We start from the raw sequence: 72089 nt of genomic DNA on the forward strand, positions 1-72089 counted from the left end.
CAAAGTAAGGACTTTCTTTTTGTGTTTTCATGTTTTATGGGGACTTTCTATAGACATAATGATTTTTTTTTACTGTACAAACTGTATATTCTATCCCCTTACACTAAACCTACCCATCACAGAAAACTTTCTGCTTTTTACATGTTCAAGAAACATCATTTATTGTGATTTATAAGCTGTTTTCCTAATGGGGACCAAAAAATGTCCCCATAAAGACAAGGATATTGCTATCTTTATTGGCGAAATTTTGTCCCCATAATGTAGGGTTTACCTGAACCACACATACATGCACTCTGAATTTTTATAACATATGTTTTATGTTAAAGCCTGGTTCTGTGTCTCAGAGTAAACAAGTTATTTCTTGTAATTGCGACTTAATTTCTTTCAAATGGAATTTTCCTTTGTTTTTCGTAGTTGCAATTTTATTTCTCAATGTGACTTCATATTTCGCAGTGTGACTTTATTATAGTTATTTTCACAATTATTTGTATTTGTACTCTGAGGTGGAAATGGACATCCATAGGGGATTTGTTATCTTCACTGTCCTTCAATTATGTTTATAATTTTCGTTTTCATTTAAATTTGATTTAAAAGTTTTAGTATGTCTATATACTTTTTATTCATTTTGTTTTGTATTTTCAGTTGTAACCCATTTTTAAGGGTTTAAGAAAAGTGAAAGCTAATGATATATGACAAAACAAACAGTCTGTTTTTATCTGAATTGTCTGAATATAAAAAGCATTAAATTCCGCCATTTTAATATAAATATTTACAGAGCCTTTATGTTTTTTCTGCCTGAGGCGTCACAGAAATTGTAGAATATGTCAAATGTCTAAAGTGGCAGATAAAAGACTATGCAGCCTGAATAGCATTAACACATTAAAATAAGTTATGTTTGCCTGAATAACATTCTGAAGTTCTTCCTGTCTTTGAATCGTAGATTAAAATGAATGCGCACACACACACACGCACATACACCATACAAACTATTCATCTTAAACATCTACATTGCCATCTCTCACATACCCATTGTGTGTGTGTTTGTGTGAGTTTGTGTGTAGTCGTGTTAAACCCTACATTGTGGGGACAGAATGACACCTCATGAGGAAGCTTATAAATCATACTATGATACTGATGTTTTTTTATTTATAAAAATGTAAAAATGCAGACAGTTTTCTGTGATGAGTAGGTTAGGGTTAAAGAATATATTAATACAATTTGTACAGCATAAAAATCAATATGTCTATGGAAAGTCCCCATAAAACATGAAAACCCAACGTGTGTGTGTGTGTCTGTGTGTGTGTGAGTGTGACCACAGACACTTCAGGTCAGTGTTTTGTGACCTTTTAGCACAAAACAAGCCTATCACCAAAGCCACCTGTATCATCTCCCTGGTCTGTCTCTTTAACCATGTAGACAGCAGACTTGCTTGTATGCAGGATACCTGTGTAAGGTAATTAAATCCATTAGAGTGTGATTAAGGCCTGTCAGGTGCAGCACAGATGATAAGAGTGGCAGTGTTAATAGACTAAATCTCGGGGGAGGAGGCCCAGATAGCAGCCCGATCCGTCTTTATATACACCCGATGTCTTTTCCAATTACTCTCCAACTTCTGTTTGCTTGTGTCCTCACGCTCATCTGCACAGAACGGCGCACGACTTTCACCCAAATAAAAGCCCACGCACGGATACTCTTGTACAAACAAACAAACATTTTCTTTTCCCCGTTAAACACGAGAATGCCACTCAAACAATACACCCAACAAAATGCTTCAAATTCCAGTATTATTGCAGAATATAGACTTTTTTTATACTTATGCCTCTCCTTTCTTCTTTTTCGGGCACTAAAAGAACAAGAATGATCGTGCTGCTTGTCAAGATAAGAAATTTCTTAAGATTAATTCCAAGAAGTTCTTAAAAATGTTCCTGAGTGCAGTTCTAGAAAAAATCTTAAGAAGTTTTAAAATATTTTCTTTAGAATATCTTTTTTTTTTTTCTTAAGAAGAAAATGATCTAAGATGGACCTAATTTTAAACTAAGACAGACATAACTTTAATAAGTTATTTATGATGATGTTGAAGAAGATTATTTTTTGAGATAGAATTTTGATTCTTCTTCAGTTTTGTCTCAAGAACATTTCCAAGAAAAAAAGTATTTCTGGGAATAGAAAATATTCTTAAGTAAGAAAAGAAGAAGAAAATAGCAGTTAAGAATTTATTCTTAAGATTGTTTTGTGCTGGTGTTTTCAATCTTTTATTATCATCCTGGTGTGAAACTTAAGTTGCCATGCCAGTGCAGCCCCAGTCTTCTCATTTGCATGCTGATTTTTATATCCCTTATATTTGTATTGACATAGGGATCCGAAAGACTGGAATATCAAGACTTCAGGATGGCCTCTCAGCAAGCAACCACATGGGAACCACCTAGAATCCCCTAGCAACCACATAGCAACACTCTAAAAGCCAGAACACCTTAGCAGCTGCATAGCAAAATCCCGGCAACCACACAGAGCTTAAAGGTACTTGTTTAATATTTTTGTCCATAATAGAAATGCATTGGAAGGATGTGCCTCCAATTTCGAGTACCACCAGAGATGTGCACATTATATATATATATATATATATATATATATATATATATATATATATATATATATATAGCCATGAGACGTGGCCTTTTATCAGCTAAATAAAGATTGTGATAGCACAGATAGGCCTAGAGGAGAGCTGCTCACCAGAGGAGAGGCCAGGCCAGAGAGGAGAAAACAGATGAGTGCTTTATAAACCCCCCCTCCCAGACCTCAAAAGGAGAAGGTAGGGAGAAAGAAAAAGGCTGGTGGTGGTGGTGGGGGGGAGCTTATTATCTTGATCAGCTGCTTCTTAGCCGACACATAGGAACACTTTACTCAAGATAAGGTCTAATCTGGCTTACTGAAAAAATGCACTTGTTTATTTATTTATATATTTAGCTATCTGCTCCTTCAAGGTTATGCTGCTGAGGTGGGTCAGGGAGACAGGGACTTTCTCTTCCATCTCTGTTTTTCAGTGCTTCGCTTGCTTGTTTCTTTAGCCTGTTATACACAAAATATCAGTAAAAAAAAAAAAAGTAAATCGCATTTTTCTGCCCTGATTCTGCTGTTTGACCTGTCCTTATTCTACAAGACAAAATAATAAAGAAAGAATGAGAAAGAAGAAACAAGTTTATTTTTATCTATCTATCTGTCTATCCCCACATGGAAAGAACCTATATAAACATATATGTTTTAATATATGTTTTGATATATGTTTTTAATATATGTGACATATATAAAATTGGCCGTTTTCCTATATTATATGTACATATATGCACATATATGCACCTACATGTTCACCTATATATGCACCTATATGTTCACATATATGCACCTATATGTTCACCTATATATGCACCTATATGTTTACCTACTATATATTAGTAAAATTATTAAAATCCATAGCTACTAGGCCTACACTGTAAAAAAAAAAAAAATCCCGTATACAAACGGCAAATCTCTGGCAGCAAAGTTTCCAGACGGATTCCGTTAAATTACAGCAAATAACCATTTCACAAAATTACAGGCAAAAACAGTGAAAATACAGAATTGACTTTACAGTCAAAATTTATTAAATTACAGTACATTACTGTTGATAATGGCTTATTAAACCGTGGAAAAACGGATAAATGATGTCAAATTACATTTAAAAAAAAACATTTAACTTTCAAGTTAAACTGTAAATTTAGGGTTTTATAAAGTTATTTTATAATAATGCTGTCTATCTACAGTAATTATCTTTTAATATATAGTTTTTCCTGTGTATAATAACTATTAAGTTATGTATAAAAATGCATTAAATACATAAATTCAAATTCAAAGTTTGTATATTTACAGTTAAGGCATTTCCAATTTCACAACTTTGACCAATCTCTAATTAAGTACTTAATAATAGCAAATGTACAGTCAATTTCTGTTAAATTAATTAAACGTATAAGTACAAAATACCTGCACATTTACAGTATTACTCATTAAACAAACACTGAACATCAAGATATGTGAATGATAGGAAATACAATCTTAGTATATAATTTAGAACATGTAAAAATATCTACATTAAAAGGCAATTGCTGTATGCCTTAATACTCTAATATAACTTATTTTACACATTTACAATTACATTTTATCCAAAGTGACTTAAAAATTAAGAGAACAATAGAAGCAACAAGTGCAGTGACAAGTCCCAGTTAGTGTAGCACAGTATACAAGTTTATTTATTTATTATTAAAACAAAGATTTAGTATTATTGGGTCAAGTGTTTATGAAAAGATGGATCTTTAGCAGTTTCTTGAAAATGTGTTAAGTTGGGCAGGTCATCCCACCAGCAGGGAACAGTCCAGGTAAAGGTCAGTGAAAGTGGTTTTGTGTCTCTTTGGGATGATGGCACCACAAGGCGCCGTTCACTTGCAGAACACAAGCTTCTGGAGACACATAGATCTGAAGCAGTGAGTTTAGGTCTTGCTGCAGCATCTGGATCAGTTGCAGAGGTTTGACTGATGCTGGAAGGCCTGCCAGGAGAGCATTACAATAGTCCAGTCTGGATAGAACAAGAGCTTAGACAAGGAGTTGTGTGACTCCGACAGGAAGGGCCGGATCTTTCTGGTGTTGTATAAGGCAAATCAGCAGGATCGCATGGTTTGGCTGAAAGTGAAACCATAAGCAGTTTTGTCTTGGCAAGGTTGAATTGAAGGTGAAGGTCATTCATCCAGCAAGAATTTTCCATCAGGTAGGCTGAAATGCGAGCAGCAACCGTCAGATCCTCTGGCTGGAATGAAAGGTAGAGATATAGGCCTATGTCATTATAAGTGATAGGAACACCCATGTTTCTAAATGACAGAGCCTAGTTACAATACAAAAAAATAATAATAATAGATGGGTGGAATCTAACACAATCGTGGTCTTACTGAAGCAAAACCAAACCTTGTGCAGCTCCAGTGGCCTCACAAGGATCAAATGAATATTCACATGGGAAAATATAGTATAAAACAAATTAAATTTTCTGCCACTTTTAGTGCAATCATATGGAATCAGAAGACTCGGCCATTACAATATTTTAAATTACTTTTTCCCATACCTTGTTTGCCATGATCATTCTGCTTTCCACTTGACCTGAAATCACAAATATATATATATATATATATTTTTTTTTACAACTCAGTATTACATTTGCATATGTCAGAATATGTTCCACTGGGACAATGCAAAACCTCAACTGACGTGTTGGCAAGCATGCAGCCAGAATATGGAATTTATCATGTGGTGTTCATATTCTAGCCTCATGTGTTTTCCTGTATCAACAACAAGTACAGTATTTACTGAATTCGTTTTCTTAACGGTCTTGATAACCACATTAACCCTTATGAAAATTAACTATGGTTTAACCAAAAAAAAAAAAAACCTTGGTAACGTTAGGCCTATTTGTAGTATAACTGTGGTTATTAAAAATGGTAATAAAAATCCGCCAAAAACGTGGTTACTATTTTTTAAGAGAAGAGTTTTCAGCTTCCAGACAGTGTTTAAAAATGTCCCGCCATTTAAGAGATTGATTTACTGACAGATACTATCGCGTATTAACAAAGATTTTATACACAATTAAACGGACTTTATGTATAACAAGTCTACGAAAGCTTGTTTTAGGTATTTTTTGAGGTGTGGGTTCAACTGATCTTTCTTAAAACAGATGGAAAATGTAAAGATGCATGCTACATTTTCAGTGTTTTGCCTCCAGCTCATCATTTAAAATGCTAATGTTAGCTTGAAAACTGTAACGTAAACTTAACACAAATGTAATATAAAATATCGTTCACATGCAGACTCTTACCTCAGCCGGTGATCGGTTGGCATGATGTCCGCTGTGACGAACCAGGCTCACTAAAAAGGGTGCTATTTCCGAAGAATCCAAACTGACAACAGCTAGGGCTCCTGCTCACGGCTGCTCTCGACGAACACGATTGCTTTGAATTATGAGGTGTCATATTGAACCCCTGTTAATCTCACAATCCACTTCAGGAGAGTAGACTGAATTCAAATCTCCCACTTGCACTTGATACAGATCCAAAGTCGACTGATCAGCTGACCGTTGTGGGCGAGACTAAACAGAGGAAACGTAATGGCGGCGAATTTGAATCTGCGTCATCGCGTGCGCGCGCGCGCGCACACACACACACACACACACACACACACACACACACACACACACACACACACACACACAAAGCCCTGAATGTGCAGCAACGGAGATTTAGAAAAATATTAATAAAATATACATGAAATTATGGGAGAATAAGACAATGAAATAATGATCAAAATGAGCATCTATTTGCAAGACAAGATTAAAAGACTATAGCCTAAAAACAATTCAATACAGGTCTACTGTAGCCTATGTAGGGTAGGCTGTATGTACAAATACTATTATTTAACCTTAAAAAAAACCTCACTTTAACCCCCACATGCTTAATAATCTGTAAGGACAACATATTGAATAGATGCAGACTTCTGCAGTTATACCTTCTTTTCTTTGTTTTCTAATTTCACAGAAAAAAATCTGTAAAATATTACTTTGTAAAAATACAGACAAGTTCCTTAAAAAACGTAAATTGATGTAAAACCAAAATACAAGCAATTACCTGTAAATTTAATAGTGGACCTTTAAATTACAGCAAATATCTGTAAAATAACAGGCATTCACTATAATGACAAAACGGTAAAATTCTGTTAAAAAAATACAGACCATTACCTGTAAAAGTACACTTTTTTTTTACAGTGTAGGCAACATAAATAAAACCCCAAAATGTAGAAATTTACATTATTTATTTACTTAAGAACAATCAAATAGTACAAGAACAAAAATAAGACAAAAAACTGAACAGAATTTTTTTAAATTTTTTTATTTTTATCTTTTTGATCTCAGCTCCGTGAGCTTCGAATTGATAGATGTGCCTATCTGAGCTAGGCATCATGTATGACAGTTTCCAAAGTGAGATATGAGCTACAAAATGACCATCCTGCCATGAGCTATAGGAGACATCTTGTATGTACATATAGGGCTTATATGTATATATAAAGAAGCAATACAGGAGACCTATATGGCCTGTATATGCACATATATGCACCTCAATTATGCCTATATGTGGCATATATACGCATATATGCAGCATATATATTATCATATATGTGCATATATGCTGTATATATGCAGCATATATGTGCATATAAACTGCATATAGGTTTCATATATGCGCATATATCCTCATATAGATTCTTTCCATGTGGGTCTATCCATCCATCCATCCATCCATCCATCCATCCATCCATCTAAACGTCTTTCAGATTCTGCAGGTGGTAATTAAAATAATAAATTAATATTAAAAGTAATTAAAATGATTAAAACTAAATCGTATTCTTTAAAATTGTATAATTTTAAAATGCTTTTCGAGTTAGCAGGTTGTATGATTACTTTTTTTTTTTTAAATCAACGTATACACAAAGATGGGCATGTAAACTTATAAGCACAACTGTATATGCATAAGGATGCTTAAGAGAGATAGAAATATTTAAGTACATTATATGTAAATGTTTGCACGAGCTATGACTGAAAGTAAATACAATTTCAGTTTTGCTCTTTTGACGCTCCCCCTGAGTGCCTTAGCGGAAATGAGACAGTGATACTTGGTTAAGGACAGAGAAAATTCTGGCTTTTGACCCACGATGCATTGCAAAAAAGGTCAAGCTGACAGGCGTTGTTTCGTCAAGTGGGCGGCTCCGTTTCTGCCAATCTGTAGGACGGTCCCCAGAGCTGTTGCGAGCGGGCCGGGAGGTCCATTCCTCAGCGCTCCCGTTCCTGACCTTCACGGTCGCCTTATCAGTGAGAAAGGTTAGAGCAGGGCTCCAGAATCCGGGATCGATCCGTAGGCCCTGCGTGCTGCTTTTTCTCCTTTATTTATCTTGGTGGACATGTTGCTCGTGGTGTTTTTCAGGGCAATGGTGAGAGTCAGATAAGAATCTATTGTTGTTGCAGATCTTTCCCTCCTTACGTCCTGCCTTCCTTGCCCTCACAGGGGAGCCTGACTTTGGGCCCGATACTCTCACTCTCTTTCTCTGTCTTTCTTTTCCTCAAGGGATGCTGGAGGTGAAATGGAAGAGAATCTACCATTCCGGAATGGCCACACTTCAAAGTTTTTCCAGTGACAACTGCATTTAAACCACATTAGGAGGACAAAGTTCAGAGGTCATGCTCGTATACAGCTAGATTTCACCGTGAGCTAATGAAAATTGACAATTTATGTGAATCACACTCTTTTTGTGGCCTTTCCAAGGTTCTTTTTACTGTGCTAATGGCCTTGTTTTATCGCCATTCATCATTTGAACGGCTGTACAGACCATGGGATAAAACAATTACAAGACAGGAACGTCCATGTGGTCCAGGGCAAGCTTGTAACAAATCTATTTACACCACAACGGGAGACTTTGAAAGTTGTGTAAGAGACAATTAGATGTATTTTCATAAACCACAAAACACAGCTCGCTTTTTGGCCAGAGGGTTTAAACTAAATGAAGGTTGGTGTATACACACGCTCATATATATTCACAATCATGACAGTCAGAATCACATATGTGGACATACGTACACGTTTATGTGTCCAACTCACCAAAAATTTCACTATTACATAGCCATCATGGACAATTAGCCCCGACACTTTTCCAGCTTTTATCTCCTAAACCAGAGTCCTCATCTGTTATTTATGTGTTATAGGTCTTGCTATGAATTATTCAACGCAAGAGGAAAATTTACTGCTCCCGTCTTTCTACACACTGGCTGTAAATCCACAGACGAAAGGAAGGGGGGAGAGAGAGAAAGTTGTAAGAAGGGTAAGGAGGAGAAGGGCTGGAGGCAAGTGGCCCCCGGAGGGTCATAGACTCACACAGGCAACATCATAAAGTTACCATTAGGATGCTGTATTTATAACAGTCAGCTGGCTCTTGCTGTGCAGCAGAGGAGAAGGGGAAACCCAAACCGCCTCCTTCCACTCTTAAAAATATAGGTTCTTCAAAGCATTTTAGGTTCAGCATCTCTGTAAAAAGGACCTTTCGCACCGGAGGAATGTTTTCATAGTTCCTATAACTATTGGCGGATATATACCTGCTTTTTGGCGTATTCAAAACGCAGGAACTGGAAATGATTTTAGTTAAAGGAACAACTTTTCGGGGGACTAAATTAGTAGGATCTAACCCAGCACAATTGCAGTGACACAAGTGTAAGTTGTTTGGAAACACATGCCATAAGAAACACCGGTACACGCCATTTTTAAAAAGTTTACACATATGACTTACTCCAGGAATGAACTCAACGAACATGGAAAACAGCGATAGATGGCATTTACCTGTCGCCTTTGTCTGTGGTGTCGTGTTATTTTCTTAGCCACGATGAAATGTAGCACTGCAAGTTGTTGTAGGAAATTTGTTCACTTAGTCCTCCTTTTCGCTCTTTCAATCACATAACTTATACATCTACATTCCATCTCCATTACCACGAAACCCACAAGAAATACACAGCCATGATCACGGCGTCCTTCATCCTCCAGTTGTTAAATGCCGCTGTAACGGTCACCAGCTGGAGTGCCCTTGAGAGCCACCAGAGTGCACTCCACATCAGACTATTGTCATTCCCTCACAAACTACATTTCCCATAACTCACTGCCCGGACTCATCATCCCTGATTGCATCTCATTACCTTGTCAGTCTCAGCCTATTTAAACCATGTCACTCATTCATTCCCTGCAAAGTCTTGTATGTTGTTGCGCTGCATTTCTGAGTATTTTTCTGGTTCCACATATTTTGGTTTTTGGACTCTCTGCCTGCCTTTGGATTACCTGTTTGCCTTGTTCCCAACCTTGTGTGTTTTGTTTGTTTGGACTGCCTACCTGTGTTTTGACCTGTTGCCTGTACATTGGATGACGTGTCTGGATTGCCCCATTATTAAAAGCTGCATTTGGATATCAACCTTCTTATCTCAGAGCAGTTCGTAACAGCTGCGCTTACACGGCATCACTGTCAGCCCGGTTTACGGCACTTCAGACACTGTGTCCCAATTCAGAGGCTGCATCCTTCGAAGGCCACATTAGGCCGATTGCGTCAATTGCACCTTGATGAAGGCTGTCCCAATTCGAAGGCTCCTTCAAATGCGGCCTCGAAATACGTTCTGTGTACGTGAAGTACGTCCCGCTGCCTACCCTACCCTAGAATTCATTGTGCACCGGTGACAAAATGATTTTTTGAGAGAAATTGCCAGATTACACTTTTAAATGGAAGTATTGGGTTACAACTTACTCAAATATCTAATAATACAAATGTAAAAAAAAAAAGAAGAATATGTTTGTATAAGGCGGTTCAAATGTTGACGTATATCTTACTAAAATGCGATTTCATATAGTTTCTGCTCTTTATTACAGGTACAGAAATGGACCGAGGTGAACATACAGTATTTAGACAGGTTGTGAACCCTGTTTTGTTTTCAGATAGCTGAATATAACTTTAAAAAAAGTCCAGTGCAAAAGTTATTGCCACTCGTCAATGGCAGCTGTCACAGATGCCAGGCGACAAGAATAAACGTCTAGGCAAGACCATCCCATTTAACAAAGCTGGATCAGAACTTCGAAGGATGCATCCTCTGAATTGGGACACAGCTAGAGTTCCAACTGGTGGTGCGAATGCAAGAAGAAAAATGGCCCTAGGGGAACATTTAGTTCTCAAGGGAGCGCCCTGGTGGCTAGTTCCTATAACTGTGTTCCTATAACCCGGTGTGAAAGCCCCTTATAAGAAAAGTTGCATATATTGTTCTTTCATAACTGATGTTACATTATGCAGATCTGCATACTGGTTTCTTTAAAGTTCCAGTACATTCATAGTTTTTCTAAACAACTACAGATTAAAAAGTTGTTTGTGGCTTTTATTATAGTTCATAAAATTCGAAATATTTTGTCTTACAAAAACCCATTGATGCGCTTCAGATGGCCTTTATTCATCGCCTGGAGCCGTGTGGATTACTTTTATGATAAATGCATGCACTTTTTTGGGCTTCAAAATATTGGGTCCCATTCATTACCATTATAAAGCTTGGAAGAGCCAGGATATATTTTCGATTTTGTTCATCTGAAAGAAGATAGTCATATACACCTAGGATGGCTTGAGGTTGAGTAAATCATAGGATCATTAACATTTTTGGGTGAACTATCCCTTTAAGAAAGCATGGATCACAGCAATGTGGATATGTTTGCACCAGTTCTGCAATTTACAGGCATCATGTCGACAGATGAGGTAATTAAAATTACACTGTTATGATAGTTTGATTATAAAATATATTTTAGGCAATAAACAATATAGGGCTATGTGAGACTAAAGTTTGAATTAATCCCTTTTCTTTGCATGACACATTAACATTACAGAATATCTGCATTATCCTGAACATTGTATAAGCATTACTTTCATGTGTCTTTGAACGGAGTCAGTCTACGGGCTTTCACAGACAACCTAGGAAGTAAGGGAAGATATTGGCAATACAATTTATTATTTCATTAAAATTCTTACATATAGCCCTTTTATAGCCCCTCTAAAGACTAGAATTAAAAGCCTTTTTTATTTTTTATCAGTCTTCTACTGATTTACACAGAAAAAAAAACATGTTGTTGTGCTAGCTGGGTGTATATCAAATATCCATCAGATAGTGATTACATTAAACCTGTTTACAACCAGCTGCAACATCATGCTAACAATCTGTATTTATTGTATCTATGAGCTGTGTCTGATGACCAAGCCTTTAATGAGGTGGCACACAGGCTTTCAGACCACCATCCAAGAGTGAGTCAGTATTATACCGTACCAGGCATCTTCTGCCCGGGCAGCTGAAGAGAAACTTGAGGCTCTTTAATGTTGTTCCTGTCTGAGTGAAGCATACAGCATGAGACCATGGTCAGAGAATATCAATGGAGTAATGAGCCAGTCAGTCTTCCCGAGGCACTGCTGCATCGACTTTCCTCAAGAAAACGCAAGAATTGATATGGCGCCGTTTACAGCGAGCCAAACACTGCTGCCTTGCCTCCGCTTCCTCTGGTCCTGTGGGTGATGCAAAGAACTCTTGGAAGAGTGACTGTAATCAAACACTCCTGCAGCTTCAAACAAACGCCAGATTCCACAGCATCTGGTCATTTCTATGTGACAAATTAATTCAGTTTAATTCAGTTCATTCAATTGATTTTAATTAGGACGCATGCAGTTTTGCTGAGTTCTGGTAATTGACAGGGATGCTGTTAATCATGGTCAAGTGTATGTAATTTTCATTTCAGAGGTTTGGATCATCAGATGGTGCACTGTAAAAAATGTCTGTAATTTTAACGGTAAAAAAATGTAAAAAAGCAACGGAAAAGACATGTTAATTGCTTAACAGTATGTACCCTTACTATATACAGTGAAAAACTGTAATAGCTCTCACGGGACATTTCATTTAATTTTACAGTAAAATACAGTTAAATGTATGCACTGTAAAAAACCTTACCATAAAAAATAAGGTAGCAATTTTTACAAAGTTTTACATCATTGAACTAAAATTTATGGTAAAAAAACTTGCAGCTGTGGTTGCCAGCACTTTACCGGAAAAATACGGTAGAAATATTTATGTTTTACGGCATTGAACTACAGTTTACGGTAAAAAACTGGCAGCTGGTTGCAAGTGCTTTACCGTAAAAAATATGGTAGTAATATTTTAGGTTTTACGGCAGTGATCTAAAGATTATGGTAAAAAACTGGTAGCTGTGGTTGCAAGTACTTTACCGTAAAAAATACGGAAGAAATATTTTAGTTTTTACGGCACTGAACTTAAGTTTATGGTAAAAAACTGGCAGCTGGTTGCAAGTACTTTACCGTAAAAAAGAAGTTAGTAATATTTTAGGTTTTCTTTTTTTACCGCCTTTATTATTATGGTGGTTATCAGTATATTACAAAGGTATAAATCAGATTTGAATACTTTAGTGAAATTGAATGATAACGTTTATCGGTTAATGGAATTTAAAAGGTTACTACTGTATTTTTTTATGGTAAAGTACTGGGAACCACAGCTGATGTTTTTTACACATTCAAGTCCTGCTGATGTTTTTTTTTTTTTTTTGTCAAAGTAAGGTTGCTACCATATTTTTTACGGTAAAATACTGGCAACCAAGCTGATGTTTTTTTTTACCGTAATTTTGTACTTTTTTTTTTTGCCCGTAAATTTAAGTCCCGTAAAACATAAAAGATTGCCACCGTAAAAAAATGTACAGTAATTTTTTTTTTTTTTACATTGTGGGTTTTATTTGCCCGTAAATTTAAGTCCCGAAAAACATAAAAGATTGCCACCATATTTTTTATGGTAAAATACTGGCAACCACAGCTGCCTTTTTTTTTTTTTTTTTTTACAGTTTTTTTTTTAACAGTTTGGGGAATATGGGCACTCGAACTAGTATTAACATCACCGAGGTTGGGAGGATATGAAGAATTAATTCTGCATATTTATTTTCATGCACTCTGATTCCTTTAGTGAAACACTAAAGAAATTATGCAAATCAGTTAATTTAGCTATCAATCTATCCTGTAAACTATAAACTTATAAACTTTGAAACTTTTTACAAATATTTATATTCACTTAATAATTTTATTTTTTGTTTTTTGCTTTTGTTAAACCTATATTTAATGTTTGTTTAAAAAAATAATTTTTCTGCATTTCAATTAGTTTTAATTCTTCTCCCTTGCACTGGAATTTGAATTGCAGTTCTACATCCTCTACATCTACATCCAACTTGATTAATATACATGGCACAGTAACAGTTCTATTGTAGTGCAGATAGCACCTAGAGAATAGCAGGTGGTTATAAAATAAGATGTAGGTTTCTATGTATTGCTTGCAAAAGTGTGAATATTTAGAAAAGTTCGTATTTTTGTACTTTGTTCATCTAGTCCTCTCAGTCTCAGATTTATAGGTCCATACATCCTTGTGATTTAAGTTTTTATGCAGTTCTTTTAAACCTGGTTTGCAATTATACACAAGCTCTAAGTGCACAATGCCGTCTGTCAGCATGCAGATAGCTATCATTAGCTAGCAACCCAGGGGATCTGCAGAAAAACACAAATCCAAATTAGCACTCAAAGGTCCACTTCACAAAAGTAAAAAAAAGTCAGTTTTTACGTTCAAGTTGGGTAAATTTAGTGTATCATGCATGCTAAAACTAAATTCATTACTTATGCAACACTTATTACCCGAAATCCTTTCTTTTACCAATAGACTCATAGTTTGTGTAACATCTACATTGTTTACTTTATGAAGACTAAGGTGACATTACATTTGCCCATTAGTCATAATTTCTTTATCTTTAGTCTTAAATCCACTATTTTATGCAGACAGTTCATTTTGTTTCTTACTTGTTCACCTATTCTTGAGCTTCTGGAAACAGTTCAACATCTTGTCTTTAAGTGAGGTGTCCTAGCCTTTGTCACTCCATTTTTGCACATCATATTCCAGTCTAAAGTATAAATTGTGCAAAATACAGAATATTAAAAGCCTTTAAACCACACACAAAGACCTTTTTTGGGGCTAAAACAAAGTTTCAAAGGAGAAATCACCATTTGTTCACCAAGGAAGGGTAAAATAATAAATCTTCCGACCTTTTTGATGAGATGAAAGCGGCTAGTGCTTGAAGATTCAATGGCAGTGATATGAAGCAATCTATGGCTGATTTGGGCCGACCTTGAGCTGATAGCAGGAGCACTAGAAGGTATTTGAACACTCTCTTGCGCAGCTGGAGAATCCCAGCTTCATCTATTATCATTCATAGAGCTCTTCTTCTACACACCGAAGATATATGACTTATAGACTTGGTAGCTATGTGTGCGTTTCTACATAACGTTTGAGTATGCCAACGTGCAATGCATTTGAACTAAGACTGAGATTTCTCCTGGGCAGCTGCTTTGATATTGTTTTGTAAGCACACTTCAGAAATATGACTGAAATCTTTTCATTTCTTATTTATAGGTCTCTGATCCACTTCAGTAAGTTGTAAACTGTGCCATAGGATCAATCTGTGTATCGGTTGGAGAAAGTTTGTACTGTTATATCGTGTTTGAATTCTGGTCCTCGTGGTCTCTGTATCACCTGGCTGCTGAACTCATCGCTGGAGTGCGCTGGGGCCTTTCATCTTACGATGACAACAACAATGACAAAATCAATGACGACTAATAAATGAAGCCTGTTGTATGTGATTGCTAAATGATTGCAATGCCAATACTGTGTTGAACCATGTATCTGGGTAGTTTTATGTGTAACATATTGTGATCTCATGGTGTAAGTAGAGCTGACTCCGCCCACTAGGTTAGTGCGTACACCTGGTATTAACATAATTTCTAGAAATCTCATCACAAGTAGTTAATGCTAAGTATACAGGAGTAAATGGGGTCCAAAACATTTTGTGAGGAGGAACATTTTTGATAGGAAGTAGTCAGAAATGCAAAACACAATTTTGCATGTTTAGTGTAAACACTAACCTGACATCCTGGACAATATCAAATCACAACCTACTCACCTGTCAATTGTTGGTTACATGATGCTTTGTGATTGTTAAAATTGACTCAGATAAAAATGTAAATTCTGTCATGAAACTGTAGATGGCACAGGCTGATAGATCCTTAAGGGGTTGTTCACACAACGCATCTTTCAAATTCCTCTGCGCTACTATTTCCATAGTTTTTCAATATAAATACGCACTAGACAGGCGTCTTTAACTGTTGCGCTCGGGTCTTGCGTCTTTTGCAGTGTCTTGCAAACGACACAGCGTTCTAAAAACGCAGCGCTCAAGAGAAGTTCTTAACTCAATAAGCCTTAACTTCTTATGCTTGCAATCACGTAATTCTCTATAGGGCACAGCTGAATCATAGCCAATGAGCTCACTGCTCAATCTTCAAATACTTGGCCAGCTTTTGCTGTAGCATTTACAACGCACTTTCAGAAACCCTCCACCTTCCCCAGCTCCACCTGTATAGATCTGCTACGGGTAATTCATGCATGTTATTGTACAGCAGCAGTATATCTTACTTGCTTACAGCAGGTGTTGTGTATGTTTTGGCAGTAACAAATCCCATACTTTCTCTGAGGCAGCAGCAATAATAGCAGCAGCAGCGTAGAAAATCTATTCTGCCAGGATTTTTCTTTTACTTTTTCACTAGTGAAACCGATCACAAGGGGTCACAGGAAAAGCATTTTACCAGGCGTAAACGGCGATGTTTCACCTGACCACTTGTGAACAGATCATCCGAGATTAATCTTAATACGAAGTGTAAACACGGCCTAAAAATATCAAAGATCTTAACAAAGAGATCTGTCCCACTATAGAATACTGTCCCTGAAACAGTAGCGAGATTGTTTTCGTAATTTCCCCTTTTTGTAAGGTTATCACATTTCAGCAGAGAAATGCATGTAACAGCTCATGTGCGTGTTTGACAGAAATATGATAATATCAGCTTTTGTGGATTTGTTATCTTCTCTCGTGCAAAAAGCATTTTCCTCTGCAAATGTCGAAGGCATTAGTTTAACATATTGCCTACTATTAAAGGCAATTAAAATGTATTATTATTTAAACAGTTTACTTTGTGTTAGAGCTATACTCAAGAGCCATGTAAATCGAGGACACATTCAAAATGACTAGTCCCCATTAATGTTGAAGAAATGGCATTCAAATTTTAATTTATGTAGTAGTGATGTTCATTTGAGCATCAGGGGTGATTTTTTTTCCTCTTAAAGATTGCAGTTTATAAGGCCAGTGCTTACATAATGTGGCTTTCACATAGAAAATATCAACAAGGTTTGATATCAGTTTCAAAGCTGCAAACTAGATAAAGCTTTATGAGAATCCACATGGACAAAGATTGTTTTCTTATATATAAATATTTAGGGTTTGCTCACAGTCCATATGGTGATGCTACAGCGTGAATGAAATGATTTACGCGTTCTGAAAATAAATTAGATGTATTTATTCCCATTGTTAGAGATAAAAACCAACATGTAGATTTCAAAATGGATACAATCATGTACAGATGGTTACTTAACATCTCCTTTAATTTAGAATAAATGGATAGTGTGTTATTCATTACAGATTAAATGTAATAGGGGTGATATACTTCGATATATATATGTGTGTGTGTGTGTGTGTGTGTGTGTGTGTCTGTCTGTCTATAAACAGTAAAGACATGTAAAGCATCATAAACATAGAAGACGTAAATCAATTTCCGCTTCTCATCTTCACCCCAACCCTCTTTGAAGTCTAGATGATCAATAATTTACATGCATCAGTACAGGTCTAGGAATACACAATGTTTCTTTGCTCCAATGTAGGTTTAGTGAATTGGTGTTTTGCTGCTATGCAATGACAGCTTATCTTGCAACTTATTAAAGTGTTTTTGTGATTGCTATGTAATAATAGATATGTGTCAGGGGCTGTTGTGTCTTTTGATGGGTAATGTCCTTATTCGGGTACACAAGCTTTTATACATACCAATTTTTTCATATATATATACTTATGTATACTGTAGGTGCAGCGTGCAAAATTGCATCAACATGTCTGTGTCAAAAGGTTTTTCGAGGCATTCGTGTTTTTGCAGACGCTGAGATGTTGCATGACTTCAAATTTGCTTAGCTAGCATACAGATGTGCATTGCTGTTTCTGGCCTGCAAAAGCATTTTATTTGATTCCCATTTCGCTCTTTGAGGGATTTGATGATTTGTTCTGATAGACTGGATTACCAGACCACCACTCCATTAGCCAACTAAATTGATTCAGAGCTTTTAGGTCATGATTCTAGCTCCATTTTTCACTTCCTTATTTTTCTGAATAACCCGGCAGCAAGGGCATTATATGTACACTCTTAAAAATAAAGGTTCTTTATTGGCATCGACGGTCCCAAGAACCTTTAGCAGCCATGGAAACTTTCCATAGCATAAAATATTCTAGTCTAAAAGTATATAGTCTATATATATATATATCTTTTTTTTTTAAGAGTGTCCTATATATACAGTATATATCCTATACAGTATTCCAAGTGGATTCTGAATGCAATTTGCAAAGAAAATTATTCCTTGGAATACTGTAGGATATATAAGAAATTGGAGGGGGTCCCTGGAAATGTGTAAAAACTCAAAGAGATTTCTAATCCAGACAGTACTGCACCTTCATTGAGGGGGTGCAAAAAATTTGCCGGAGGAAATTGAAAGCTGTCATGGATGGATTAGTCCTGTAATAGTGGGACACATATCTTGAGTCTGCGAGCTTCACTCAGAGACTGTGGGCAAATGAGGGGAAGGGATAGAAAAAGGAATTGAAATTCATTTCATAGCTCCTCAAGCACACTTGCCCTCACCCGGAGAAACCCTCTCTAAAGCCTCCGCACAGACTCTCCACCAATGACTGACTGAAACCTTTGAGCGTTTCCCTTGCTGGGTCTTCAACACCCAAATGCATTCTCTTCCAGAGGGAGACTGAGCAACTTGAAGGGCTCTCTGTATGCAGCGCTGGGAGCGGTCTGCTCAATTATGAGATTCATGAGTTTCAAGCAATTTTCTGGAATTGTGTCTGTTTTTGCAAATGCTCAGAGATTGAGATTTTTGTTGAACCATGAAGTGTGCTGAACATTACCCAGACTTTTGAGATCCATTTAATAGGCTATGGATAAAAGATCACTCTTTTGTAACCTAAAATCTTCTCTGATTAAAAAAAGAAATGAAAAGAAAAGAAAAATTCCCCCAAAGCCAAGAAAGGAGCCAAATTTATGATACAATTGTTGTATTGCTGATTACAATTTTGACAAACAGTTTTGGACATTTTGGTCCTAGTTTTAGGAAACAGGAGCTGTATTGTATTCCTATTAGAGAAAACAACTGTTAATAAGATGGATGCCAAGTGAACGGATTAAAGGGACTTAATCAAAAACGTAATTAAATATGTAGGCTAAATACCTATAAGCTTTTATTGTACAGAACTGTCATAGTCTGGCAGTAATGGTATTGAAATGTATTTTTTTTTAATGCTTTTTAATTTAGCAACTTTGTTACAAGCATTTTAGCATGCTAACAGTCTCGTATTGTGTCTACACTGCAAATATAACACACACCATGTGTGACATGCTACTCACTTCCAGTGTAAACATAACAGTTACTGTTGGACTATTAGCATGCTAAAAGCTAAAACCTTTTCCAAGATTCAACTAAATTCAACTGTTTTAAAGCATCACTAAAGAAAAAAATCAAGATGATCTCACTAGTCAATCTCATTAATTCACAATCCTGACCCATTGTTTGTGGCAGACTTCGCCCACATGAACATAAGGGCTTGTGTGTAGGAGCATAACCGCTAACCGCTAGGCCACAACATCACTGTACTTATTAGTATTTGGCCCAAGAACATTCACCAGTGCTTTATGTATTAACAATACTTTGTATCTTTCAATTTTTGTATTATTCTATGAAGCCAAATTGTCACTGTGGAATGGAATCTGTTAATGCACTCTTTATCTTCCCTTTCGAAGGTAATTGTGACTTTATAATGTGTGTGTACTCATATGTATGTGTGTGTATAGATATAAAGATATTTATTACATGGCTCTGTGGAATACTTGATTCTGATTGGTCAATCACTCCATCTAATGGTGTTTTATCCCCTCCAAAAAACAGGTGAAAACTGTTAACTCAGGCTTATCCGGGTAACTGTCACTGAAGTCAGCACTTTACGCTTGCTAGGAAAGTTTATTTCCTCGTGGAAGTTTTGCGTTTGGTGAGCTAATAAAATATTAAAACTCAAATCAATATTTTGTGTACAGTTATTTAATTATGTCATCCGGTATGGCGGACTCGCTCTCTCTTGTTTCATACAAACGCAGCTGCTGCCATTTTGCGACTGTTGTTTTGTACTCTGTAATGGATTATAAGGTAACAAATAGGTACGATTCTCAAATCATTATCTCTTATCCCCATAATTATTTATGTGGTGAAATAATAAGTGGTATGACTGTACCGTATGTCACATTGCCAGTCTGTTTTGATTTCTGTCTTTGTCTGTGATCTGTCAATTAGTTCAGTTCTGTCTTTCTTTGCCCCCTGCCTGTTTGTTTCTATGGTGTTTGCTTGATTGTTAGTTCAGTTCAGGTGTGTCTTGTAAATTTACTCTTCAGTTCTGTCTTTGTAAACCCTGTGTTCTGTCTGGTTCTTTGTCAGTTCTTAACGTTGCATGTTTAGGTTGTTCTGTTCTTGTGCTGAGATTATTTTGTGAAGTTTGAGTTCGTTTGTTAATAAAACTGCAGATTTGTGCCAGATTTTTTACACATTTTAATTTGAATTCTCTTAGCCTCTTGTCAATTAAACGAGAATAAGCTCAAGAATAATGAGTGCATGTTTAAAATGAGGCATGAACTCTTTCTCTCTCTACATTACCAACAGATATAGCCAGCACCCATCCAGCGCTTTGAAGAGTCAGACCCTCGCTTGGAGTGAGAGTCAGAGGGAGAGAGGAAGAGAGGGAACAAACTCCCTCAGATGAATTATACAGCATATGTCAGCTTTCTGTGGACTGGCTACTTGAAGTGCCCAAAGGTCTTGGATCATTAAAATTTCATCCCTATACTCCTAATCAATCATTGATCTATGGTATTATTAGATGTAATTCTTTCACCCTGTGTGCCCATGTCACAATGTCTCACAAGTCATTTGGACTCTACGTGTCACCTTTGTCTTTCCCATATTTTTAAACTTTTCCCCATCTCTTTAATTGCGTGAGGTAGAGGTCTGAACTGCGACTTGCAGCTCGGCTGTGCCCAGAAAAGACAAACTGCCACTGTATGGATACTTTTGGTATGACATGAGCCACAGGTTTGTGTCTAGATGGCTTCCTTCCCTAATTCATTTAGTGGGTCTGGCACTCTGGTGGCACTGGGAGATAAGTGTTAATCTAGGACAAGTGAAGTGTGCAGCATGGGCCTGCCGCAGAGCTGAATCTTCCAACTCACACGATAACGGGAGACTAGCACGAACAGGCCAGGAAATGGGGAGACTTTATCGCACACAATTCATTGCCGAATGCAGGTGGGATTGTGGATTGTGTGTGCATGTGTATGAGCTCTCCATGTCAGTTTGTGCTGAATATACCAATGCAGTGGGATGTATGCTTGTTCATTGATTATGCGAGACACAGGCATTGAGGTGCATATGTCCTAGGTGTACATAGGGAAGCTATTCATCTATTACAGAATTGCAAGGCCTGTGGGAACTCACTGAGACAACAGGCTATCAGGATGTCATTGGTTTCAAAAGGTGGCCCAGGATGAGATGGTTTAAAGGTATTCAAATATAGCACATCAAAACACATCCTAATAGGTTTGCCATCAGATATATTTCATTTATGACTGTTTCTCACAAAAGCTGCTGTATGGATACTAAAAAGTCAAATGGACCACTTGTATGATGCATTTATGGTGCTTTTTCTACATTTTTATGAAAACAAGCACATTAAAGTTTAGGGCCGGTAAGATTTTGAATGAAGTCTATTTTGCTCACCAAGACCTACATTTCCTTAAAAATTTTTGTTTAAAATAACAGCAGTTTATTCTTCATAATAATATCATAAAAAGGCAAATGAAGAAAATGACCAGTGGCAAATAGGTCTCTTTATTATAGGCAGCATTTTTGTCATTTAGTACTGCAAATTAAATCTCAAGGCAGAGATGACTGTTGCCTCATGTTTATATTAAATGCCAAATTCGTCTTTGTTGCTCGAAGGTAAATACTAAAGTTGAAAATGTAATGGAAACTGTATTGCTAAAATATTAAACAATTTAAACCACCAAGTGTAACAGTATGTCGTTTATTGAGGAATATTTCAGCACAGAGCGTCTCTCATGGCCACATATCAAGTCATATGTTTGCATGTCCTGATTTTGCAGAGTAGCGTTAAAGGTATCGACTCATTTTTTCATTTCATAACTCCTGACACAAATTAAGACATAACTGTCACTATAAGTTTCTCAGAATACAATAGTGGTCAAATACTGAAACTTGAGTCTTATATCTTTTTAATGATGTATAGTTTGTCAAGGTAATACCATTAAATCTGATAGTAACTTTGAACTATTTAAATAAATAAAAAACGCTTCAGTGCGCCGGCGCACTGGCAAAGGTTAACAGGTTAATAGGTCAACATATTTTGTTGATCCTGGAAAAACATTCCTGTCTGAAAATTGTATCATTACCATAGCCCTACCCATAACTTACCCCTAAAATCAGAGGTAAATGATGAATAACAGTAATGTAGAACTGGTTGTAAGCCTAAACTTGACATAAACTGTTAACTTGTCTCTCAGATCTGATTGGTTGAGTGGAATGTTGTTCCAGGATCAACAAAGTGGTAAAACTATTCCGTCATTAAAAAATAACTACAGAGGAACAAATGAATACTGCAATATTAACACTCTAACTACTATTAACTAACAAGAAACTCTGATTAACGAATTATTAGTGCTTGGTCGAATGTGATAGTTCACTATTAGCTTTTCATACCTCCCAGAGGACTACTAAGAACTACTATATTCAGGTTCATAATTAACATGAATAATGCATAACGTATAATTAATTCTAACGTGAAGGTCATTGTAACCCACAAGTAATGACCAAATCCTTCAGAAGGAATTACTAATTATTTGGGTCAGTATTCTAAAGTGAAAAACATGATAACTATCTATTAATAACTGAAGTCATTGTAAGATTTTTAGGTTTTTGTAAGGTTTTGGATAGTAATGCCTTCCGATGGATTTGGTAACACTTGAGTCATTACTAGTGGGCTACCATGATCTTCACGTTATAATACTGATCCAAATAATTAGTAATTACTTTAGAAGGATGTAGTAACACTTGAGTCAATACTATCCAATACTTTACAAAAACCTGAAAAGCTTACAATGACTTCAGTCAATATTAAGGACAAGGAGTTATCATGCTTTTCACTTTAAGTCAAGTCAAGTCAAGTCAAGTTTATTTGTATAGCGCTTTTCACAATACAGATTGTATCAAAGCAGCTTCACAGTATTAAATTAAAATAATACAACAAAGTTTGTTTCAAGAGGAATTTATTGATTGATAAAATTAAATTAAATATCCCCAAAATATCCCCAACTGAGCAAGCCAAAGGCAACAGTGGCAAGGAACCGAAAAACTCCATCAAGTGACCTAATGGTGTCCTAAAACTCCATCAGGTGACCTAATGGAGAAAAAAAACCTTGGGAGAACCCAGGCTCAGTCGGGGGCCAGTTCTCCTCTGGCATTTATGAGCTAGAGGCCGGATTGTAGTTTGAACTGTAGGATTATATGAATGCCTGGCTGAAGAGATGCGACTTTAATCTAGTTTTAAACTGGGAGAGCGAGTCTGAGCAACGAACAGTATCAGGAAGACTATTCCAGAGTTTTGGAGCCAAATGTGAGAATGCTCTCCCTCCTTTGGTGGTTCTGGATATCCTAGGTATGACCAAAAGCCTTGAATTTAGTGATCTTAAAGAGCGCGATGGATTATAGGGTGATAAAAGATCCGTTAAATAGACTGGAGCTAAGCCGTTTAGGGCTTTATAAGTCAGTAGCAATACCTTATAATTAATACGGAACTTTATAGGTAACCAATGCAGTGATGATAAAATCGGTGTTATATGATCATATTTTCTTGATCTAGTAAGAACTCTAGCGGCGGCATTTTGGACTAACTGTAGCTTGTTTTAGAATACTGATCTAAATAATTAGTCATTTCTTTCTAATTTCTCTTGGTAATAATTTAGTTATTACTAGTAAATTACCATGAACTTCACTTTAGAATCGTTTATACATTATGCATTATTCACATTAATAATGAACCCGTATATAGTTCTTAGTAGTCCTCTGGTTATTAATTTGTTAATCAGAGTTTCTTGTTAGTTAATAGTAGTTACTAGAATGTTAATAGTGCGTTCCTCAATTGTCCCTGTGTAGTTACTCATTAATGACAGAACAGTATTCTAAAGACTTACTAACAAAGCTGTTGATCCAGGAACATGTTGCACTTGGTGAAATCAGGACACTTTTGGATTATAAAGAGTCTTTAAACCTAATTGATGAAATGATTAACTAAAATTAAGAAATGCAAGATTTGTTCTATAAACAGTTACATTTGCTATCAATAATTATCGGAATATATAACAATAATACAGATTGTTCAGTCATCTGTGCGTTTATAGTAACGGCTCAACCAGAGTCAGTACTATCCATTTTATCAAATGTAATGCATACACTGTCTAATTTCCACCAAACTCTCTCCAGGAACACCATGAAAGTAAGGCTGATTTGACACTCAGCACACCTGCATCATATTCCACACCTCAGCTCCTCAGGTTTCCAGCCCTCCATATCTACCCATTGTTTCACTGTCTCATTAATTCAAACTTGCTTTCTTTTCCCAGTACTCAATCTAGACCCATCCCCTCTTTTCATCTCTAGTCTCCAGCTCTGGTTTTATCTATCTCTCACTTTCCCTCAGCTGCCAGTGATGGGTTTCATTACTGTACTCCATCTCAGGACACGGACAGCCTCTACCTCGCGCCGTGCGCCTTCATATAATCCTTTTAATTAAAGGCCCTGCTCCTCACCCGCGCTGCCCCGAGCTTTGCTTCCACCACACGCTCCTGGGCCCTCCCCTTTTGTTCTCCTGAAGCTCACCCGCTCATTTTGTCAAGCCATGCTCTTCCCATTTGAAAGAAGGTGGCGTCACCTTTGTCTCCCCTCTTTTATATGGCTTTAATCTCCACACCAATATTGCCAGGGAGCGTGTGGGTGCATACAGCCGCCTTTTGTGTGAACGCGCGTCTGTGTGTGTTTGCAACGGGCTGGCCATTGATCCGCCTCGAAGCTCATCAGGGTTAAACGCAATCAGGGATTTAAAACACTCTCGATAGCGTACGATTGGGACGTCGGATAAGAGAGCGGAGGAAGCGGGAGCCATTTGCAGCGAAGCACATCGATTTTGCTTTATATGTTGAACAAAATCCCGCGGTGAATGGTGCTCTGGCGCCACGTCTAAAAGTGAAAAGAAACCTCTAAAATTAGAACGAAAGAACGGAGGAGCAATGGAATCGAATGCCCAAGCGCATTTATTTTCCATTTCCTTTTCCCGCCCTCCATTCCTCTTTCTCTCACACCAGCATCCATTCTCGATTCTTCACGTGAAACCTCCGCCGTATGTGCGGCCCCTCCGTCCCGCTGGGAGTCGACGGCTTGTCCAAACAAATTCTCTATGCCGGCTGATTGATAAAAGACTCTTTAACCTGTGCCTCCGTGCCCTTGACCCAGCCCATCCACTTTTCATTCGGGTTTTAAAGTCACATTGGGCTGTCTGGAGTATCTGTCTCAGGATCTACAGGTTATTAATCTCCCTCTGGAGCCCTTTGTTTTATGCATGCGCTCCCCTGTGTCAGTGTGAGGGGCCCGGCACGGACAGAGTATTTATTCACCTGACCACGTAGGGCCCCACACTGCAGGACAAACTTCATCCCACATTTGCAAGGCAACACTATATTGATATTTTTAAAATATTCTGGTTGGAGGTTTGTTCAAATGCTGTGTTTATGTCTTTATGTAAGGCTTTAAGCTAGTAAAAACAGTTAATGTCTTCAAGAAACTGAATTTAATGACTGCTTCAGGTTTTTTTTTCACTGTTGTAAATTAAAAATGGGTAGGTGATTTTCGAGAGGCTAGCAATAGCGAGCTAGCTTTGAAAGCATAACATCCCACCCTCCCTTCAGTGCTTTCTCAGCAGGGAGCAAACAAAAGCATCATGAGAGACGCCATTAAACTACCTCATGTCTCAAAGCACATAACATTACAATAATAATGATCATAAACAACTTAAAGAGCACTGACCTGTACCACCTGAGTGCTGCAGATTAATTTCGGGATCGATAGTTTTGCCATTGAAACGCAAAAATTCGAGTCAGGCAGGTAGGACACTGTATCGTTGCCCTCAGGGTGTGAAGAGACTTTCAACCAGCATAACAAAAAATGTTTCTGGAACAAATCCCCTACCCTGCCTTTAATATTAAAAGGGAAGTTCCTTTTCTGTTTGATAGGCCTATGTTATTTTATTATAGCTAGTGTTATTTGCTGCACTTTCTTGCTGCACTTTCACATTTTCCAGAGCATATAGAAGTCTATTAATGTAATGATTGAACATGACAGTTGTCATCAACAATAAAGGTACAAAATAATGGCACCATTTTTGCCCTTATGAGCATTTCATACCGAAATTTGTATATGACGTAAACCCTAATTATTAACTTTTGCAATTAATTAATATCAAGTTTTGAAAGGTATCTATTTCATGCTATTCAGACCATGATGAGTTAAACTATATTTTACTTGGTTGCACTTTTACACTTGGCTGTGTTTTGTGATTGACGTGCCATTTTCATGTTTGATCTGAACAGAGCAATTGCTTTCTTGCTGGAAATGTATGTATTTGCACTTGGTTAAGACATGTTATCTATATTTTTGATGTTTGCAAACCCTTTTTTCATATCTGGGGTTCTCAGAAGTGGAAGTTGTCATAGTTGTGTAAACTTCTATAGAGATGAACTGAATGTACAACACATATACTTTTCTAATATATAGTTTAAAGTATTTTTGCGTTCCCATTAGCTCCAATAGAAAAAAATATCCCTGCCATTTCTATGACTTTCCAAAATAGGAAAAAAATATATTGAGAGCTTAATTACGGTGATCAGAATAAAGACATAATAAAAAACTCACAATGCAGCGTTAGTAGTTTTCTTAAAAATTTAAATATAAAAACCTTTTGATGTTTTGATTTATGATGTTATGATGTGTGGTAGTAATACTTCTGTGAAAATGTGTTTTATTTATTTATTTAACATACATATATCTACATCTCCCATCGACTATTCTTTAAATGTTTTACATATATATTTTACAGAAGCAGAAGAACCTGGGTTTGAAAGCAGAGAGAAGCTCGCCTTTGCATGCAGTGCATGATCCCTGACTAATCTTTAGCGGTACTGGATGGACAGGAGTAGATGGAGGGTTTCTATAGGTGTGTGTGTGTTTGTGTGTGTGTTGGGAGGGATGATTTGGGTTGGATGGAGGGCTGACCTTCAACAGCATTCACAAATCATTGGTGCGACATTGTCACGCATTGTGTTCTGATCGATCGAGGAGACAATAGGTTATTCAACACTGCCCGACAGGTCACCGATGTCTCCTGCACCCTTCACAATGAGAGACCTCTCATAATACCAGATGGGACCACGTCTACCCATTTAGGGTCATCGAAAATGACCAATTAATGTCATGTTTTCACTGTCCCAGCACTAAATTGCGAGAAAAGAGACACAATGAGCACCCATTCCACTTGAGATATCCGATGACTTTTTAGGAGCCGTCTGAGGTCTCGGTAGACAAGGGGTTAAGTTCCCATCCAGCATTTTTCATTTCCTTTTATCTGCAGTTCATATATTGTAGATGTAGCTCTCTTTTGCAGTTTAATACATTGGAGATGACAGGTCTGCCTTTTTGACCCCTTCGGCTGTGTTTGAATAAGGAAGTGATCCAGTGACCCTCTTCTTGGACCGCAGACATATAGGTAGACGACTGTTGGAATAAAAACTAATCAAATACAACATGTGAGCTTTCTGCAAGTAGCGAAGAAGGAGAGAAATAGAGATGGAGAGAGACAGAGCGAAAAGGACTGAGGGTGGAGGATATGAGAGAGAGAGAGAGATTTGGAAAGAGATGAAATGGTCCTCCCACATAAATTTCTTTTCTTTTCTGTCTCTCTCTCTCTCTCAATGAAATGCAAATGTAAACGGTCCGAGCTTCAAAGGGGCCCTTAAAATTCCATATCGACCAATAGGCATTTGGCTACGTATATATTACAGCCCAACGTCTATTCTAAGTGAAGGGTGTTTGTATCTAGCCACTATAAATCAAAGACCTTCGGGTTGTTTGCATTCATGTATGTGAGGTAGTGTTTGACCTTATTCAACTGAGGAGATGGATGGATCCCTGCTGTGTGGAACATTCAGTATATTGCAATTTGGGAGCCTTGAAGAGGATGTGCATTTAGTTGGAGTGAATGTAAGCTTCACATGTTTAAAATAGAAATAAAATACAAATGATATATAAATAATATCAAGCATCAAGCCTGTAGCTACCATAAGTTTAATGATATTTTTTTAATGATTTTCAATGATTTACTTGTCTGCCATTATAATGCAGGCTTTGAATACTGTTCTCAGCAAATATAGATAAATGTGTTTAATTGTGGATAATTGCGATTAATTAATCTGCATATCACGACAGCCCTATATTTCAAAGACGAATGCTGATATTTGGAGCAGAATGCTGGAAGGAGATGAACTTTTATCATCCATCCTTGGCCTTTACAGCTCCGATTCTAATAGCGCAGGACATTGATCTTAATAATGGCCGGTTTATGACCAATATGCACCACTAATTGATTCAATTTGGCCATTTTTATTGTAGCACTGAATTTCCGTGAAGCACATTGTTCATTGTGTATATGTTTGAAACATGGGGGACAGGTGCTTTCTAATTTATAGAAATTTCATGAATATTTCAGCATTTGGAAAATGTCTCAGACAGACCATGCATTATTCAAGACACATGGTTCATGTGCTTGCATTCAATTATAGATGTGACAAATAAGCCCTGTGGGCAAATGTATGCAGTTATTTATATGTGTGCTTAACACTAGTTTGATATGAGATATAAAAGTTTCATGCATTTATTCTGCTGTGTAATGAAAAGACGTTGTAATGTACATTGTGCAGATGATTGCAGGAAGCTGAGCAGCATGTGTCTTTATCAAGTATTAAATTGGGCTGTCAGTTGAATGTGTTAATTTAATGCAATTAATTATGGCAAAAAAAATTTTTTCAAGCAATAATTCGAGTAATTCAAGCTTGACGTTGTCAAGTCCTCATAGTCAGTGCAGGCCTAGCTTCTACTACAGGCAATGTGCCTCGCCAAACAACCCTTATCGTAGTGTTTTGGTACTCGAGACCAATATTGGTCTCGAGACCGTTTGGTTTCAAGACTATATTTTGAAGGTCTAGGTCTGGCCTCGGTCTCGACCGCATTTGTACTGCCTTGTCTGGTCTTGGTCTTGACTTAGTCTCTAACCCTCAAAGTCTTGGTCTTGGTCTCAAATTACTGTACACTGGTCTTGGTCTTGACTTGGTCTAGGTTTGACTATAACACTACCTTATCCAAAGCAGGTGGCACAGAATGAGTATATTTATAAGAATAAATATAATTCAAACATTTAAACATCAGTCTTAAAAGGAAAGGTAATTTAATTTTTTTTTAAATTCTGTCATCATTTACTCACCCTCTGTTTATTTTATCTGCAGAACACAATAGAACATTGGAGCCTATTGACTTTTATTGTATGGACAAAAAACTGAAATTTCTCAAAACATCTTTTATGTTCCACAGATTTGGGATGACATGGTTAGTAAAGATTTTTAAGTTTTTGTGAGTGAACTACAGTATCCCTTTAGAATCAGGATGTTTTTGAGAAGAGAAACATCTAGTCAAGTGTGTTTACTGGTAGCGTTCATGCTGTAAACATGCAGTAACTACTGTGACAGTAAAGAAAGAACTGGTACCTTCTCACCTCATAGCTCATGTCAAATTAATTGTGTAGATTTACTCCGTTCTTGTTGGTTAAGGCCTTTCAAATAAGAGGAACTTTGGAAACAGCTGGGGGTGGAATTCAATTTTAGTGCCAGAGCTCCACTAGACTCCCTACTGATGTTCCCTACTGTTCCCAGATCCTCACAAAAACGCACCCCCATCCACACGATTCCGCTTGTAAATTTAGATGTTTAGGCACATACAGTTTGCACGGCAAATGTGCGTGTTAGCGTCGTGTTAGCATGTCAAACTTTGCAGCTATGACGATGAAGTGCAAAACAATTAGAATGCAAAACAGAAAATATCTCTGAATATGAACTAGCAGAGAATGATAACAACTGTCTGCATATTCGTGCAGTAAGCTAGCGTCTGCAGAAGAATGTAGCGTAGAGGCATTGTTGTGGAACGTGGGGCCGCATCGCATTAGGAGAGGCTGTGTTGATGAAGCCGGTGGTAAGGGAGCGTGTGGCGCTGAACGCTCAAATTAGACCACTGTGGATAGCACTGTATACTATTGTATGCCTTCACAAATGAGACAAATGAAAACCTGATGAGTCCCTATGGCCTGGTGAGAGACAGCCAACACAAACAGCGCTCCTGGTCGTCCCCTAATTGGACCCAGCTGAGACTTATTTTCCCAACCATGGGTGTTTCAAGGACTTGGTATGTACCAGGCTCCCACAAAGATGTTATAACTGGTCTGAGAGTGAGAATTATGGAAATATGATTAGTTCAACTCAACTTTTTTTTTTTTTTATAGAACACTGATTTAGCGATGAAATTAATTCTAGTTGTAGGCTTGAGCAATGGATTAGTGTAGAAGCATTGTTGTGGAACGTGGGGCCGCATCGCATTAAAACTTTAAACAAAATACCTGTCATTATTTTCTCACCTTCATCTCGCTCTAAATAGAGTGCTGCAGGCATTTTTTGCAGGCCAAACACAGAGTTTTTAAGCATGCTTTTTAGCATGAGCATTTTAGCATTTCTGAATGGGTTTTTGGTTAAATGCCTGAAATAAGGTCTGTGGTTAACACAAGCTCTTATTCTACAACATAAAATACATCAGTAAAATACATACACCTTGTTACATTTTTTAAAGCTTTTACTTGTCTTGAAAAAGGCAGTTGCAAACAAGTGATTAATGGGACTACAGACGTTGTCGGGGACATTTAACATCATCACACCGAACAGGTACTGTAAACTCCCTAGTTTACAGTATTCATTAAATGAATTCTAGGGCTAGCCAGCATCATTAACTTAAGTTATACTCCACCACCTGCGTGACAACATTAACCAACGTGGCTGAACGATAAATTTGCAACAATATGGTTTCAGAAAACAGTTGTGAGAAGCTAGTTGATAACAATGCATCGTACTATGGTAGATAAGCATTGAGTTACGTCATTGTTCGGGAAACACACCCCAGGCTCGTTGGTTTAATAGATCAAACTTGGTGACTGTACAGATTCGCTATATAACGAAAATTCCACCCTGCTATGTTGACTTTTTTTTCTCATCCACACTGTCTGAGGTAAATATTTGCTGATAGGAGGAGGGGGAAAAAAAGTCATGCAAAGTACATGTTACCCCAGAGTGCTGAGATGCAAAAAAAAAGAAAGAAAAATCATGAGAACAAATATTGAAGAAAAATATGCAGCCAGACAGCTTTAGCTAATTAATGTTGAACACCAGGATTATGACTTGTAAAAAAAAACAAAAAAACATTAAGAACCAGTGAATAATTACTGATGTGAGAGAATATGCAATGCAACATTGGGACCTTCCTTGTGGGACACGGTTTTAAATAAATGAAATTCATGTTTGCATAAATTATTGTTTTAAACAGGGGCCACGTCCATTGCAAATTACAATTAGCATTAAAACACTGGCTGGTACAACAGAAAGCGGTCATTAGCAAGTTTTTCTCACAGCTGTCAGAAACCTTCTGTCACCTTGTGCCAAGACAGCATTCCGCCCACTGCTATTTCACGCCAGGGACCGACAGGGAGAGAAGGAGCGCGCATGCACCCGGCCCCAGAAGCGGCATCAACAAACAGGTAATTGAATAAACCTGCAAGCCTATAGCTTGAAGTTGCTGGCCTGAGGAGATCAATATATTGTCACTTGGCCTTTATAGGAAACTGCTGCATTGCTAAGTTGCTAAGTGCATGAGAGAGAGCGTGATCCAAGGCCAGATGGAAAGCCCCCTGCTGTCAGTCGGCAAGTGACAGGCCTGGTAATTCGGCCGGCCTGCCGCTCTTGTCCTCCCCTTCAGAAATATATATTTAGATATGGACGGATCGACAGCCTGTCATCGCCACACAGACTGTGATAAAAAAAACTGCAAGATGAAGCCAGTGATGGAGATGACCTTGTGTCACAATTCAAACTTTCGATTTTTTTTTGCGCCATGGACCCGAATGTGCACTGTAAAGAGGTTGCTGTAAATTTTACAGTAACTTACTGGCAGCTGGATGCCAGTAAGTTACTGTAAAATGTTTTACAGTATTATTACTGTATTTTCACTTACAGTATACTGTACCATTTACTGTAATTGCATTTACAGTATTATTACTGTATTTTCACTTACAGTATACTGTATCATTTACTGTACATGCATTTACAGTATTATTACCGTATTTTCATTTACAGTATTAGTATTGTTTTTTGTTTGTTTTTTTCATTTAAATTTTCTTTTTTTAATTTATGTTTACCCCACCCCCCAAAAAATCACAATAACTCACAAACATTTGTCCTTATAATATTCTTTTTAATCGTTGAACATTTTGTTTTAGAAGTACAAATTACAAATCTTGACCTTTAGGAGCCACTAGCTGAAGAAAAAAAAAGGCAACATCTCCAAAGTCCATAGAATTAATCTCCTGGTGACCATTTATATCTGTAGCATGGCAAAAACGTACACACACTGAAAAGCAAAACAGGCCTTAAAACAATAAAATACAGTCAAAGTCAGTGTTGTGTTGTTACATTTCAGTAATTTTGCCAGTCAAAGTTGACAACCTCTCTGATGAGAAACACTGAGGGTTTCAGGCTGATGCTTTTCTTTGGACCTTTCCAGATTTCCATCTGATCTGTGCCTTTGGTGTTTGGTGCCATCAGGGTTGACTCTCAGAATGAACCTGCAAACACAAGCAGGGAAAAAATATATAATTTTTTCAGACCGGTGTTGGCAGAATTTTCCCTAACCCTCAAACTTGATGCTGCATGTACTTTGGCGTTAATAAAAGCACTACATCTGATTCTGAATCCACCTACAGTAGTGGTGGGGGAAAAATCGATTCTGTTCAGTGTCGCGATATTTTGCGCACGCAATTATATTGATACAGTAGCGCAAAGTATTCCAATATAGGTTATAAGGCTGTGACGGTGGCAGTTTTTTTTACCACTGCGGTGGTAATGGACCAACTACCTGCAGTGGTTGGGGGGTTATTATGAAAATTGAAATAAAAAAATGTAGTTTATTCGAGCAAAAAAGTCTTTATTTGAGCAATTCCGTCAAAGAAGCAACACAAAGCCTGTAAAGCATTCAAATACATATCAGTAAATATTAGAAACTTACATAATAGAAAAGTTAAATCTATATAAAAAAAAAAAAAAACTTTCGTTTAATACTTCCACACAAAGACACGTGATTCCACATGAAGCCATACCGCTCTGTGCTTTGAGAGGGATGACACGAGGAGGAAAGAGACCATCGATCTATTTTCTGATATCTTCATGTTTTCTACTTGTTGTAAAAGGTATGAAAAGTGAATTTAATCTTCCACAAGGGCAAGACATTTAAGCTATGTTTGAAATTGCGCTGCCAAAGAGAGCGAAACAAAAAATCTAATAAACTTGACGCGCCGTACATGTCTAATAACAAGCAAAAACTGTGTTGAAATGAATCTGACGTGCAAGTAAAAATGTAGGCTATCTGTCCTACAACGTTTTTCTACTTTACCACAGTAAAGAATGTGAATGTAATAGGCCTAAATAAAAGCGAACCAAGGAAGAAACGTTTATAATCCCCTTCGAAAATCGAGACGTAAGTGAAGATTTTGGGAAAAAAACAAGGTATTAAATGCAGGGATGAGTCACAATTTTTGGATATTCGATTAGTTTATTTAATTATAGAATTATAGTATATCGAATAGGTTGTGTAATTATTCTCTAAAATAAAATCTCCATGTTTTTGGTGCTAATGCGGTGGTGACGCGTTCATATAATTACGTTCTGTAATAAGGTCCTGTGTCCTGAATGTTCAAGGACAAAGTTTTTGCACTAGCCTCCAGTAAATGTGTAGAAGATGTTCACAGATTTAATGTGACATTTGTAGTGAGTTGAGCAGTCTTATTTTTTGTAATGTCTTTGAATAATATGGGGGACATGAATCGCAATATATCGCAGAATCGAATCGCAATACTTGCTGTATCGCAATGTTAGGAAGCGCAATAATATTGAATTGTGGCCCAAATATCGCAATACTATCGAATCATCAAATTTTTGCCAATTTCCACCCCTAACCTACAGGGATGGTATTACCCCATAATACATTACATTAAAATCATTAAAGCTTCATTCTTTTTCAATATTCCTGTAGCTTAGATTTCCAGGGAATGGATCATTTAAATTAAACTTAATAAAATGTAAATTGCTTTGGATAAAAGTGACTTCCAAATGCATGCATGTAAATGTAATGTAATGTAAAAAAAAAAATATATATATATATATATATATATATATATATATATATATTGGTTTACCTGATTCTGCATTCGACAAAATAGACAGCTAATGCTGAAGAGTCGTCTGTTAGCAGTTGTAACTGGATGATGATTCTGCCCTTCATTGTCAGCATCCATGTTTTTGCTTTGAGAACAGACTCTCCTGAAACAGATAAAGTCACAGCAGCCTTTTAGTGTTATAGTTTACAGAAAAAAAAACTAAAATACAATAACAGAACTTATTACTAACAACAATAACATGTGGGGTGAAGATGAGGTAAGATATAATGTTGTATGGTGTTTATAGTTTTTAATCAATTAAACAACATTAAAAATATTAGTTAGCAAAACTTTGCTATATTGATAATGGTATATTGCTAACCCTTTCCTCCTCCTTCTCCTCTTCCTCCTCCAACGTCAACCCGTTCTGTGTATTAGTGGAGAGCGTCAGCAGTGATGTACAGTCCGGAGGGAATGGCCGCTGCAAATTCAAAATAAAGAACAGAAAAGAACATGTTTGCCTGCTTAACTAATGCATACTTCAGCTAATTTAGTTGATGTCATCTTACTCACCTGTAGATGTTATCACCATTACGAAGGCAATCACAAAAAAGACTCCAAAATACACCTCCGACATTTCAGACGACATAATTCAGACCACAAACTTGAAAATAAAACAAAAGATGAAATTAACAATGGTGTTGGATAAAGGGTTAGTTTACTCAAAATTGTAAATTCTGTCACCATTTACTCACCCTCAACTTGTTCATAACTTCCATTCAATTATTTAATGTGCTGTATACAAAAGAAGATATTTTAAAGAACATGAGCAACCAAACAGTTACTGGTCCCCATTGACATCCAAAGTATTTTTTCTATTATAGAAGTCCATGCGGACCAGCCACTATTTACCAACATTATTCAAAATATCTTATTTTATATCTTAATAATATCTTATTTTACATAAATGTTCAGACGAAAGAACTTCATGCAAGTTTAGAACACGTTGTGGGCGAGTAAATGATGACATACATAATTTTCTGTTTAAGGTGTACTACGTTATCCCTTTAACTAAGTTTTACTCAGTATTTACGCTGTACATCTGCCAAAAAGTTGTGAAAGAGGAGACAGAACATACCAAAGTTATTATGCTTCTCTGTTTAATAAGTTTACTTCGGCTAATTTAGGTGAAGGTGACCATAACGTTACATACCAGTTGATGTTATCACAATGAAAAGGCTCCAACACACTCCATCGTTGCAGATGGCATTATCCAGATCACAAACCTGAAAATAAATCATATAGGCCTACGTGAAAATATTGTTTAAAAACAAGGGTTTCGTCTATCTCACTTTACCTCAGTATTTCACGTTGAGTTCGCTGTTAGCTCGGTTAACGTTACCGTCGACTCCGCCCGCCTGATGAGCTAACTTGCGTTAAAGAGGCAGAGGAACACACAACCATTATTTTTTATAGTTTTAACTAAAGAATATTTCGGCTAATATAGGTGAACTTAACTTACTCACCAGTTAATATTATCACCGTGACAGCGACCCGGCCGACAGTCAGGAAAAAAGACAGTAATAAAGGCACCAAAAAAAACATTCTGACGACAGTCAGGAAAAAAAGACACTAAAACCATTCAGACGAAAACAAAACGATACATCATGTTAGTTTGCTGTTAACATAAGTAAACACATGTGAAAATGTTTATTTTACATAAAATAGAAATTATATACTAACCTTTTTGGTGAGTTACATGATCTTTTGTCCGTGCATTAACTGCCACTTCACCCCTCAAAAAAACACTTGAAAAGAAATCCCTCTTGCCATTGGTCAGTTTTTCGCGGGCAAGTTCACTACTGTAAATTGATTTACAGTAGTGAAGAATTACAGTAGTGACCCTATATTTTCCCATAATCCTTTGCTGTTTACAGTAACATACTGTATACATATTTTACAGTATCTTACTGTACATATTACAGTAAAATACTGTTCAAATTACAGAAATCCGTTACAGTGTGTGTGCAATTTACCGAGCCGATGTTTTCATCAAGAGCGTGCATTTCACCGTGTAAGCTGTGGTCCAGGGTTTGTGTGCATTTGTGAGCATCAGCAATGAATGCAATCTTCTCATACACATAGTATGTACACAGCAAATGATTCTTATATTAAGTAAATTGTGCGGTAAAATACCCTTTTTTCTGCTTTACTTAATATTCTGAAGTTCTAACAACTTTCAAGAATATTTCTGTTCTAAAATAATCTGTAATTTAACTAACAAGCGAGTAGGTACATTTGACTTTGAACTTCATTCAGGACCGTTGTTCTATATAGTATAAATCCAGACATACTCCGTCAGGTTGTTACTGTCATGTGACCTACCAGCGTCAGGTGCATCACTTGCATTCATAAATCCTCTCCTGTGGCATCATGGGATAGTAAAAGTGTCCATTGAATGTGCACTTCAGAATCTCGGTGGAAATCTGGGTAATTTTCGCATACTGTCTTCGAGTACTTTATGTATTCGGACATACTAATCTTTTGGCATACTGTTTTTTGTTTTGTTTTATATAGGGAAGTATTCAATTTTGAACCCAGCAAATAAGTTTCCATTGTTTGATTATTTACTAGTTTTCCTGACATCGTTGTTGTTGATTTTGTCACATTTAGTTACTTATAATCAGTATCACATCATAATATTAGAGATATTAGAGATTTTTACTTTATTTATTGATATTAGTAATATTTTAAGCCTACATTTAATTTCTTGCTAATTTTCTCTATTTTTTACACTTTGTCATCATCTAATTCCCACTTACCTTTAAAAACAGTAATAATTTAATAACGCTGTTAAATGAAATTTAAGCAAATCTTAAAATGAATATCCATTTTTCATATTGTCCATTATTGTGACATATACAGCATTTATATTGCACAGACATTTTTAGTTTGGTGTGTCCCTAGTATAGTTTCAATCACTTTGCTCTCCATGAAATACATTTCTCATAAAAAATAAATAAAAAAACTTTAAAATGTGTAAATAAAGGGAACACATTAGACCCTTTTGTTGAGACAAAAAAAAAAAAAGATAATTTAAGTGGTTAATTGCTACAATGATGGCAGATTAAACCATGTCAACTTTACTCTTTATAAACTGAGACTAGATACTATAAATTACATAAATTAATTAAAACGCATTGGCATTTACATTTATGCATTTAGTAGACACTTTTATCCAAAGCAACTTCCAAAAGAGGAACAAAAGCAATTTGTCAGCTTGCTATCGTTTCCTTCATTTTTTACCGTGCATAAGCATGCAGTTGTTGTAGGCATAGACTAATTCCTGAGGGATTTGTAACTTCATTGCTACATTGTGGAATGTTCTCTGTACACAATTCAGATGAAGAGAAAGCAAGGAATGAGAAATTGAAGAAAAACAGCATTGTAGCGACTAGTCAGCCCTGCCTCTGTCGACTGGATATACGACAACAAAGGGCAGAGAAACAGCTGGCGCTTCTTTCTCACATGGCATCCTGTAGTTTATGTGGTGGAGGCGTCTTGATTTATTGACTGTAATGATGCATTTGGGCTGACGAGGGTGAGGGGGTGGATTAGAGAGAGGGGTGCGGGTTGCCGATACCAGGCGAACGGGCTGAGTCGAAAGAGATTCAGCCTTCCTATTGTGGGAAGCACGGAGGACCGCTACTCGTGGCTTCGAGCTTTTGTTTTCCATTGGCATGCCAAAAAACAGCTGTGCCGTCTGCGGTAAAGCAAAGTGCATCCTGCTTAAGGAAATCACAGTAATCCGCTCCCCACATCCTGACAGAAGCTGACGTAACTCTAAAGGTAGAATTATCCTGTCAAGTGGCCCCTTTCGAGACCCGTATGTAAATATGGCGACAGAAAGAAAGATTCCATCGGAGAGGGAGAGGAAAATAGCTCTAGAAATGGGTAAAATGGTACACTTGAGCAAAAGACAGGCTCTTTGGGTGTGCCAAGATAATGATCAATTTACTCCAAGCCCACTCCGCTGATATCATTGTGACAGAAGTGTCTTTGTTTGTGGCTGGATGGCTGTTTTTGACTGAAATTTAGATGGGGATCATTAGATCTGCAGAGATATTCGGTGGTGGTGGTGGTTGTTTGTTTGCTTGTCATTCTATGACAGGAAGGAATAGCAAAGAGCAAAGTAGCAAAGAGCTTTGTTCTTGTTGATTACACAGTGGCTGAAAAGATTAATTGCATGCTAAATATAAATCACATGAGCAGCAAATATTTGAGTTTTGACGTTTTGATTTATGTGTACAAATAGTAGCAGTTATAAAATGGGCTTAAAATTTCCACATATTATTACTATTAAATGTTTTCCTTCGTGAATTTTCTATCAATACTTAAATGCAAAGTTTTTCGAGATGCTAAAATGGCCTTGGGGTCTTTCAGATGTCAGGAAAAACGTGAGGGTTAAAGGTTTACAGTTAACTAGTTAACATTTAATCCTTTTTAATGTATAGTAAACTTTTCTTCAACAAGATCAAGATCTTCAGGCTGTAAAATGGCATTTGAGAAGGGAAATCAGACCATCATTAAGGTCATTTCAACACATATATCATGGTGACAACGACAACGTGACACAACATGCATTGCTTCCTGTTTAATTATAGAGGAATTAGCTTGAGATGACTGGTTGTGAAATATGTCTTGATGTTATTTTTGGGATGCTTATTTCCTCTATTTATTCTCATTTCAAAACTGTTCATGGTTAATTTAGAACAAGAGTCTCAAAATCTCCCTCCTTGCTGGCATTCATCAGTCTTTCTAAATGAATGCTATTAAGCCGTCTGTTGCATTTGGCTATTTTAAAATACCACTGCTGCAAAATAGTAACTGATCAGCAGCAAAATAGAATATCTTATATATTTTGAAACATTATTTTGTCAGAACTCAATGCTAATCCTTCAGCCTGTGACTTGGTTATTAATAAACACCACCATCATTGACATTCACATTGTTTGTTTGAGGTTATACACAGACCTAATCTGTAAATTAGTTCTAAAGCCTCAATAAAGTAACTGTAATTTAGTTCTTAAGCCTCAATAAAGGTTTATCACACCATAAACCAAATCTTAACAGATGTATCCTGTAGTTTAATCACTTTGTAAAAAACAAATGTTTCTTGAGCACCAAATCACCATATGATTTCTGAAGGATCACGGAGACACTGAAGACTGGAATAATGGCTGCTGAAAATTTGTGACTAAATAAAATCATACACGAAATACTAATAATAACTAAATGCACTTTCCTTAACTTTAGTTTGGGTTAGGGGTTGTTGAAATCACTAAGTATCAAACTTCAGCGAATGACATGTCCCCTTGCCTTGTGGTGAATGTGATTTCATCAAGTAAAACATGTTCCTGGATCATCTTTGTTGACCCTGGAACAACATTCCAGGGTTAGGCTACATGCTTCTACATCATTATTATTTACCTATCATTTTCCACTTATTTTAGGGATAAGTTATATGGGTAGGGTTAGGTTTAGGGGTAGGAATAGGGTTAGAACTAAATTTTCGGACAGGAATGTTGTTCTAGAATCAACAAAATATGTTGATCCAGGAACATGTCTTACCTGGAAAAATCCCGGTGACCATCACATTGACCTGAGTAGTCTACTGCAGTTACATCTAATGTGACAGAAAACACACAACAATCATTTGTTCAAATTTGTCACAATCTCTAATGTTCAGTACACATCATGCAAGCTGTGATAGCACTGACCCAATGACCCTCTCCAGGATTACAGTGAATCCTCTGTGGAAAATGCCCATTGTGGCCAGTCTAAGAATAAGGAGGCTCGATTCATTCGTCTCTGCAGGCGCTCTAATGCTGCAATCTGGACGACTCCCCCTGTGCGGCTTTGTGTCCGACTCGTCTGTGAACACAGTGATCTAACACGGGCTGCTGGGACACAGCTGGGGGACGGAGAAGCAATAAGAGACATCAGGCTCGAAACACGGCAATCTGTTGACTTTTCATAAAATATGCATGCACTCCTTGTGAGGGGAAGTCTTTGTACAACATGTCTTTGTGCAGATCCCCAGTGTATGTGTGTGAATGCTTGGTTTTGGTTATTTCTCTGTCCCATTGTGTCTGTGTGTGTGTGTGTGGTAGGTAAATGCTAATACATATATGCACTTTCTCTAATTATGAGCAATAGTATCAGTGATTCATTTACTTAAATAAGTGTGTGCAAGGAAATATGAAAAATATCTAAAATTATAATACATCATTTTATTGTACTATATATATTATAACATTATATATATGAAGCCTTCATATGCAAAAGCCTCTAAGTCCGTCTAAAGTTTTTGTTTAATATTAAATTTTTTATCAGACTCCTATGTATAGGTTTCTACCCAAGTATCGACATTTCTGAATGGGCTGAGGCTGTGATTTAGTGAGTTTGAAGTGAAAGTATTTGATGAGTGTACTGTATACTATGTGCGGAGAGCATTCACTCAATATTATTTTCTCATTTTTGACAGAGGTGGCTTTTAGAGGCTTTTGCATCGGAGGTCTTCATATATATAGATAGATATACAGTACCACTCGTTACAACCGAGGTATGCAGCAAAGCATTTGTGAACCCACAACACGCACAACCTTGAGGCGGATGGGCTTCAACAGCAGAAGACCCCACCGGGTACCAGTCATCTCCACTACAAATAGGAAAAAGAGGCTACAATTTGCACGAGCTCACCAAAATTGGACAGTTGAAGACTGGAAAAATGTTGCCTAGTCTGATGAGTCTCAATTTCTGTTGAGACATTCAGATGGTAGAGTCAGAATTAGGCGTAAACAGAATGAGAACATGGATCCATCATGTCTTGTTACCACTGTGCAGGCTGGTGGTGGTGGTGTAATGGTGTGGGGGATGTTTTCTTGGCACACTTTAGGCCCCTTAGTGCCAATTGGGCATCGTTTAAATGCCACGGCCTACCTGAGCATTGTTTCTGACCATGTCCATCCCTTTATGACCACCATGTACCCATCCTCTGATGGCTACTTCCAGCAGGATAATGCACCATGTCACAAAGCTCGAATCATTTCAAATTGGTTTCTTGAACATGACAATGAGTTCACTGTACTAAAATGGCCCCCACAGTCACCAGATCTCAACCCAATAGAGCATCTTTGGGATGTGGTGGAACAGGAGCTTCGTGCCCTGGATGTGCATCCCACAAGTGTCCATCAACTGCAAGATGCTATCCTATCAATATGGGCCAACATTTCTAAAGAATGCTTTCAGCACCTTGTTGAATCAATGCCACGTAGAATTAAGGCAGTTCTGAAGCTGAAAGGGGGTCAAACACAATATTAGTATGGTGTTCCTAATAATCCTTTAGGTGAGTGTATGTTCGCTATGCATGATGGCTTATAAATAACATCTGTAAAACAAATAGATCTGTAATTATTGTTTAATGTACAAAAATGGAAGAAAACAGACACTGGAGTAAATGAGAAAGAATGGGAAAGAGTGTTGTAGAGCAGGGTCTTTGGGGACAAGAGGTCCATATTAACAGGGGATGAAAGTGCTAATAAAACGTGAGAGCAGCAGAGGTCACAAGGTCATGTGCTTGTGTAATGAATGGAGAAATTTAACTCATCCAATTATAGGAAAGTAAGACGAAAATCCATAGCGTTACTCCGGGCACTGAGCCCAAATGCAAAACTAATAATGTCAAGCAAAGCTCTGGCTTTCCCTTTACTTTGTGTGTGTGTGTTGAGAGAGAGAGAGAGAGAGAGAGAGAGAGAAGTGAGATAAAGAAAAGACAGAGAAAATGTATATGCATTGGGTGCAACCCTTCCTTGAAAAGTTTGCATGCATTTTTGATGTTCAGAGTGCTTGTTTGTCTAGGCTCTCTGCTATAGCATGTTTGTGTGTATGCCGCCGTCTTCAGCCGCAATATAATGGGCTTCTTTAGCGGACTGCCATTCACTGGGCCATTTATAAAGACTGGCCTCTTTCTTTGCGGCCCGCTGCATACTAAAATAAAAAGGTCGATAACACTGAACAATAATAACAGGTTATAGTCCCAGCGAAGCCAATTTGGCCCCATTTTGAAGGAGTTTGCTCATGAAATGTGGCCTTAATGGACAAGTTTATGTTAAGCCAGGCATTTGCCGACCAATATATGCAGAAGTGTGTGCTTTCAAAAAGTGATGAGGAGAATACGAGTACTCTGGCCTTGTACTGCATGGCCTCTCCGAACATCAGAAAATATAGATTCGTTCTGATTTAAATACAGCAATTCAGGCGTCTGAACCAGAGGCGCAGCGCGGACCTGCTCGGCTATAACTCATATTTTACAAATAACCACGGCTCTCTCTCTGCGCTGTGCCAGCAGACAGTCGCAAACACACATGCATACGAAAAGACGACACTTCTATCAATCACTTCCCTCATCTCCAAAAGGAAACTCATAAAACGGACGATTATTTGCGAAAGCAAGCTGCCGAAGGAAAGCTTTAATTAAACCCCTTTATTTATATGTCAAGTGAAAATGGGGGGAAATCTAAATCAAATTCTTTTTCTTTTTTCGCTCTTTTTTTTTCCCCCGTGTGAGCTGTAACCCTTGGAGGCAAGTCATTATGGCTTATACATAACCATCACGCCACATTAAAATCACATTACACAACAACGATAATCATCACGTTCAATTACATGTGGTAATAAATGCCCATGCAATCTTTGCTAAATCTATTAGTGTGCCATCGCAGGAGAGAGAAAAAGAGACATGCAAATAAAGAAAGAAGGGAATCTGGGTTCGATACATTAGTCTTAGTTTGTTCGTTAGTTCGACGTGAGACCACCTGAAGTATAAAAAAAGCATTTTCTTTTCAACTATTCACCTTTTCATCTTGCCTTAATTGAAGAAAGAATTGATTTATTCAGCAGGTTAATTGGCTCAAACACATTATAATATCCAACACTACTTTTTGTCGAGAAGGCTGTATTAGTGTTACTCTAAAATGAAATATCAAGTGTATAGACTATTTTAAATAATATATTGCAAATGAGAATAGTCATACAAAAATGTAACTGGCAAGTAGTGATGTTCAATTTTTTAACGAATCGTCCTTTTAAGCTGGTAACTGGCAGGGGTGGTTCGCAGAATTGAACTTTAGCACCAGGCCGAACACCAAATGAGCATGTCCAGACAAGTTATTGAACCAAAGAACCAGTTCGATATGAACAAATCAAATCTACAGAAATAGATGAAAGTCTGCTTTTCTGTAAAGTCCGACTCCAAAAGAACCAAATGTGCTAGAGTAACCCTGTTGGGTTATTTTTGAGTCGCTTCATTTCAAACCAGTTATCAATCAGTTACCAGTTTTCAAAAAACGATTCATTCAAGAATCAAACATAACTACTGGCAAGCCTGCACTACACATTTGAGACTACACATCTCAACAATGGTAACACACAAACACAACAAAAGACATTACAGTGAAATGTAAACCAACAAACAAATATATATAGAAAAAAATAAAAATAAACCCATGCCCATTCACACCAGTAACTATAACAATAAAGATATAGTTCTAAAAATTATTTTAAATATAAAATCATAGCAGAGTCCACATCACAACTATAATGATAAAGGCACAGAGAAACAATAATGTGGAATCCCTTTCAGAACAATTTTTTGTCCAGCTGATTAACGATAAAAACATTGACAGCCAATCAGAATCCTGCTTTAAAAAGCTTGAACATTTAAAGAGGCAGACAACAAAACTGCCACCCACGCTTATAATAAACAGAACAATAATGTCTGCTGGTATGGATGCTAATATAGTTATTGTACTTGGTGTGAACTCTGATTTGACCTCAGCCACAAAGCATGCAGGGTAACCAACAGTCCAACAGTGATAATGCCACTTACATTGGCAAAAACACAGAAATTAATTCACAGGTGAACTAAGTTACAGTGCATGCTAGTCAGATTATGTAGCATTGTGAATGTGAATTAATAAATGTTTATAAATTTTTTCTAGATAAGTGAATGTGACATAATCAATTGCATTGATTAATCATAGAAGACATTTTCATCAAAAACATAAACAAAAAACTGTAAAAATGACCACATCTCAGTCCTGCGTGTCTCAGGTTTGACTGTTGTGCAGGTGGAGAGTCAGTGTGGAGCCATACGAGAGCACTTCAGGTCACATTCACACTCACTCAACATCCACACAGTGGGATATGGCTGAACCTTAAGTGGGGCACTTACCCCTACTTGCCTCAGTAAATATGCAGCTGTATAAACTCTTTAAATTAATGATATGTAACCAGAAAAAGAAGAGCTTTGCACTTTCTGGTAACATAAACGCTATTAGGCTGCCATCAGCGGAGGAGTCTGAAATGCTTGTGCTATGAAACGGACAGTTTGCTCTGCGCCCTCGAGCCGAAAGTGTATATATCATGGGCAGATGATAACATTCAAACATCTGACACGCTATTAAGTTGATGCTAAGCCATTTCTGAGTAATACCTCTTTTGTTACCTAAAGACTTCACGAATATTTGATCTCAGTAAATTTCCTTGAGTCTAGTTGGCTGCAGTTTCTGAGTTTGGATGTTTTTTTTTGTTTTTTTTTTATACAGTATGTATAGTTGGTAGCAATATATGGTCCCGCTGTAAGTATTTTACATGCTTAAATATATAAATTCCAGGCCATGAATTTGATGAGGGATAGCAGCAGACATTTTGGTTTTGATTTGAAATGTTTCACATGTTATATTCCATATATATTCCTCATTACAAATTGCTGATGAAGCATACAGTTTAGAATAATAAAATTTTTTATTCATTTATTGAATGTTTAATGGTTTATGTAAGTATAGTGCTATGAATGTTTGTATACCTTGTTATACGTCATAGTTTAGATTACTTGTTTTATATACAGTATGGTAATATATGAAAAAGCATGCATATGCTAAAATGTTTATTTTATACTGCTAATTTTAAATGGCTGTCAAAGGAGAAACATGGTACACCCACAGAATGGTGTATAGCATTTACCAGCAGGGTCTAACTGCTAAAGTTAACTAACTAAACTCGGAGCCCTTGGTTGCTTGATAGATGTGCCTTCATTTTTAAAGCGTTCAGATGTTTAGTACTCCGGGGTTAATGGTTTTTCATCAACTTTTCAAACAGTTTTTCTTCATTTTCTCTGTTCAGCACCTTTTCAGCTTTATATCTGCCTTGAGTCTTTCTCTCTCTTATTTCCACCAGTCTTTTCTCAAAATGGACGTGAGCTGTAATTAACTGTTATTTGGGATTGATTGCAGACAGCTTAGCATTGACTAGCTGCATTATGGAGTCCCTTCAAAGAAGGATTCCAGCCCTGCCAATACACTGAGTTTATTTCAGCACAGGATCAATAGTGAACGTATTAAAAGCTTTATTTGGACTTTGTTGGCAGTAGACTGCCGATGTTCCTCAGAGCCAGTGTCTGGGTCTCTGCCTGTGTGCCTTGACTTCACCTCTAGACTCGGTGAAGAGGTGATTCTATGGCCTGAATTTCACTTGCATTTAAGTTCATACAGATATAAAGTAGCTGTTGAATGTATCATTGAACCAAATTCAAATCAGTGTTGCAACTTTTGTGCCAATGGTTGAAAATGAAGTCTGGCAGCGTTTTTCACACTAGTGTTTACAGAAGTGGTTTTTGATGTCAGAGTTTGGCTCATTGGTTGGTGGGAAATTGTTTTCTGAGCTGGAAAGTGCACTTTAAAATGGCTCAGGGACAAAAATAGTGGCCTTGTACAAAATTGTGCATTTGATGGAAATCTGTTGTCTTGTGGTCTTTGTCTATGAGGTCCGCATTTGTGATTCAGATGGTTGCTCAGTACTGTTGTACTGTTGTACAGGGTTAAATAGTTTTTTGAAAAGAGTTCAGTGGGACCAGAGTGAATATGTGATTTGGACCAAGCAGAAAGAAAATGTGTACATTAATCATTAACAAAAAACATTATTTCTTAAATCGTTGCGTTCAATTCATCAATTTGCGGCCATAATACTTTTAATTTACTCAAAGTTTTGACACGTGACTCCAAGTTTGAGCTTATTTTTTTGCTAAAAATTTGGAATCAGCTGTCCACTTGGCAAGAACGAAAAAAACAAAGCATTTAGTCCTTCGACCTGCAAAACCTCTCCAAACTGAATCAAGGCTTTTGAATGAGCTACTTCTGTCAGGTATACACAGCTGAAGTAGGTTCTTGTCTACCAAGCCAAGTAGTTGGAAAATTACATTCACTTCTCAAGCCTCTTCACACTTTTCATATCAGCGTTCTCTAAAGTTTCTTGCTGCCCTTGAGTGTTTGGTTGATGGCCATCATAATCTCATGCTGTCAAAAACCAGAATGTCATTCTTTCAAGCTGAGATCTGAGCTGCTCCTGTGAGTCTACAGTATGTATGAGCTCTTAGGCCTTTAAAGTCGACATGAAATGGTGTTTTTAACTCTGAAATTTGATTTTTATTTTAGTAGCTACTATGTTGTGAATTCTTACATTTATGTGATGTATTTAGGAGTAAAGCAGCATTTTAAGCAATTAACAATGTAGGGAGGCACTTTATCCATTGGGAATAGACTGGGGGAAAGGTGGACTCTATGTGACAAGTGGATGTTGAAAGTATATGGCTTGATGATGTCAACCGAAAAGGAAAGTCGTTTCAGAGGCAAAGCTAGTTGTTACATTTTGATGGAATTTTACAAAGATTTTGTGTGTGTGAATTTTTATGATGACTCTAAAATTGCTACTGTTATGCTATTTTAAAAAGTCCTAATTTTGTTTAGGGGGGTCTCCAAAAGCAGGTTTATTTGCATCCAAGGTCAAAAAACACAAATTTTCTTATAATATACTTTGCACATCACCTCATTCTCAAAGTGTCTGTAAATAGTTTGCTTGAAGATTCAATCTCTCTAAACCCCTCTATTCTGCTCTGATTGGTCTGATGGCCAAGTCTGTTGTGATTGGTCTAAAGCTTACAGCACATGTCTAAACGCCTATTGCCATATCTGAATTTCAGCTCCAGAGGCTTCCTCAGCACTTGATACACAGTGATATCTACATATCAATTCCAGCGCAAGTCCTCCTCATCCTTTTGAAGTGCATGCAAAGTGGATTCGCAGTGCTGAATACGCCGTCTTCTCGACATGTTGATAACACGAACCAAACTCTTCTAGTCTCAGTACAACTACCGTGTTTAAGGGCAGGTCAAAGTAGACGTCATTCGCAGGTAGCCAATGAAGATCAAAGGCTGGCATTCTTCAAATGTCTTACGTTGTTACGTAGGTATGTAACAGGAAGTGAGCCTGGAATCGATAGGAGACAATAACTTCATTTGTAGTGCACTTTGATCTTTAAAACTTTGCAGACAGCAAACCGCTATATTACAAACTCCATGAAAGGTAATACTAGAAAAACCTAATAGGGGCACTTTAAGTGTCTGTGTGACAGTTCACAGCGCAGGGGTTGAAGAAAAAAGAGAGTTTGAAATAATTTAGATTTCTTTGTGGAATAGCGCGTGCTCCAATTAATTGTAAAGGCAATGGTTTTTTGTGCTTTTTATTTTCATATTTTAATTTATTTTTCTTCCCTAAGGTTATTTTCATTTTGACTTTCAAGAGCCTCTTACACTTCAATAGTGAAATCATGAGCCAAAAAAACCCCCAGTATTGACATTGATTTACACAATTTAGGAATAAGTAATAGCCTACTTTAATTTATAATAGATACGTGAATATTAGATCAAAATTGGAGACCCATAGCGGTTTGAGAATTTTAGATAACTTTTGTAGACTTTGAAACAAAATTGCTTCACTCCCCGGTCTTTGCTATCATACTTTTGATGAATCAAACTTTTGGCTATGACCAAAACATATACATATATATAAAAAAATTGCCATATCTTTCAGCCTGACAAAAACATCCAGCTGTGATTCTGTGAAACATGACGAAAGTATAATGAGACTGGCTTCTCATCAACAAACTGACTTTCTGTTCTTTTTTTCCTCTTTCTCGCTCACACACACACATACACACAGTCACACACGGGTTGTCTCTCTGATGAGATATCATTTTGTCATTTACCATGCTGCGCAACAAGATGTATCTCCTCCACTAATGCATCAGCGACAGCAGCAGTTCTGTCCTTGTCTGTGCTCTCCCTCAAGGCTAGCAGGCTCAGTGCTGTTTGGCTCTGCTCGGCAGTGGAGGAGGCCAACATGGCCGTTACACTATAAATGACTAGACTCTTCCTCACTGTCAGACCATACTCACACGTTCGTACCCGTATACATTCAGCCACACTCTCTCTACACGGCATCTCACCACTGCCCGTAGTTCTCACACGTCTGGTCTCGCGCGCGAACGAGCGTTCGTATACGACGGAGCGTCGCTCAAAAGGAAATACTGTAGTGTATATGCGTCACATTTAATAAGGCGTGATCACTCAAACTGAGCTGTGATTAAAAGAACGATTTAGACGTTTCTGCAGTTGCCTGTCACTGAACAACGCTCGACTTCAAAGCTTCTTTTTATCTTCAATTTTATGAGTGCTAATTTATTTGGATAGCCTATAGGCTACTTTTTCCAAATCAATTTTGTTGCGTCAGAAAACAAAATATTAAACCATGGTATCTGCAATCAAGCTTTTCCCAGTAACTTTTACATTTCAGTTAATCTTTTAACTTCACCTTTTTTGGAGCCATTTTTGCACTTTTCCATCCAAATGGTGTCAAGATGATGTAATATAGCCTATAGTAAGTTCTCCTCCAGTGATAAGTATGATTACAAATATGTAAATAGATTTTTTAAATCATAAACACAATCATTTATGTTTTTTAGTTTATTTTATTTAACTGTGCAACTGTGCTTGTGCTGTGTTTCTTTAAAAAATAATCTGACATTTTGTTATATGCTATATGACATTCATTCATTTTTAAGTGTGGCTGAAGCGTCCACATACTTTTCTGCTGTACCCTGAGGTAGCCTGAAGGACTTTATAACTGCAAACTCAGCTGGAAAAAAAATATACCTGCAAAACACACACACACACACACACACACACACACACACACACACACACACACACACACACACACACACACACACACACACACACACACACACACACACACACACACACACACACACACACACACACACACACACACACAGACAGAGAGATGATTTTGCTAATACCAGCCATCTTGATATTTAATGATTTGGTGGGTTTTTTCCACCCCCTGACTTCGGAGGGTCAGGTCAGCTCGTTAATGAGCGTGGAAGGAAGGGTCCCACGCAAACGCTTAATTTCTATAGACCTGCACTCCAAAGCAACCCAATTATTTCACTTAGAGCATTGCTATATTTTCAAAAAATACCCCAAAGTCTTTTAAAAGTATTCAAAAAATCCCATTAGTTCTCAGAGCTTCTCCTACTTTTCACAAAACGTTGCAGATTTGTTTTACTTGTCCTCACTGTCAGAGGAAAATAAATATTTTTGGCAGCCGTTACTGAACATGGATCAAGGGTCAAACTAGGAAATATGAACACCTCTGGTGTACATCTTGAATGCTGAACTTTTTGAGCAAGAGCCATATTTCCTCAAAAGACAGAGAGCATACATTATCCAGCATACATGGTCTGCATCTAGAGCAACTGAATGACAATCCAAATGTCCCAAGATGCAGATCCCGTATGACAGTATGAGCTATCTCAGTGTCCATACATCACAAAAATCATGAAGATAAATGCCTTATTAGGCGTGGCTCACATCTGCAATCATTTTTAAGGATGCCATAGCTGCAAGGTAAAAGAATGCAATAGAAGAGAAAGAAAAGACAGAAATCTGTCAGAGCACCAAGACAGTGGTGATATAAAATATTATCATATATATATATATATATATATATATATTATTATTATTCTGAGCGTGTTCCTCGGAAACCTTCCCTCGTTCTGTCTGAATTTTCAAAGAGTAGCTGTCAAAATGTTCAAGCATTCAGTTCTGACATTTCATTAATGAATCATTATCTATTAATGCATAAATATTAACAGATAAAATGAATTAGTTAAATCATTGATGTGGATCGGAATCAACTGGGAGGTTACATAATTTCGAACAGCACGAGCTTTCAGGAGAAACCTGAATTACTGGCTCTCTATGTATCTATTTTGTTTCATTTCAAGCTGAGGAAAATGTTATTGCTTTTTCATGCTCAGTAGTTCTCAGTTAGATGTCGTTTAGGTGCCGACGATGTTTATGCACAGAGCAGTTTTGCAACTTTGCTTAATTTGTTTGTTTTTGAAAGAGTTGCATGTGAAACGTTTGACTTCATATTGAAATCTGTGATTTCTAAATAGTTACTTATAGTTAGTGGAATGTCTCAAGTGGAAGTAAGAAATAGAAATAAGATGTAACCCAGAAATCTTCTAATACAGTAAATACACAAAAATGATAAAATAATTAAATTCTCTAGTATCAACAGTTGAAAAATGTTCAGTACTTTAGCTTATATAGAGCAGCTAGCGTAGCTAATCATTATGCTTGACATTGGCTGTCCGAGTCATACGTTATATTTTGTACGTAACATAGCCAGCATGCCAAATGAGAAGCCCACAAAAATAACACTAATAAGGAAATCATTAAACACTACTCCATTGACCTTTTAAAATGCTGGCGTCTCAACTTCTTTTCCTAAATCCCCAGGTTATTGACTCGGCAGCTTCCTAAACGTTACTTGTAAAAGTGCGGCGGGATAGGTTTTATAGCACCCGCCTTCCCCTAACCTTGCCAGAAGGGCCTGAAAGGCGCTTAGCATTATAATGATCATGAGAAAAGGATGCAGAGACGTTGTGCTTCTTGTCATCCCAGCTTGTGGGCCGGTCACTCTAGCCCATATACTGCTGTCTTCCTCTTTCGTTTTCCCTCCTTTTTCCTGTTGGGACCTCAACCGTAACAGTCCATAGCATCAATATGCATAGACTATGACAGCATATGACCCACATGTCATAGTCAATCAGTAACTAACCATTCTAAGATGATGAAGGATAGAAAAGAGCACAGTGCAGTTTGAGTCATCATGTGTAACTGTCGCAGCTGATAGACGCCTGTTATTTAAGGGGTTAAACGGGTTTGATTTTGAAAGAGGAAGCTGGCGGTTGACCTTAATTGCACGCATCGGCTTGATGCTGCCTTCCTACGTTCTCAGCATCGGAGTCTCATATATCAGACAGATCTCAGCGTATGCTCCTCTGAGAAGGAGGTTATTAGCCCTGTATAAATCACTACAGCTATCATCACTGTATTATGCTGCAGATGAGAACATCAGCTGTTTCCCTAGATCATCCAACTCTGTGGGTAACTGCTATGACAGTGCTGTTGGTAAATGGCTGCTGGTTTTTTGCTGTGACCTAATTTTGCAGTTATTTTGATGTCGCTGATAATAACACGATTGTTCTATCTATTTGGAATATGTGAGTATAGTGCTTGCCTTTATGTTGAAGTTGGCCTTATAACTCAATGGCATTAGTGGGTTCTAGGTGATTACTAATTTCTATGCAGTTGTTTAGGTGTTGTGAGGGGTTGCTAGGGTGTTGCTAGGACCTCAGACAGAAAAACCCAACCTCAAGTCTCTATGATGATCCCTGTATGTGATGACGCCTTTCCCTGGATTTTTCCCCCCACCCGTTTTAGCATCTGCTGATTAAAATCTAGTGGGTTGGAAAAATATCCTTTTTAATCTGCACTATTTGAGGCATCATTCACATGCAAAATCATTTTGAGTAATCAGCATTTTTGTCTGGTTTTCCAGTAAAAATATCCTTAACACGAAATCGTTTTACCCAAAAAGCAAAATTGCATAAGGTATTTACATGTTTTGTTGGTATATAGTATGATAACATAGCCTACATTTTGTGCTTTAAAAAAATTACCCATGAGAAGTTAAATAAACTCATACTGTATATTCTGACTAAATATCTTACTAAATTTAATAAAATGTTCTCAATTATATATATTATATTATATTATATTATATTATATTATATTATATTATATTATATTATATTATATTATATTATATTATATTATATTATTAAACTAACAGTGTGAAATGTGGTCCAAATCTGACTCTGATATCACCATAGCGTCCTCTAAAGGTGCAATTTTAGGTTCTTTAATTTTCAGTCCACAATGTGCTGTATTATTAAACAAAGCCATTAGACCTTTAACCAACTGATATTGTCTGTCTACAAGTGGCCATAAGGGTTAATAACCGTGGTGTAATGTGAGGCTGGGGATCAGGGCAGAACCTGACCAGCTTTGATTCTCTTTCGTCTTAAATGGCTGTTTAGCTAATTAAAGGTCTGGGTGTTCTCCTTTCCCATGATTTTGGCGTTACTCTTCACGATTTCCATCTGGATGTCAGGTCGACTATTTTGCTAATGATGCCAATTAAAAGAAAATATAGCAAATCTCAAGGATTAGCATTCTACAGCAAGAGAAGGTGGGGAGGGGTGTCTTGACTTTGGTGTCATCCCGTCTGTCGTATCAAAGCACAAACAGAGGCTCGCTGTCATCGGGAATGCCACATGCTAATTAAGAGCAGATACATTCACAGGTTAAGTACTGAGGGGACTTGGAAACATAATCAACTGGAATACATTATAAACTCGCAGCGATCAAACACCTCTAATGTTGTTCCCCAAGCGAACGTGCCCAACAAAGGAGCTTTTCCAGGCTCTAGCCCGATTCCCTGAAGTTCTAACATTGCCATAGAGACCAAATGTTCAGAGATTGCCATAGCGACCTACTTCCCACTGGTTGAGGGGAGTACTCAGGCCATCATCAGTGTGGCTGCTATAATCATCTCCGCTGCAGACATATCCTTGTGATGGTCGTGTTCGCAATTACCCAGCAGAATGTCATCAGCGCAGCCCAGGGCTTGGCCCGAGGACAACCCAAGTTCAATGGCACGCATTTAACGGCCATCAGCATTGCAGCACACTTTGAGCTCGTCATGCTTCGGGGAAAAAAACCCGGCGTACTGATGGAGCGAGGGTTTCTGGGCTGCTCTGTGTGTGAGCTGTATACAGGGAAGAAGACATGGTTGCTCATTGTCAGAAATGTTCCACATTGGTAGATTCCCTTACAAACGGGGCAAGTGCAGTAGTCAGTTTTCTTCCACTAGGGGGCACAATCTCACTCTGGGGAAAATCTCCCAGCAATCCCATTTGATTACTTTGTACACTGGTTAAAAACATACTTGATGGATCTTCCATTTATATGACTTCCATCTGTCAAATCTGTTCAAAAATTGCCACTGATGGAGCAAACAATATTTTTTTGTTGTTGTGTTTTTACCAAAGGCAAAATGAAGAGCTTGATTTTATCATGTAATACTGCTCCAAGCAACTGATTTTATTTGGGTTTTTACTTGCATTCAACCAGCATAAACAGCCACCATCATTGCAATCCTGATATCCAGAAATAATAACCAAGCTTGCTCTTTGTAAGATTTGTAAGAACCTAAGTCCAAAACATAAATACAATATAAACATTATTTAATCATTAGTTTTAACAGTCTTTACATTTATTTTTGAATCATAAACCAGACTAGTTTTAGAATCAAGAGTGAATCTTTTATTTTTACTCCAGAAAAAAAAAAAAAAAGATTATATGATATGATATATGATGTTATGTTATGTTGTGTTATGTTATGTTATGTTATATTTCAGCAGAGACGGTAAAAGGAGGTATACAAACAACTTGTTGACTTGAAACAACTTGTAACATTGAGAGAAACTGTAACAGCCTTTTTTTAATCTGTAGAACTGGACCAGCCTGGAAAAAAAAGAATACAAATATTATTAATAATAATATTATATACACTATATTATTGATGCAGAATGATAATAACAATAATTATATAATAATATTATTAATAAAATATCTCCCTATATATAACATTAATATATGATTATTGATATTATCATTCTGCATTAATAATAGTGTATATATATAATATAATAATATTATATACACTATTATTAATGCAGAATGATAATATCAATAATTATATATTAATTATATATTATATATTAATTATATATTTTTAAATATATATAAATATATATTATATATTAATTATATAGATATTTTTTTTTTCAGTCTGGTCCAGTTCTACAAAAAAAAGAAAAAAAAAAGAAAAAGGCTGTTACAGGTTCTCTCATTAATGTTTCTACAAGTGGTCCGTCTCCTTCTTATACCGTCTCTGTTGAAATGTGAATCATGTCCCGACTCTAGCACTCATTTTAGCCTATGATATTAGCATACGGCAAGAGCGAGCTTTTTGTGGTTATTGGACTGACATTATAGCTGATCAGGAGAGATCTGAGCAGTGACTAGCAGAGATGACAGGTGAGACAGCGCCGGCTGCCAAGCTCAGGGCACTGGGGACAACGCCGAATGAAAGTCATCTAATCCAGGAGAAGACTATAGGAAAGCATGGAACAGCCTGAGGGCCTGACAGCCACTCTATCTGTCGGTTTCTGTCCCATTGTCTAATTTCCTTACTTTCTCAAGGTTTCTGTTTCTCAAACTCATTTTTGTTCGCTCTCATATTTGCCATCTTTCTTTTTACGAGTCTAACACTGTGTCTGGCTTCTGACTACACACCATGCTTCTTTGCTTCTCACGTCCTGAATGTCACTGTAGTTTCAGCTCTCGGCCTGATGGCACCCATCTCTACTGGCCCCCAGCCTGACCCAGTGAAATTAGGGGCACTGAGGGAGATGAGTTTGGTTTGAGCAGAAGAGCAGGGTTAGGGGACAGCAAAGCTACCTGACAGGTAGCTGTCTCATGGAGGCAAATCCTCTGCCTTGATATTTACCTTGACTTTAAAAGGCAGATTAAAATTGCGGATACTACCTTATGATGGCTGAGCTGAATTGTGTTGTGCCAAGCAAGCAGAGAGCAGTGTCAAAGGGGCAAATAGCCAAAAAAAAAAAAAAAAAACCTGTGTGTGCCTTTGCAGTATACTAAAAACAAGTAGCATTTGTTTTAAAGAAATAAAGTGTATTTTAAATAATAGTTTAAAAAGCATAATTATAAATATTTATATTCCAACACAGCCTCATTGAAAATCTGTTACAAAAAAAAAATATATATATATGCTTTCGCGAAACGTGCAAGACAAACAAAATGTTTTGCATGAGCCTGGGCTGTTATATTCAAATAATTTTATATAATCATCATTTCTTATATTATTAATATTAAATATTGATGTATTTTACTCTAGAACTAGACTATAACCTGGGGAAAAAATAATAATATGAATACATAATTGATTATATCATATTATATTATATTATATTATATTATATTATATTATATTATATTATATTATATTATATTATATTATATTATATTATAGTATGTATGATGTATTCAAATACTACTTACTATTATATTAATACATCACTTCATTAAAAGTAGTATTTATTTTAAAGAAACAGTGCATTTTTATTTTAAATAATATTTTAAGAAATTAATGGACTTTTAAGTGTGAACCAAAGTGTCCATATATCCACACACACACACACACACACACACACACACACACACACACACACACACACACACACACACACACACACACACACACACACACACACACACACACACACACACACACACACACACACACACACACACACACACACACACACACACACACACACACACACACACAAGCGCGCCTAGCGTTCTCACACAGGAAGACACAACCACAACCTTTCCTTATAGAGACAGATATAGGCATAGATCTTGATATACACATTGTTATTGATATATAATGTGAGAACAAAAGAGCATGTGGTGAATCTCTCAGTGGGGGTGAGAGTGAAAATCTGAGCCTGTGTAAAGCCTTTACAGGCTTTCAGTGCAGCAGGAAAACGACTGGCCAGATGATGTTATGGCAGATTGAAGTGGCAGCAGCCTTCACCCTGGGCTTTTTATCACGCCATCAAATCTCAGATCCGACACCCTGTGGCCACCCCAGTCCACACACAGACACAGATAGGCCTCCACTCAGCACTTTTGCCCGCAGCAAGTCTCCTAATGTCACACTGCCATTGTCAGAGTACACAGCTTGTTTCATTGTGGCAAGACATATAGAGAAATATTTACTCCCCTTTTCCAGATCACATTTCCTGGATACACTGTTACAAGGATATTTTTGAGCCCGTCACACTAGGTGTTAGAGCATATAGTGGAAACTAAACCATATAGTTGTGAATATGTTATAAATATAAATCTTATGCATTTCACATTTGCAATCTTCTTGTATTTTAACCTAAAACCGACATACACAACCCATTTTTTGCTAACTTTCATAATGTGACATTTCAGAGTGAAACAGGGTAAAGAACAACAACAACAACCCTTAGATTAGATTTTATGCATTGGGAATTGAGCACACAAATCTATATTATGGCTTCAGAAGACGACTTATGGCCAGAGGAGAACTGACATTTTGGTTCCTTGCCACTGTTGCCTTTGGCTTGCTTATTTGGGGTTTTAGAGACACTTCATTTTCAGTAATGTTATTGATTTGACAACACTGACACTACACTACAACTGACACTATCGGATGAGAACAAAACGTGAACTGAATTGAGCTGGATGACCGTTTTCTGCAGAGCTGCTTTATAACTGAATCAAATTAGTTAATTGGCAAATGTTTGCAACATCGGCACTTATTGTCTTCCGTAGAGATGCGTGTGCTGAACTAAACTTGTTTCATAATTGATGAACTTTACACAGTTATTGAACTCATCTGAACCAACATTGAACTGACTCAAAGAGCTGAATGAAGACACTATTGCCTTTTTGAGAGCTCCTTTACCTCCTAATTTGAATTTGTATATGATGAAGTTTCATCATTGACCGTGTTGCTTTCCTATCTATACTGTATAAATCACTATAGTGACTTGACTACATGCGTCATATGCAAGTCATATGCATTACTTTTATGGCACTTTTGTGTCCTTTTTGGTGTGTTTTTTGGCACTTTTGTGTCCTTTTTGGTGTGTTTTTTGGTACTTTTGTGTCCTTCTTGAAAGCATTAGGCCCATGATTGTGAATGATCATATTTTAACTAAATTAAAATTTGGGGATGTACTACCCCTTTAAATATCCATGTGTATCAAGGATGTAGGATGTGGGTGGATGGTGCTCGACTCGGCTGTGGGGCAATAGTGTCCATATTGAGGTGTGTGTGTGTGTGAAGTGGAATTAGAAGTGTGTGTGTGAAAGTGTGTGGAGATCTCCACCTTCCTCTGATGGGGGATGTGACAGAGTGGGGCAAAGAGGCTACTGACAGGGACACCCTCAGGGCATTTCATTACGGAAAGTGTCTGTCCAGATGATGGGAAAAGGATTATCCTCTAAACAGGATTTACTTGAGAGGATAATTCATTGGCTGAACTCACAGAGGGGAAGTGCTGTATAGGTTAAGGTTACAATATCGCTTCATTCACAGCTCTGCTGTCTCAAGAGTGTGTTTGTGTGTGTGTGAGTGAGTGTGTGAGACTGAGAATCCGTGCATGGGTGCTAGCTGTGTGCACAACTTGGAGACAGTGTGTACTCGTGCACCATTTTAAGAAAGCTTTCTGTGGAAAACAGTGCCACTGAGAGCATTCTCTTGTGTGAAACCTCAAAAGAAAATCATTTGAGAAACATCCTGTTAGACTTGAAAAAGGCAGAGAGAGAGAAAGGGGGACCTGTGAAAAAGACAATGTTCAGAACATGCATAAAAGGAGAAACAGCTGTGGTATGAAAGGAAAAAAATATCAAAATGTGAGCTCATTTGCTTTGTTAAGGCCTACAGGCGTTTGATAAATCAGTGATGGATATACAAGCAGTGTCAGGGCGATTTGCATTTAACAAACTGAGGCTTCTCAGCCTGTCATGTAATATTTATGACCTAGTAGATTGTGGTGTTCTCCTGGTTTTAATGCTTTAATATGACATCAGGTTGCTGTTGGAAGAGCGACAGGGATGGATCAAGGAGGTCTGTAATATCTGAGAAAGCTATCCAATAGCGTTCCCTTTCATCTGGATAAGGACGCCTTGGAAGTATGTGATTTGAAGCATGCCATCTTTGCTAATGTAAATGGGAGTAATCACTCTGTAACCGCAGGAAAATAATGCTGTGCCAATGCTGTTTGGATGATGGCACCACCAGAATGCACATAGTCCCAAAACCCTTACGGAGCTTTTAGGGAAGCGCAAGATATCGTACCATAGTGGATATTGGCCAATATTAGAGTTGTTTTTAATCCATATCAGTCAAAATTATATGGATATTTAATAGTGCATGCTCATTTCCCACCATTTTTACCTTTGTCATCTCTTACCACTGACAAAGGTAAATTCTGATTCCATGAAATATAAATTTATGAAATATGAATCTTTAACAAATCTCAAAATGATTATCAATTTTTTTTCATACTGTAGATTGTAATACTGTGATGCCTAAATCCACTTTACTGTTTTATTTTTTTTATGTTTTTAGACAGAACGGTATTTAATTCATTATTGGTTATAAATCACTTTTGGCTTATCTTTTCAGTTAGTACTTCAACATGGAATCAGAATTAATCCTTTTGACTTTTTAAAATACACATTCCTAATTCCAGTTCACCAGCTCTCATATCGATTCTGATTTTGACTTAATTCCATTTCATTTAGCTGTACTTTTAATATTGGTGCATCCCTATGAGCTGTGACATCAACCCATTTGTGAAAGTCCATTTTATGCTTTTACGAACACTCCATAAAAGAATAAGGCACTGGAAAGTCATCTTCTATAAAACTAAATATATACTGAATGTTGCTTGCAAAATGTTTCACTGATAATTTCGAATGGCTGTCAATTGGAAAAGATGCTTTTTGGGTCAGATGGTGTAGTTAGCAAGGCTCAGCCTAATCAGCCAAACCTTGACCCTTGGGATTGATGATGATACCAAAATCCCGGGCTAGACGCTTTCACGCCTTTGTAATGCTCCATTTCGCCATTGAGCTTCAGTCTGCGGTCCGTGCCAGTATTCAAAAGCCTCTGCCACCCCTGCTTCAACATTTCAGACCACCGGCCAAACCCTTTCTAATCACCACCATCGTGAATAACAAATCCCATGCTTGATGGCAGAACGTTCCTCTCTTTTATTTTCCAACGTGTGCGAAGAATGAGTCGAGAATCTTACGTTAAAAGGCCACTGATTGGGGTGCCGCAGTCTGTAATTTGCAATTAACGAACAGGTCGGGGATTTGATTCGGGTCAAGGTCCTCATTTGCATACTGTACGGTTTGTTCCCCCACAGAAATTCCAAGTGTGTTTGGCAGCAGCATCCAATGTCTATTTACCCACAATCTGGCAACATGGCCCCTCCCTCAGCATGGGCCAATCAGCCGCTGCTCGGCATTTCTTTCAATATAGTGGCTCTCATTTGGAACTGGCCCTTAATGAATACAGGAACCTGAGCAGTGATTGAGATTGCTACTTGATGGTAAGCTTGTTAGAGCTGTGAAATTGCAAGCACCACCTCTGGCATTGTAATTGTGGTTGTTTCTCACAGTCGCTTGACGGGTCTGTTATGTTCTGGGCGAATGCTCAGAATGCAAAGTGGGGGACAAGAGGAGAATTACTTGAAGTTTGTGAAGTTTATGAATGGATATTTGTGACCGTGGATCACAAAACCCGTCACAAGTAGCACGGGTATATTTGTGGCAATAGCCAACAATACATTGTATGGGTCAAAATTATCGATTTTTCTTTTATGCCAAAAATCATTAGGCTAATAAGTAAATGTTCCATGAAGATATTTAGTAAATTTCCTACCGTAAATATATAAAACATTTATTTTTGTGAGTGAATGCAGCACAATCGTGAACATAAATGGGCAACAAATTTTATCAATGTTTAGATTTTTTTGCATCTTCTGATTCCAGATTTTCAAATAATAGTATCTCGGAAAAATATTGTCATATCGTAACAAACCATACATCAATGGAAAGCTTATTTATTGTATAAATCTCAATTTAAAAAAATTGACCCATGTGACTGGTTTTGTGGTCCAGGGTCACATTTCTGCAGAAACCGTCGCAAAGGACGTCATGGTCGCATGTTCATTTAAAGTCAACATGAAATTATAATTGATCCTGTTTACTTTTTAATACACATTCCTGATTTCAATTAAAAAACTTTTGATTTGATTATAATTTTGATATGATTTCATTTTATTCCGGCACAATTCATTTGTAGAGTCCTTTTTTTCTTTTCTTTTTTTTTTTTTTTTACAAACTGTCATTCATCTTAAAAACAATTGCTCAAATAAACTGTAAAAAGTGGTAATGCAATTATTTACATAAAGAGCTATTTCTACCAGCTGTTTTGTTGGTATACATTTATGTATTTGATTTAGTGATGTTAAATAATAGTTCCCTTTCGAAAGGGAACTCTACACTACGTCAGAATGACGCTATGGGGAACGCCTCAGGCGTGACAGGTGTCTGAAATCACGGCAATCACAATGACCGGCGACAGCCCGTGAATCATTAACGTGAATGATTAACGTGCAACCTGCAAGTATAAAAGGGCGCCTTGCCAACATGACAAACATCTTTTCGTCTTCAGGGACTGTCTGTTTGATATCGCTGGGAAAAAAAGTCGGCAAAGAAGTATGAAACGCACGGAGAAGGCTGAAAGCTTCAGGAAGTGTGCAGATCCGTGCCCAAGGTATTGAGGGAGCCGTCTGTGCAAACTGTGAGCGTTTTGCTTTGAAAACGCTCCGCTCTCGTCTAGCCCTCTTCTCGAGTGAGGAGGGCTTACCATCTGTACCTCGTGGCTCAGGTCCCGCTCGCGCTGAGGCAGAGCGGCGACTCGCGTCATGGGGTTCCCAGAGGGATCTCGCCGATCGCCTTGAGAGGGGTGTCAACCTCTCAGATGATTCGGCGGATGACGAGGGTGAGTTGCAGGTGGATGACGAAGATGATTTTTCTCCGACTATTCCTGCAACAGATGCTCTTCAGGACGGGCAGGTGATGGATGAGGAGGAGGTCATTCAGGTGGACCCTGAACCCTCTCAGCCACCCTGCCCCGTGTATGCTGAGCTGCTGGATGTAATGGAACGCGCCACTGACAGGTTGCAACTGCGGCGGCGCGTTAGGGGAGAAGTTGCTCGTGGCAGGCTGGACGATCGATTTCTCCCCGGCCATAGACCACCAGCTCAGGCGAGCCTTCCATTTCTTCCCGATCTCCATACAGAGATCGAGAGGGCATGGAAGAACCCATACTCTGCTCGGATCCACCGACATCAGCGGGCTAGTTTTGCTGATGTTGAGGGGATCGGCGAGTATGGGTATGTGTCGATGCCGCCCATTGACGAGACGTTTGCGAACCATCTCGTGTCTGGGCGGGCGTCGACGCTGAGTGCTCCAGCCCTGCCATCCAGACCGCTCAAGACCACAGCGCGTCTGAATGGCAGAGCATACACGGCAGCGGGTCAGGCCGGTGCCGCCCTGCACACTATGGCGGTGTTGCAGGCGTACCAGGCCGACCTGCTGGGGGATCTCGACCAGGGGACAGGGCTGTCCCCTGAGGCGGTGGCTGAGCTGCGCCGCACCACAGATCTTGCTCTCCGGGCCACTAAACATACTGCCGCTTCGATCGGTCGTTCGATGGCGGCAATGGTGGCCACGGAGAGGCATCTGTGGTTGAACCTGGCTGGCATCGGGGAGAAAGAGAAGGCCTTTCTCCTTGATGCACCGGTTTCGCCCTCTGAACTTTTTGGCACCTCCGTGGAGGCAGTGGTCGGAAAGTTCAGGGAGGCGAAGGCGCGCTCAGCGGCATTTAGGACCTGTATACCGCTGAGATACGGGTCCGAGCCCAGACAGGCGGGAGAGCCTGGCCCTTCACGACCTGAGGGCCGTAGACAGGGCCAGAGAGCTAGTGTCGCCTCTCGTGCACCCCCTCCATGTAGGAACAGGTCACAGAGGAGGCGTGACTCCCGCAGGAAAAAGAAGGATCTGAGGGAGGTGATCCAGTACAAACGATCAAAGCGTTAGTGATGGATCATCTCCTGGAGGGCGGTACAATCCCAGCCTCTCCTCTTTTTCCTGACTCCCCAGGCGTTTCTTACACCAGGCCTGGGGCTGGGCCTATGATGAGAACAAAGTTCTGATGGCCCGCCTCGGCTTGGTTGGTGAGAGCGCCTCTTTCAGGCATGTAAGGTGATGGACCCCAGGTTCATAAAGAACTCTCTGGCGAGTCTTCACTCCGCACGCCACAGGTGAACTGGTTGGCTCTTAAACAAATTGCTGTGTGTATACTAACACTGATTTGTATTTCTCTACAGACCTTGTTCCCTGTATAGATCTAGGGGGGTCACTCCTAGAGGAGCAATGAGGTAAGGTATTGGATTTCAGGGCCCTGAAGCCTCCCCCCAGCTTGTGGCTAGAACGATTTAGGGAGAAGCTCAAAAAAAGATTTGGCTCTCGTGTTGAGTGTGATGGCCTTCCTGTCATAACATATGATATGCGTGGTGGGCCACCACTCATTTCTATTTAGCCTCAGGGCTTTTAGCCACCTAGGGGTAGAGTAGTTGGTCTTCCAAAAAAAAAAAAAAAAAAAGAGCTTTTTTGCTTTAGGTTTAGACTGACGCTGGTGCTTCAGATAGATCTTATGTCCTACCTATCGGTTTGTGACATTGGTGTCCTGAGTATTTCGCTCCCCTGAGCTCTAAGGTTTCAGTAGGTGAGTGTTTCTTAGCCTCTCAATCTAGTAGGCTGTGGCTCCTCCGAGCCCTCAGGTAGATCTATGCTTGTAGGTTGGCCCTCACCCGGGCCGCCTCTATAGCTGGCCTAGGCTATGCTAGGGGTTTTGGTAGCTGCCGCATTCATTCAAGGTGTAGGCTTCCTCCCCTTTATTTCAGCCTCCTCCCTTAAATGGGAGTTGTTGGCCAAGGCCCGCCCCTTTCACTGCATTCAGGGGTGATAGAGTAATGCAGGGTGGTAGTTGAGGTATGATCCTTCAGGCAGGGTTAGGCTGTCTTTCGCTCTGCGATGTGATAGTTTGCCAGACCCTGCCGAACAGAGCTACTTATGATTAGGCCTTGAGCTGGCTCCACTTAGCCCGTTGAGCTGAACCGCTCGAGTGATGGGTGAAAGTTGGTTGGCTTGCAAGCAAGCCCCGCTCCCCTAGGCTGGGCACAGGACAAATCCCTGTCACCCTTTGGAGCCATTTACAGGCTCGCTCCCTGTCTAAATTTTCAGGGGCATATGGTGTTACTCCCCTGCTAACTCAGGGTAGTTTTGAGTATTCCATTCTCAGCTCTGTATTATCTACCTCACACCACGATGGCTCCGGTTGAGCAGGGAGTTCTAACTACATTTCATTCCGGTCTTTTGAACTCCGCTCCCTTGAAGCCAGAGCATTGCCATGGGCTGACGCCCATGCATATAGTAGGAAGGCCCTTAAAGTGGGGCCTCCACTAGGCAGAGTGGCGTATGTTGTACTCCCCTGCTATAAGGGTATTGCTTTTTGCTGAGTACACTGCCTTTGGCAATGTGATTAGGTACCAGGATGCGGTAAGCGCTGTAGTAACAGTTTTTCTGCCTTGAAGGCTGCACAGTTAGGTAGTAGGCCCCAGCAGGCCTCCTTGACCGGGTAGCCCCTACGTATGGCTCCTAGGCCAGCTCACCTTCGGTGGTTGGCCCTGGTAGTTCGGGCAGAAGGCTCACTGCCGAGTAGTAGGCCTTAACAGGCCTCCTCGGAGGTGGGTCACAACATTGTGGAACATACACTAGTACAAAACTATAGGAAAAGTTTTTTAATGGTATGGTTCCAGCAGTGCTCGTTGAGGTAGCAGAATAGACTCGCTATCAGCTAGTAGGCTCGACCAGGCCTCCCTGTTAGGCGAGTCCCCAGCAGCAGTCACATCCAGCTGATTAGACCGTTTCAGGAAGTAGGCCTCTTCAGGCCTCCCTGAAGATGGGCTCCCACATTTTTTTGTGGTGGTCAGGTAGTAGGCTTTACTAGGCCTCCCTGAGGGCTGAATCCCACATACTGTGGTTACTAGGTGGCAGGCCCCACAGGCCTCCCTGAGGTTGGATTCCCGCTTTTTTGAAGGCAAAGCCCCAAAGACAGTCAACTGGACTGCCAGTCTGGCCCACTGTCAGCTATGGTTTTCAGGTAGTAGGCCTCTCCAGGCCTCCCTGAAAGTAAGCTCCTTCATGTCATGGTTCTCTGGAAGTAGGCCTCACCAGGCCTCCCTGGAGTTGAGTTCCAACATACCTTGAGTTTCCACTTAATGTGGTTTTCTGGTAAAGGGTAGTAGGCCTCTCTAGGCCTCTCTGTAAGTGAACTCCCATGTACTGTGGTTATCAGGTAGCAGGCCTCACTAGGCCTCCCTTAAGTTGAGCTCCCACATTCTGTGGTTGTCATGTAGTAGGCCTCTCCAGGCCTCTCTGTAAGTGAACTCCCATGCACTGTGGTTATCAGGTAGTAGGCCTCACTAGGCCTCCCTGAAGTTGAGCTCCCACATACTGTGGTTGTCAGGTAGTAGGCCTCACCAGGCCTCTCTGAAAGTGAGCTCCCACGTTTTGTGGTTGTCAGGTAGTAGGCCTCTCCAGGTCTCTCTGAGAGTAATTTCACAGTGGTGCTGGGTTTTGTAAGCTAGTGGCCGCTTACTTTCAGTTTAGCAGACCTTATCAGGCAGATACCGAATGTGAGCTTGCGCCCTGGCTTGACTCAAGTTTTTATTCTCTGCTACGGGTTCCCTCCTGGAACCTCTTTATCCTGCTACAGCCTGGTTGCCTACCAGGTAGATCTAGTGCTCCCCTCACTGAGGGTCAGTATGAGTATGTGGTCTCCTGAAGCTGGTCAGTCGGTCGTAGGCCTCTCATGAGGCCTCCCAGTTAGATCAGTCCTTAGGCCCTCACAGGCCTCCTCAGTGTTTTGAAACACAAACACTGGGTTGATCCGTGGATCGAGTAGAGAAACTCCCCTCGCTGGCAAGGGTTGTAAAGCACTATGCTGAGTCATACTCTCCAGGATATCCCGTCTCTGAGTTCCGGGCCGAGTGGTTCACTGCCTGCTCCGCAGTTCCTCGGGTTGGATGCCTTCCTAAAGGCGAGTGTCCAGAGGCTCTGTCTTCGGACAGACAGGAAGTGGCCAGACTGTAGTGTCCTATGTAGTGACACCAGGTCAGGCCTGCCTGGTGGCATTTCAGGTGGCACGTTCCCCTGAATAGTGACTGGCTGGGGTTCCCTCGGGTTCCCTAGCCACATTCCCTAGAAGGTACCCCTTCTAAAGAGTTGAAGTTGTGGTCCTAGGCCCTTGAGCAGGCCCAGGTAGACCTTTCACTAAACTTTGTTTTTTTTGGAGGTTTTCTGTGGTATCTTATAGCTGGGGCTATGACCGTAGGGAGTGCTGTCACTGACAGCCCAGTGTGACCTGAGGGTGAGTGGTTCTAGCGTTTCATTTGAATTTGCTGGTTCTGACAGTTGTCACTGCCATTGGGCATGCACTCCCCTTAGCATGGTGGCGTTGGTATATCGTTCCCCATAGCGTCATTCTGACGTAGTGTAGAGTTCCCTTTCGAAAGGGAACGTCTCAGGTTACGACTGTAACCTATGTTCCCTGAGAACAGGGAACGAGACACTACGTCTTCCTGCCATGCCTCGGGGCCTGCCTGCAACAGTCCCTTCAGACGATAGGATGTTTGTCATGTTGGCAAGGCGCCCTTTTATACTTGCAGGTTGCACGTTAATCATTCACGTTAATGATTCACGGGCTGTCGCCGGTCATTGTGATTGCCGTGATTTGATAGTGATTTCAGACACCTGTCACGCCTGAGGCGTTCCCCATAGCGTCATTCTGACGTAGTGTCTCGTTCCCTGTTCTCAGGGAACATAGGTTACAGTCGTAACCTGAGACGTTTTTAAAACCAGGTAATTTAGATTTTCCCTTTTTTTTTTTTTTTTTTACAGTGTATAGAAGGATACCTTCAGGTTGTTGAAAATCATACAGGGAACCATGTAAAAATGTTTACAATATACTTACAGTATCATGTTTTTAAAACATTATCTGTAAAACATTTTTTATAATTCAATGGTAGGCCTAATACAATAATATTTTATTATTATTATTTTATGTAATAAACTGACCAGATACAGTAATCAACAAACCAAAAAAGTAAGATTTAAATTGTTCAAACTGTTATTCTAAAAGATTTTTAAAATGTATTTTATGGAAATATTCTAGTATTGAAAGTATACTCAGTAACTGCTCTGATATATTCAGCGAGTTCAGTCAGTGAAGGATCTATCAGATTCAAACAGTAAGTTCATGAGTCTGTTGAATAATTTTGTTCTAATGAGTCATTTGTTTGAAAATAGGATTGCACTGGTTGCACTGTATATTTTCATTAAAAAGAACTGGTTTAAAAAGAGTCATTTATTGCTGATTCGGGCTACATTATTGTTTCATGCAGCCTACAATGTGAAGAGAATAACATTTCAAGTTGACTTTAAATGTTTCTATTTGCAATTACCCAGATTTTGGTCCTGAGATCTTCTAATCCTGAAGCAGTTAGATGTTCAAAATGGTCTTTTGTGGTTAACAAACAATACTTGGCACAGATGATCACCTGTTTGCTTAAGAACTACCCAAGAAGAACCCCATCTCACCACCAGAGACCAGAAGTCCTTCCTTCCCTCCCTCCTGCAGATGTGAGTCAGGCAGTGTCCACGAAGGCCAGAGCTCAGTGGCCCTTTCCCTGTTCGGCTCCATTGTGTGTTGAGGCATGGGTCCCTGCCCTCCGAGTCCCAGCACAGCTCTTGTTTGCTTAGGGCCTTGCTCGGACACAAGGATGCAGATGGTGCAAAGAGCAGCCCTGGAGTGCCTTTCGACATCTCTCGCAGAGTGCTGGGTCATGTTCTCTCGCTGAGTACAAGACAGGAAATCCATTTAATTACCTGTGAAGCAGAAGAGTGAGTGTGGGGGGTTGACAGGGAAGGACTGTGTTCCAGGGAGGGAGCTCTACCCCACAAGACCCTCCAGTTCTTCTTGCTCTGCTTCTCTTTCTTTTCTCACACCCCCCTCTTGCCCTTTTCGTCAGACTTTTCCCTTTGCTGTTAGCACTCGCTGTCCTTCCCTCAGTCCTCTCTGCCCATCTTCCTTTCATTTTCTGCCTTTCTATGCTTACTGCATCTTCTTTCCTGGCCTTCACTGGCCCTCTCTTTGTCCTCCCGTCTCCCCGTCTCTCTCTCTCTCTCACCCTCCACCATCTGTGTCATACTTCCTCTCTTATGTGAAGCTTAATTTTTAGTCAGACCTTGTCTCTCACTTTTTTCTCTCTTCTCCCAGAGCCTGGTCTGTGTTTTTTTTCCAATTCATCCTTTTTCTTTTTGCTTGGAGCAGAGAGGTCAATAGAAAGTTCTACATTAACATGGCAAACAGCTTCATATTTTTGCTGTTCTTGAAAACACTTGAAATTAATGGTAATAATGTACCATTATATATATATATTTTTTTTTTATACAATGGTATCAAAGCCTGGGAAGTTTTTTTTTTTTTTTTTTTGTGACATAAAATATGAAAAATTAGGCCTAGGTCTCGGAAATAGCATTTGTTGTGTACACTTCATTCTCAGGTTGACGTCAAACATAATTAATTACAAAAAAGAAAAAGAAAAACATTTGTAATTAGTATATATATATATATATACTGTATATATATATATATATATATATATATATATATATATATATATACATATATACAGTACATATAATTAAAACTGCTATTACCAATCAAATGTCTGCAAATATGTAACATTATGACTATCATTAAAGTGTAACGTGTGAAGTGTAAGAGCTTTGCGAGTAAACCTCACAAGTAAACCTCTAAGGCGCACTAGCGACTGACATTACAGGCTGCAGTCTTGCCAGAAATGACAGTTCGAATCCCGCTCTGAGTGGTGCGTGTAGAACCAAAGGGGTTACATTGGTGCCGTGACCCGGATGGGAGTGAGTTTTAGGCAAGTGAGTGTAACGGAGGGCAGCTAGTACGAGCTGTGTGAGTAAACCTCACTTACCTGGCCTTAAAAGGCGCACTAGTGCTGATGTCAGAGGCTGTGATCTTTAGTATCCTTGTTAGCATTCCTGTCTGCCGGAAAGGCTGGTTTCGAATCCAACTCAGAACAGTGCGAGTGGAACCGGAGGGCTTACATTTGTGCCGTGATCCGGATGGGAGTGATTTTTTGGCAGATGAGTGTAACGGAGGGCAGCTAGTGAGAGCTGTGCGTGTAAACCTCACTCCCCTGGCCTCAAGAGGCACATTTGCGACTGATGCAAGAGGCTGTCTTTAGCGTCCTTGTTAACCAGCCTGATCTCATGAAATGCGTCTCTACAGCACGCATTGTATTTATTGTGCAATTTATACACGAAAATTTGTTTTACGTGCATATGATACCCACTTAATGGCGTGTAAAACCCACGTACCCCACACCACTAATCCTACCCAAACGTATAATCCGCACGTACCCCCCACCAATAAATAATTTATCCTTGTGGTGGCAATGCTGAATTTTCAGCAGATATTTCTCCATTCAGTGTCACATGATCACATATTTACTGTCACTTTTGCTCAAATTAATGTGTTCTTGCCGAAGAAAAATATTAATTTCTTTCTACAGCACTGACCCTAGAGTTGTGGGTTTTGATTGGCATGTTTTCATTTCACTCTTGCTCCGGCTTTTTTTTGTTTGTTTTTTTGGCTATAATGAGAATATTTGTATTACATTATAAAGGAATGCCAAATAAAAGCATTTCATTTTGAACACCACTGTTTCTGGCAGTCAGTGCATACAGATGTTATTTATTTTGTGGATAGCAGGACGTGTTTCCTTTGAGACCGCAAGCATCTATTACTGCTGACTTGGCGTGCATGCATGCTTTGCTTACTTGTGGGCTTAAAAGCAACATGGCAACCAGTGGGCCACAGCACACATGTTTGGCCCCGGTCTGCCGTAAAATGGTTTTCATGTCTTCATCCATGTGTGCAGTGTGACTCTCCTGGTAATAGAAGTGGAATGGCAGCAGCAGGTCTGTCCTCACCAGGGGATAAGCTGTCATGTTTGAGGAAAGTTTGGACTGATGCCCGGCGTTTGAGTTGCACCACAACAGCTTCCATGCTGCTAGGTATGCCAGGCACTAAATTCACTAAACTTCCATCAATAGAAATACAAATGACCAGGATTGAAGAGTTTTAGGTGAGGTAGTGGCTGTGTAATATTGCAAATTTGCCTAGAAGAAAAAAATAATTAGTAAAAACAGAATCCATTGGTGTTAAATTCAAGAGCCGCATGATGTATCCATAAACAGATGCTGAATTTTATGCGCAAAACGAATGACTGAAGGCCCTGAGGCATTCGGAATAACAGAAAACTTGGCTGATTTGGGAGGCCAGGTTTTGATAAGCATGGTTGCACGGCATGAATAGTCGAGAGCTTGGAAGCGCTTCACCGCTCCCTAGCAGCACATTAGCAGGCTGGAGGGTAACATTAGTTCTGTATGGAGGAGGAAAAACACAGAGAAAAGTTTTCTGATAGCCCTAAGAGGTGTGCTCGAAGCAAAACTCGCCTAGCAAATTAGATCTACTGCTTTGAATTGAAACTCTCAGAGTAAAACAGCTAATTGTATTTACTTATTTAGCATAGTATGCTCAGTAAACCAGGCCAAGAGACATCTGTTAGTAATTCATGAATATTTCAAGACCAGTGTTTACTTGAAAAAGCTACTGAAAAACTGTATGGCGTGAGGAAACGAACACTAGAAATGATGCTATGCTTATGGGAGGGAAAGAGAATGAATCTGTATCTGTTAGGATCACAGCCTGGCACACAGTTATTGCTATTATATTTGTGGGTGAGCTGATCTGGAAAAGCCTCACATTCTATAAAAGCGCCATAAACATCTGAGAACGCTACTGAAACATTTGCTAAAACAAGTGGTTAGCTGGCCAGGCCGGTCTGCTTTGCTTATTTTATTGGGATTTTGGCACTCGTGGCTGAACAAAATATTGTGGATAAATCTTTGAGACCAGCAAACAACCTTAGGATAATACGTTTATTTTCAGATGGGAAACATATTTTAAAAATAACATTTTTGATTCGATTTTACCTCATAATTGTTACAAAAAGACGCGTCAATGTCGCTATTCTGTATTCCACATTTCAACAATCTGGAATGGCACAGCACAGCCAACTTGGAAAGGTCCTAATTTTAGGTTGCGCACATCAGAAGTAGCCAACCTGTTAATTAAATTGTCAAATATGCTTTTAAAAAATAAAGTCAGATTAGCAAGCACTCAAAAAAAAGCTTCCAAATGCTTACACATCGAATAGACATCTGGATGAACACTATCCTTCAAAAGTTTTTGGCAAGATTTCTAAAATGTTTTTGAATGTCTCTTATGTTCACCAAGGTTGCATTTATTTGATTTAAAATAAATAAATAATAATGTTATGAAATATTTTTTATTTATATTTTAACATGTTTTAAAATGAAATTTATACTTATGTTAAAGCTGTATTTTCAGCATCATTACTCCAGTCTCATCATTCTATTATCCTGATTTGGTGAAACATTTCATATTATGTCAATGTGTGCTGCTTATTTTTATTGTGGAAATCAGGATACTTTGATTAATAGATAGGTCAAAAGAACAACATTTATTTGAATTAGAAATATTTTGTAACTTCAAAAAAAATATAGAGGATTATGGAAGTGTTTATGCATGACATAGAGCTCTCTATCGCTCTTTTCCTCCATTCTGTTCTTTTTCACCCCACGCGGCACCCTGGGTGGGTCAGACAGCTAACGATCCATTGGGCCGTGGCCTTCCCACAGGGGGGGTTCAAACACAGTTCAGACCCCAGCGTGCAATTGGAAAAAAGAGGAGGAAGAAGAGCCACGAAACAAGTACTGCTTAAAGATATTACAACACAATTCACTACAAACAGTCTACAGTGTGAGTAGCTTTGATCTGTTCAGAACAAACTGACAGCGCCGTCAGCATATACACAGGTGGCTGTTCAGAACCGAATTTAAGTTCAGTTGTTGTGGTCTCAATTTTAATGGGAAATCAAAGCATTCGTTTTAAATACTGTATTCCATCAAGGTAAGTTATTGAATCCACATTTCAAAGCTCTACGATGAAAGCCTTTTAGGTTGCAACCATAAAAAGAGTTCTGGAAAATGTGACATCTTCACTGATACGCACTTAGCCGTCCAGCTTTGCTTACCGCTTTTTTGTTGCCAACTCATTTCAGATGTTTCTATCAAACACAATAAAA

General features: G+C 38.6%; 2 long non-coding RNA genes across 4 annotated transcripts; both read right to left on the reverse strand.

Moving 5' to 3' along the window:
- Positions 1 to 3778: 3778 nt before the first annotated feature.
- Positions 3779 to 6137, reverse strand: LOC309478489. The gene is made up of 3 exons (XR_014199010.1): positions 5891 to 6137; positions 5144 to 5178; positions 3779 to 4834 (listed from the first exon to the last, which is right to left on the reverse strand). It is a non-coding gene; the product is annotated as an uncharacterized lncRNA (long non-coding RNA).
- A 26480-nt stretch (positions 6138 to 32617) lies between these two features.
- On the reverse strand, positions 32618 to 36624 carry LOC309477155. Of its 3 annotated transcripts, none has more exons than XR_014198548.1 (8): positions 36339 to 36624; positions 36122 to 36227; positions 35953 to 36021; positions 35809 to 35881; positions 35169 to 35259; positions 34978 to 35076; positions 34635 to 34758; positions 32618 to 33008 (listed from the first exon to the last, which is right to left on the reverse strand). It is a non-coding gene; the product is annotated as an uncharacterized lncRNA (long non-coding RNA). The 3 variants fall into 3 exon arrangements; XR_014198549.1 differs by having other exon boundaries at positions 35953 to 36025; XR_014198550.1 differs by lacking the exon at positions 36339 to 36624 and having other exon boundaries at positions 36122 to 36277.
- Between the last annotated feature and the right edge of the window lie 35465 nt (positions 36625 to 72089).

The sequence above is a fragment of the Leuciscus leuciscus genome (assembly GCF_965113295.1).
Source record: "Leuciscus leuciscus genome assembly, chromosome: 16".
In the NCBI taxonomy this organism is placed as follows: domain Eukaryota; kingdom Metazoa; phylum Chordata; class Actinopteri; order Cypriniformes; family Leuciscidae; genus Leuciscus; species Leuciscus leuciscus.